Source organism: Daphnia pulicaria, chromosome 5, assembly GCF_021234035.1.
Source record: "Daphnia pulicaria isolate SC F1-1A chromosome 5, SC_F0-13Bv2, whole genome shotgun sequence".
Classification (NCBI taxonomy): Eukaryota; Metazoa; Arthropoda; class Branchiopoda; order Diplostraca; family Daphniidae; genus Daphnia; species Daphnia pulicaria.
Window position 1 is genome coordinate 6382375 of NC_060917.1, and position 60948 is coordinate 6443322.

At 43.3% G+C, this 60948-nt stretch overlaps 6 protein-coding genes across 6 annotated transcripts; 4 read left to right on the top strand and 2 right to left on the bottom strand.

Annotated features, from left to right (window-relative positions):
• Positions 1-14174: 14174 nt before the first annotated feature.
• Positions 14175-15443, top strand: LOC124340734 (ovarian-specific serine/threonine-protein kinase Lok-like). The gene is made up of 4 exons (XM_046793341.1): positions 14175-14296; positions 14376-14735; positions 14808-14991; positions 15162-15443. Exons 1-4 carry the CDS (start codon positions 14175-14177, stop codon positions 15441-15443), a joined length of 948 nt encoding a protein of 315 aa, XP_046649297.1.
• Positions 15444-19894: 4451 nt separating this feature from the next.
• Positions 19895-24797, bottom strand: LOC124340735 (probable ATP-dependent RNA helicase spindle-E). The gene is made up of 14 exons (XM_046793342.1): positions 24573-24797; positions 24402-24510; positions 24062-24336; positions 23521-23997; positions 23356-23459; positions 22998-23287; positions 22598-22875; positions 22214-22526; positions 21920-22134; positions 21213-21830; positions 20887-21092; positions 20566-20821; positions 20254-20496; positions 19895-20188 (listed from the first exon to the last, which is right to left on the bottom strand). Exons 1-14 carry the CDS (start codon positions 24783-24785, stop codon positions 19895-19897), a joined length of 3891 nt encoding a protein of 1296 aa, XP_046649298.1. The 5' UTR covers positions 24786-24797.
• Positions 24798-31766: 6969 nt separating this feature from the next.
• Positions 31767-35459, top strand: LOC124340736 (protein piwi-like). Its single transcript, XM_046793343.1, has 14 exons — positions 31767-32060; positions 32159-32251; positions 32564-32674; positions 32748-32912; positions 32978-33246; positions 33321-33435; positions 33520-33667; positions 33750-33891; positions 34002-34161; positions 34245-34382; positions 34478-34665; positions 34748-34865; positions 34973-35281; positions 35346-35459. Exons 1-14 carry the CDS (start codon positions 31767-31769, stop codon positions 35457-35459), a joined length of 2364 nt encoding a protein of 787 aa, XP_046649299.1.
• Positions 35460-38262: 2803 nt separating this feature from the next.
• On the bottom strand, positions 38263-42699 carry LOC124340535. Its single transcript, XM_046793123.1, has 7 exons — positions 42601-42699; positions 41936-42149; positions 39774-39839; positions 39400-39716; positions 38867-39268; positions 38717-38781; positions 38263-38638 (listed from the first exon to the last, which is right to left on the bottom strand). The coding sequence occupies exons 2-7, from the start codon at positions 42021-42023 to the stop codon at positions 38539-38541; spliced, it is 1038 nt and encodes a 345-aa protein (XP_046649079.1). The 5' UTR covers positions 42024-42149; positions 42601-42699; the 3' UTR covers positions 38263-38538.
• Positions 42700-44242: 1543 nt separating this feature from the next.
• LOC124340737 (speckle-type POZ protein B-like) lies at positions 44243-44866 on the top strand. The gene has a single exon (XM_046793344.1). The coding sequence runs from the start codon at positions 44243-44245 to the stop codon at positions 44864-44866; it is 624 nt and encodes a 207-aa protein (XP_046649300.1).
• Positions 44867-56325: 11459 nt separating this feature from the next.
• On the top strand, positions 56326-59776 carry LOC124340738 (Bloom syndrome protein homolog). Its single transcript, XM_046793345.1, has 13 exons — positions 56326-56337; positions 56400-56477; positions 56551-57024; positions 57091-57166; positions 57250-57418; positions 57490-57621; positions 58086-58353; positions 58440-58485; positions 58557-58706; positions 58786-58961; positions 59073-59220; positions 59302-59474; positions 59560-59776. Exons 1-13 carry the CDS (start codon positions 56326-56328, stop codon positions 59728-59730), a joined length of 2073 nt encoding a protein of 690 aa, XP_046649301.1. The 3' UTR covers positions 59731-59776.
• Positions 59777-60948: the final 1172 nt, after the last annotated feature.

Here is a 60948-nt window from a genome sequence, read left to right on the forward strand (position 1 = left end):
GAAATATTCAATATCAAAGTCCGGTATTTCTTCACATACTTGACTTCATCAAGACTCTTATGGAACGCTTCTTCAATTTCCACGGCGACTTGTTCAACTACGGCATGGTCCGTCTCCTTGTCTTTTGCTAGTTGCAAACGCTTCCACAAAGATTCCGCCAACTTACATCTCACATTTGACCTTTGGTCCTCACTGTTGGTCTTGAAGAAGTTAGTTTTAGCCGGTTTGACTTTCGACGAAAATGAATCGGTTAGATCCGTCGAGGTTGACGGCCTAGGCTGACCAACCAAAAGTGTCGGTGGCAATCTACGATGTGACTTTGAAACGTGCACTTTACCCTTTTCTCTTGACGAAAATGATTGCCGGCTGTTTTTGGGAACGGTGAATGAGTTCCGGGTGTCAAGACTCGACGTGGCCGTGGTAACCTCACTGCCAGAAGGTTTTGACATTTCCGAGGCGGTTGCTCCTTCTCTGTTGGTGTTCAAGGGTTCCTTTCGAACCGTCTTGAATTTGGACGACGATGAATCGGTTAGATTCGTCGAGGTTGACAGGCTAGGGTGAGTGCCGAGTAGTGGCGGTGGCAAGCTACGAAGTGACAAAGTCATTGAAACGTCCACTTTACCCTTTTCTCTTGACGTAATCGATTGCTGGCTGACTTTGGGCACGGTGGATGGTTTCCGGGTGTCAATCGATGGCAAAGCATTATTTCTACGAGTCACTTCACCTACTCCTTTTGAAACTATCGCCGTCGTTTGATGACTCGTCATTTGGACATTGTGCACCAAATTTTCCCCAGACCCACTTGGCAAAAGCTCCATTGTCACAAGAGACGGCGTGATGTTTGGCGAAAAGCGGGAGTGCGAGGAAATCTGCTCCTCGGATGCGGGCACGTGTTTGATCCGTTTTGGGGCCAACCTATCTCCCGCTGCGGAATTCCTTTTAGTTCTTGAACGAGTTGCTGGCCCAATGAAAGAGTCAGGCTCAAGTCCGGATAATGCAGCCGTCAAACCATGTCTGGTGGCTGTTGTCGTCATAGGTGCCTGCTCCGAATCGCAGGGAACACAACTAGCGAACGTTGCTTCAGAAGGCGTTTCACCTTTGCTGCAGGAAGCCCTCGCCGGCGATGTAGTAAAGTCAAGTGATCCATCAGCAGTCGTCGGCTGTAAAGACGAAGATTTCCGCTTCGACAACTTTGACAGACTGTCGGCTTTGACAGGGCAAACGCCAGGGTTGTTGGCTTGAAGTGGTCTGTGCAAACTTGTCGTACCATGCGGGATATTGGCTGAGCCTGCCGCAGTGGCTGTCGCTTCTTCCAGTGTTGTCTTTTCAACGGGCTCAATAGCACCAATTGCTTTTCGACTGGACACCTTACGTTTCTTGGGTTTCAACTTAGCTGTAAGCCAGAGTGGGAGTTTAATTACCGGCATACGTATAACCGCAATGCCCATGAGGTAGTCGGCCGTGCGACCATCTTCAAAGCCTATAGAACAAATAGTTGTAAGACAGACCGTTGGCGTTAGAGAAAGGAAAACGTTTGCCCGAGGCACGAGGATACAACCACAGAGCTTTCAAAGATTACTTACTTGGTTTCACGTAGTACGACAAGAGCCAAGGCATCGGGCTCTCTTTGCTCAGCGAAGCCACAAAGATATCTTTAAAGCGCCCGGGCAGCGGTGCACCTGCAGCGACACGAAGAACGGCGTGCGAGTTCTTTTCCGTTAGCCAGTCGTACAAATCCATGTAGCCGGCAATTTCATCAGCGGTAGCAGGAGTGATTTGAAACACAACAATAATTTCGGAAATCAATCGTTCCACCGCCTCCAAATAATTCCAAACTGTTGCCGATGCCACAGTGCCGAAAACCAGCAAAGAATTGGGCAGTTCCGAGTCTTGCAGAGCCGACCTGGTATTGTCCTAAAGTCAAGCGGCAAAATATAAAAACAAAAAAAAATTAAAGTGGCGTAGTCTTGATAATGTGCATACGTAAACTTACGACTACGCTGTGCATGCCAACCCTGATATCTCGGTTTCGGTAAACGAGTGCTCCATTCCAAAAATTCCTTTCAACGTTGGATAACGTAATTGTTGAGTTTCTCTCGGCACTAACACCAAAGCTCCGATTTACAGTAGCGGCATCCGAATGTGTATCCACGGTGAAAGTCATCGTCGATGCCTGGTCACCCAAAACCAAATCACGTGGTGGGCTAGCGTTGGTGGCCGTTCCCCGCTCAGCTGCAGCGACTGCCACTTGACCGCTTCCGTCCCGTCTTCGACGAGTCGCACCTGCCAAAACTGGTGGCCCAAAAGTTGAACAAAACTGGGCAACTTGACGAGAGTCACGCGTCATTGTGCTACCAGTAAGTGGTTTTTCGAATATTGTCTTCGGACGACCGTGTTCTTCATAGCCCACGCGTCCATTAGGGCTCCCAGATACATAATCTTCCCACATCTGTTGAATAGACGCCAAAAACCAAGGAAAATCCTTGAAGATCGCCGTTTCCGCATTTACCCAGTGGATATCGTAGACCGCAATCAACTGGTGTCCCCGACTAACCGGCTCAATGAAATGCTTGCAGCAGTCGTAAAATGCATACAAGTAAACGCTGGTGTCGCTGCTGCGGTCAGTATCAAACCGCTTCGACTGCTCGCGGTAGGTAACATTTAAGCTCCCGCCTTGATGACCGCCTTCAACAGGCAGTTGAAGTACCGCAGTGCCGATTTTCATTGCATGCTCACGTGACGGCAGGTAATTCCTGGAACAATTCTTGTCATTGTACAAAACCAATTTTACAAATTTAACAACGATTTGGATGGGGCTAGGAAGGCGTAAGTGTTGGACGACTGCAGACCCCAAATCAAAGTCTCCAATACGCAGATGAGATGTGAGCGAACAAAATGTTTCGAAAATTCGTCCCGGATCCAAACTGGGTCCGAACAAATCTGATAGATTACCGATATCCTATAAGATTTCAAAACTTTAAGACCTAACAACAAGGCGTGAGCAAAAAAAAAAACAATTTTTGGTAACAATACCAACCTGCTGCGAAACTGGAATGGGAACGCATTCACCGTCTGTTTGCCACTGCAGGAAGTGGTGTGCACTGATGTCTGGTAGCACCTTAACGCCACAGGCAAAGTCAATTGACTTTACCTTTTCCGTTACATCGGGATTTAGCAAAACCAGAGAAGACTCTACGGTAAAAGCCATTTCCATTGATTTAAAACGAAACAATATATGTATATGTTTGCGGAAAAACAAATAAAACGAAAATGAATAAAATTACTGTAACCAAAAATTTAGCGAATTACAAAGTGCCCAAATCACAACCAATCGAAGAACGCTGTGCAGCTTAATAAATATACAACCCTATCAGCTTGTAAAGCTACAAACGTTTTAGCAGCACAAAAGTGTAAGTTGGGTTGCGGTCCTAACGAATAGAATGTTAAAATAAAGTACACTAAAAAACCCCTACCGCCAAGATTAGCAACTTGAACATAAACCTTAGCAACCAAAACCTCTGCCACAGAGGCTGAACACAAAAGGCAAACTTGACAACTAAAAAACAGTTGCGGTAAGAAACAAAATTTAGAAATGTAACTTATTACTACAGCTTCGGCCGCGGAGAATCTACACTTAGAATCTACACTTAGAATCTACACTTAGAATCTACACTTAGAATCTACACTTAGAATCTACACTTAGAATCTACACTTAGAATCTACACTTAATCAACACTTAATCAACACTTAATCAACACTTAATCAACACTTAGAACTAAAGCCTCTCCCACAGAGACTGAAAAATATGTAAACGTAACAAATGGAATACTGCAAAACATAAACCCTTGGTTACCTATGGGATGCAGGCTTAACATGTCCAAATTGGGAAAAATGGAGCAATTAACGATGAACAACAAATTTGTAACTCGTCAATCACGGACGTTCAGATCCTGACCGTCCTCAAAGGATCCGGACAGCACAACAAACTGACACTCAGCTTCAACAAATTCGGTATGAGGAAACTAACTGTGCGGTCTATGGCACAAAAAAGAAAATCTTCCAGATTAACCCATCTTCTGATGTTACACCCCAGAAACCCTTCCCCACGTTAAAACAAATGGGATTAAGTATAATAATTTCCAACTACAAAAATGTACAAGAAGATAGAGCAAAAAAAGAGAGCAATATGAGTCATTTACCGTTCAATTTAGGATCATCGTTGGTAGAAGATTGACGCACTAGCCGGACACGGCCAGGCACCCCAGAGTCATCGTGCCCTGAAGCCATTTGTCTTATAATGGCCGGCCAAGGGTTGAGCAGCGAGGTGGAGAAGTATCCCAATTACTCAAAGAGTCGTGAACCACAAGGTGAGACTTGAATCCCCCACCCTAAAAGGCAGCCAGATACTGTATACATGAAAAAAGAAAATTAGTATCAATGCACGACTTGAGCAAAATAAAGATAAACGAGCAAGGGAATGATGAGAGGTACGGGGAAAATAATTGGCCAACAGATTTCCAACACGGCCGCCATTATGGTTGAGTTTCGTCAGACCCACCAAAAAAGAACGGGGGGGGAGGGGGAAGGGGAGAAAGAGACTACGCAGTGAAACAAACGAGCTGCAAGAGGGGAAAAAGTAGGAAACCAACCAACCAACTCACACCTATCAACAACGATCAAACTTCCAACTCCACCGTTGCAACCACACACACACACAAGCAATCTTGTCTAGAAACTCGACCCGCGCATGTCAAATACCATCCACACAGTTACAGAGAGTTTGAAAAACCAGAGAAATAGGGAATCATAACAAAAGACGTTTATGAGACAAAATGGCTTACCCAGCAGACGTGGAACAACGTATGGCAACGATATTGTAAAAAACGCCTATTCAGGGGAGCGTCACGTGCAAATTGGTAAATTGTAATGCCAAACGGTTATGCCATTGTAAGATACCAAACGGCCGAAGTGCGATCCAGTCAGGGGATCCCTTCGCGGGTCCTAACCATTCAGGCCACACACACACACACAATGAACACACCATTACCTTGAGTGAGTACGAACGTGAAATACGCCACGCCACGTGAAGAACCGGGAAGAAACTCTGCCAGTGCTGTGATGAAGCCGATCGGAGAGGAAAAAACTAAAAAACGGAGCGAAGCTGTGGTGTTGTGCGCGGCGAAAAAATTCTAACTGCCTCGTGGTGACAAGCTCCGCCCTTCCCCCTTCGTCTCCGATTCCCTTCCCCCCCCCCCCCCCCCGCGAAGTTGCCAAATCCAATTTAAGGGAAACACTTTTGGCGGCCTTCAAAACGGCAACTGTCGCAAAACGCTTAACGGCCTTAATTACATACTAAAGAGTAGCGGATATCAGAGCTATAGTGCCCAAACTTTGTTGCGTTTGCAGGTTTAAGAACGCACCTGGAATTGGTGGAAATGTCAGCAACAGTTTCGCGTTGTCTGCTTGTCACAGTGTCACTTGTCATTTTTTTTCCCAAAAGTCAGACAAGTGTGTTAATTGCTGGTTAATTGAGGCTCAAAAGTAAAAATTGGCGTTGTTTGTTAAAAATATTTTGTCTTGGGTAACATATTTTCTTTCTTTATTAAATAAACGAAAGTCAACATTTCTGTAAAAATGTTTGTTTATTTTTCTGTCTAATTACCTCATTCTCATGATGGCAAGAAACATGTACTGAATCAGGTAAATTAATTATTTACTATTAATTTTGTTTTGTAAATGTAATCAACTTACTTTGTTGTTATTGGTTATATAGGGAAGTTGGCTGCACCGACATAAAGACTGGTGGACCCAGCAAAGAAGATGGTTGCTTTCTTCGAGTATACTATCCTAGTCAAATAAAAGTTGTATATTTAAGCAACCTTTTCTCAAATTACTGCTGAACTTTTGTGGTTAATCGATTTACCTCTTTTCTCCAAACGAACAATCATCCTGTTGAGCAAGCTGGCTCCCCCACCAAAAATACGTAGAAGGTTACACCATAGTTCTAGGAATGATTTCTTTCTTTGGCAAGAAGCTGATATCCTGGGCCTTTGGTGTGTAGCGAAATGAAGTACCTGTTTTGGACAAAAGGCTAAAGTAAACTAATTATGATGTATGTGAGCCAGGAAATTCATACATCCCTATAGTGGTAGATGCTGAGCTATGCAATGAACAAAGATTTCCTGTGATTGTATTTTCTCATGGTCTTACTGCGTGCCATACTGCCTACTCAACTTTCTGCTCAGACATATCATCCCATGGGTTATAGTGGCAACTATTGAACATAGGTACTTACTATAAACAAATTTGTTTTAAATAATGACATTCTCAACTAAATCTTAACTTTTAAAAAGATGGCTCCGCTTGAATGACATATAGTCTCGAAACGGAACAAAATAGTAAAGGAGGGTTAGTCGAAAGCTGGATCCCGTACAAACTAATGCAATTTGAAAAAGACGATATGCCATTCAGACACAAACAATTGGAAATTCGTACTCGTGAATGTAGTCAAACTCTAGATTTACTTAAGCTCAACGAAAGTGCTGATATCAAACTTGTTCTCCAAGCCACGGTGGATCTGAGAATTTGAACATTCCCAGAGCCGCAAAGTACGCTATTCATCGCCAAAAAGAAATTATGAGGACCTATAGTTTGTATCGGTTTTTATTTATTTTTAAGATGATAAACAATAAAATAATAAAATAAATTTAAAACAAATATTATGAAATTATAGTTTTATATTGTTCTTTCCGGTTATTCCATAATTATTCTATACGCATTATGGAGTTGCATAAGTATTTTATACTGCTTGGTATTGGTTTGTCAGATCAATACATGAGATCATCAACATTTGTATAAGCTATAAATGGTCTAATGATTAGAGCGGCAGATTGGGATGCGAGAGGACCAAGTTACGATACATATATATAGGTCAGATCTTTTTTTGCTCGGTTTTATTTCCTTAATTTAATCATCCATTTGACGTTCATTGTTGGACGTCAAACATAGTACCAGTTAGGAAGTCCATTGGAGAGAACATTTTCACGCCCATAACAATGAAAAGGACATCCGGCTTGGATGTCCGACCCAAACGAAGCGGACGACTTTGAAACGTCATATGAACTTACGTGTGCTAGGAAAGACACTGCAATAAAAAAGTCATGTATAAATTGAAAACAAAGAGTCTATAAAAAAATAACTCATTTACCTTGCCACAAATATCGCAACAAAATGACTCGTTATTTTGGTTCAAGCTGATTTTCCGACTGTCAGAATTCGATTTCTTGGTACTCTTGAAATTGACAACATCAACATGGTTGATTACTGCATTGACACAGATATCAGCCATTTCTAGTGATAATCCCTTTGAAACATATTGGGCTAAGCTGACGAGTAGGTTTGGTCCTTGTCATTGTTTCCTAAATATAAGAAATTAAAGTCAAGACTTTTTATGGTAATTACTGTTACAGTGCTCCATTATTTCGTTTCTTGCCTTTGCAGTGATTTTTAGAATCTCTTTTACCATTCGCTTCTTCAAAGATAGATCGACCTTCCATGAATAAGTTGTCTACCGTGCCATTCAACTCCTTGAACTTTTGGTAAACTCCTACTTTGTCTTCCAAATTTCCCGTGTTCGGATCGTCACGCAGTTATCAGTGACATACGAAAAATTTGCACGTCATACGTAAAATTTAAAGCTAACGTCAAAAGTTAAAAAAAAAGTCAACGTCAAAGCCAAAAATGTATAAGTCAACGTCATGACTTAACTCACAAAATAAGTCATTGATTTATGATTTAAAATTTAAATTTTTTTTATTATTATTGTTTTAATTTAAAACTGAAGACCCCAGAATCAGTCCACAAATCTTTTACTGTAGAATACGCCATTGGCATTAGTAGTTTTCCCGTTTAACGAAAATTTAAGACGAAAAAAGTTATCTGTCACCGATCCACTACAAAACGCCAAATGACCCCCTAAAATAATAGTACTCGAATATTGCTATTTATTTTAGAAATCCCTTGAATAATATACAAGTGGGTGGCGCCATCTAGCGGTTTCATTCGGCGGAACGCAATGTATCGATTTTTCCCCATTTTACACGTTCATATCGATTGATAATCATTTGCACAATAGCGGGCGGGCCAGCGATAAGCGCTGAAAACGGGCGGGCTCATCATGTTACTCGTCTGACCCAGTCACCGCAGTCAGCCGCAGTCGTTTCCCTTCGCATTAAATAAAAATATATATATATATTTTTGAGCGACGCGCATTCAGTAGCCTTATTTAAGCGCTTGTTAGTTTTTTAATTATGTGATTATAAATAAAACGAAATAAAACGCTCAAACATGCGCTTATCGTGTCAGAATCTCCCGTTTGTAGTACTGGATCAAACTGGCTTTAAAGGGGGTGAAGGCGAAACATGCAGTTAGATTTTTTACCGCCGGCTGCATTTTAAACAAATTTTCCAGTTTTATATCATGAAGCTTACAGAAATAATTACAAATTAACCGATATTTCTGGCCGCCAGATGGTTCTTAACAAATGGGGAGGGGGCAAAAAAAATAGAACTTATGGTTGCAATTTTTTAAAAAATTCAAATAATGAATGAAAGAATGATGAAAAGTTTAACAACGAACACACCTTAAATTAAGCATGTCATTTAATGTCACATTCGGTCACATTTTATTGTAGATTAAATTCGTCATTGATCTAATATCGGTGTTAGATGCTTTTTTGTTAGATGATTTTTTTGGATTTGTGTTTCATCTATTACTGTTTATTAGATGGAAGATTCCTTTTAGATGACAGGTTTGATTGAAGATTCATGTTAGATTATAGGTTTGTTGGTAAAAAGGTACAACGGCACCCCATACCCCATAGGGGCCCTTCGCGCTGCGTTAATCCCTTACATTACCGATATATTTGTACGTTAGATGGTCTCAATCAAACGTAGGCCTATCGGTACATCAAAACATATCTGTAAATCATGAGTGGTACTAACTCTCTTTCTACCTTGAGTAACAGCAAAACTTTATTATTAGCATAAGCAACAAAATATAACAAATAATTAATTATAGTTACGGATAAATCCATAAACAGTTAAAACTTGAAAAAAACCACAGTACCCACCAACACCCACCCATCTTACGCTTCGTTTTTCGTTTAATTTATATTGATATCTGTACTTGAAATAGTAGTGGTTAAACGCTATTTTAAGTTCAAAAGTGAAGTACGGTCAAAAATTCCAAATCGTCATCTATGGGCGAAATTTGATCCAATAGCCTCCCATATGTCAAAAAAGTGTACAGTACAATACTACGAAAAACATGATAAGTTAAACGCTGTTATCTGTTCCGGTCCTGTACGCTATCGGCTAAAAACCAAGGAAATTAAAGTGATAAATCTTTCAATCCTTTTCACCCATCCAGATTGGTGACTCTAAATTGGGCCATTGCAGTAACCCAAACTTCATCGTAAATGTAGCAAGTGAATCAACATTTCTTTAATAACTGTTGATACGTCTACATTTGGCAGCGATATTTCTTTCACTTTGGTTGCCGCACGTGGTATGGGTGATTCAACGATCATTCCCGAACCATCATTAAGTCACAGCTCACTATTGGCTAGTCATCTGACGACGAGCAGGCTCACTAACTGCAAGGACACCAACACAAACCCCCCATTGTCACCATCATCCTTGGATAAAATGTGTTTGTCATTACTTTCAGTAAAGAACATTGTAATTCGCTTTTGCGGAAAATTTCAAGTACTACTCTTTTCACATTGGCAACCACCTGGAAAACTGCCGAATGTTAAAGTCACTGTGTCTTATCAACGGAACGCTATATCAATTTCCACCAAACCATGTGCTGATATTTTGTTACTCAATACTCATATGCCATTTAGACAAGATCTCGTGTGACTTGGGATGGCGAGAAAAAACCTCCACCCCCCCCCCCCCCCCCACCACCCACCTCCGCCGCATGGTCCCTAGGACATGAGCGCCGAGAACTCCTCTTGTAGCGGACAACCACCAGAACCTGTTGCTCCGCACTAGACTAGCCAATTCCACCGTGTACAGCAGCCACCTAAGACAGAACTTTGCAATGCAAAGCGCGGCGCTCAACCGTGAGATTTTCGAAGGGATGGGGGTGATCGACGGTCGCGGAGAGAGTACTAGGCAAAACCAAATGCTGACTGAAAGGACCCAAGAACATTCGTAGTCATCTTGTACGGGAAGCCGAGAATTGCCCCTACCCCCATAACAATCACGTTCGTTCGGACAACAGTAATACTGTAACTTTGAGTGCGTTGCATTGATTTCAGCAAACGTAAAAGCAATCTCCAATCAAATGTATTAGACAAATAAAATCTTAGGTGAGTCCCCGCGAGTTCGTTGGCGGCCTGCCGCACAGCCAGTACTTTTAAAAAATAAATATTACAACGTACATCTTGTGGCGACCCAGCGAACGACGACACCGGAAAAGTGACCCATGTCCTACTCTTGAGTAGCAATCTACTGCTACTAGTATGTGATATGTGATACGCGACCATACGGGAAACGACAGCCAACTGAGGAGAGCACCGCAGCGCGTAAGACATGTTGGTCGCTGTTGTAGTGCGGAACGACTTTCGACAGACCTCCTCTACTCACAGCCGTTAACCCATTAATTAAAAAATAAACACTCGGCAGATTTCGACACCAGCAGCCTAGTTTCACTGGATACTAGTGACCTTTCACCACAGCTTCGTTATCGAATAGTCGGGCATCTTTCTTCCTGCAGTAAAACCCGGGCTAAACATAATCAGATTGATTTCAGTGCAACTCAATCCTCAACTCGCTACCATACCATTGGTACATTTACTAACACGCTGTCGAAAATTTTTTCCACTTAGAATTAGTTACCAAACTATACGTACCGTACTATGGATGGAAGATGTGCGGGTTCGACACTAGCAACGGAAATTATTCTCATCTAAATGACCCACAGATGTGCGTCTACGTGTGTTAAACCACAGTTGTTGGGGTGTCAACCAATGTTACCCGTACACCCTGCATTTTGGGTTAGCCGTCTTGTGTTATTCGATAAAATACGCAGATGGGGCCACGGAGCTGTGGGGCGTGGCGATTAAGCGCATCCATTTCAGTATCCTTTTGACTGTAGACGAGTGGAATAAGAATCGGTTCGGGTTTTTTTACCAGTCTTTTGCCGCAAGTCTCCGACGCAAGACCTAGAGGACGACTTCTGCGAGTGAGTAGCGCAGAGTCCCAAGATATCGACCGTATAACACCTAACACTCACTTTCTCTAACGACACTTTTCCCGTACTGCCTTTGCAGTTGATTAGGAGACCGTCGAAATGCTCAAACACACGCACCAATTAAACGATCAGTGTTTTGACAATTTCGCATTTGTACCACGGTCTATGGTGGTGCACCACTCTACTGCCGCGGTAATTTCAGTTTTTCACGATCTGGGTCTCACGGAACGTTGGTCGATACATCGAGAAACGCTCAGCAGGTACAGCATTGACTTTACCGCCATGGTTTTTTTTTTACTGATAGCAATATGCCTCGTCGCTCTGCTGATGGATTTCTGATAATGTGGCAGGTTTATCGTGGCCGTGCAAAACGGTTATCGTGATCCACCCTACCACAATTGGCTGCACGCCCTTTCAGTGTTCCATTTCGTTTACGTGCTCATCAAGCGACTCCGGCTCGTTCAACAGGAATATGTGACGTAACAAGGCAAAGCCCGGCTGCGTTGACGCAACCACATAATCTAGTAAAAATACTGCAACTTGCATCTTGCACCACTCCGCAGGGACTTGGAAGCCTTATCTTTACTGGTGGCGAGTTTATGTCATGACATTGACCATCGCGGCACCACCAATTCGTTCCAGCTGGCCACCAAATCACGAATAGCCGCCCTGTACAACGCCGACGGATCCGTCATGGAGGTTACAATTAATGACATTTATCGATTTTTATTACAAGCCCCCAACCAGACAGCTTACATAATAATTATTCAACATTTTTCAACTGCCCACGTAAACGCCAATTTGCTTGACGCTATGCATTTTATAGAGACATCACTATGCTAAAACGGTGGGTATATTTAATACTGTGGGTTGCAACATCTTTGAAAACTTGACAGCCGCAGAGTACTGCCATAGCCTGGATCTCATACAGAAATTAATACTGGGTATATGACAAAACCTTGTTTTTCCAAGCGCTATTTTCGGTTTATTATTGATTTTGTCCTTGTTTCGCAGACACTGATGTAACGCGTCATTCAGACCTATACGCAAAGCTGCAACAGCTCTTGAAAGCTGACTTTGTCAAAACTCAAACGAGCCACCGTGAATTACTACTATCACTACTGATTGTTACCGGCGATTTCTCGGAACACACTAAAGGTAACAGAAACTAGTTTTTTACAAACACACCAAGCAATTGCATTTTCAGTGGAGTAAAGCACTTCTAAATCCGTTTCGCAACTCGTTTCACAATAGATTGGAACAATGCCAAAAACACTGCGGTTCGTTAATTGATTCTTTAAACGGCTGACACCTATTAATTGCACCGTTCGTGATTGCTTGCCGCAGATGCTCGTTTACGGCGAATTCTTTATACAAGGCGATATGGAAAAGAAACTCGGGAGGCAACCAGCCGCGATGATGGATCGGGAAAGAGCGTGCATACCTCATCTGCAAATTCAGTTCTACGATAGAGATGTCCTACCCGTTTACTTGTTTGCAATTTTTTTTACCCACTGTTCATCACGTAGCCAAATGAGAGTAAGAAGACTTTTTGTTTGCATTCATTACAAATGTAGGTTACTTGCACGACTGTTTCCCGAAACGACTGTTCTCGTCGAAGCAGTAAGCTGCAATCGTCAGCATTGGGTGACAGCACACGAAAACAGTGGCGCCCACCCGACAACCTCATCACCTGACGTTGTAGAAGAAGGAGCCATCGCGTAGAGTTACACCAAACGACGAGCTTACCAGCAGCACGTGCGGCGCACACACCATAAATACGAACCGTTTCCGGCCATCATAGTCCTGACCCTGCAAGTGTTTGGCTGCTATAATCAAGAAATCAATACACGGAAAAATCCAATCCTTTTTTTTAGGAGAAGCAATACAAAAAGCCAGTGGTGGTTCACCATCGAAAACCTTGTGTACTACCTGATAGATGTGTTATCAGAGTAGGCGGTCTAATAATGTTATAAAGTGGCAATAAAAATGCAATATACTTACTATGACGTCACATACCATGTCTTTGTCACCACTAGCCACATAAGCTAACAAACAACTTTTTAACATTTTCTCCGGCTCACCGTTGGAAGGCCAAATGCGTGATACTGCAGTACCCAAGGAAAAGCACTACCATTTACCGAACTTTCAATGACAACAAATCGTCCACATTAACGAATGTCATCCAGGCCTACTCGGTCAAAGAGGCAAGAGCTACACCGCACTTCAGGACCCAAGGTTCACTTTGAAACACTCTTAGTAATGTGAAATGGGCGGGGCAGACGGAAGTGCGTTACATGGACAATTTGAATAAAATGAGGATGCTTACCATTGGACAGACACACGGATAACGAGGCTTAAGCCTTAGGGTATTCGTCCCAGAAATGAGAGTATTCTCCACCAACATTGTCAAGTTGACTTATTAGATTGACTCGCAATCTTCACGATAGCCGTTCACTTAGATGACGAAAAATTTAATCCATCAGGTAAATATCGCCAATCAATGACGTCATTCAAAGCCACCCAAACGACTATAACAACATCTTGCAATTTATAATTCAGAACCACAGCCAGAGCAATAGATCTATTGCTCTGCCACAGCTGTTGCCCACATTCCAAATGACTAGTTGGCAACCTTGAGCCGATCCCCCACCTCCAACACCTGTGCATCACGACCGCCACATCAAGCCACATCGTATAAAAGGTGCCATTTGCACGCTACACGCCGGCACCCACTTGTCGCTAAGTGGCTCGCGTTCGAACTTCAAAGAGAACTTCAACCGTCGACCACGTATAGTCAACAAAACAACAACTAGAACGAGCAGGAAATATCCTAAAGGAAAAAAGGTAATTTCAATGCAAACCCAACATCCCTTTGACAACATGAGTTGGAACTGCCTTGATTTGTAGCCATGTCGACGTCGTCTGCTGAGAGCGATCCCGAGTCATCCACGTCGTCCTACGGCAACAGCGGCACACCTTGGGGGTGGCTGGTCTGGAACATTCCGCAACGGACAGTCGGCATTCCCTTGGGGTAAGGGTGTAGTTGGCGACTAAATCACAGTTTGGATTGTTCTCACGCACCGTGCTTTTCCCTAACTTTTTCCTACCAGGTCGACCGAGGGCGAACACATGGCCACCATTGGCCGAGGAGACTATTGCACCGTGACCGTCTCGCCTACACTCGTCGCCAATTCGCTCTTCCAACGCATCAGCCGCCAACATTGCACACTGGAAAAATCGATGGAAGACGGAAAATTTACGATTTCAAACCACTCACCCAATGGAACGTTTGTCAACGGCGAACGAGTCGATTACCTGCGCACACTGTCCATCGATCACGGCGACGTCGTCGCTCTCTGCTCCGCCGAGAGCGCGGCAAACTTCACCTTTTACGACAACTACCATCGCTTTCCGGGATATCACCTGCACTTCAACAACAAGTATCTCGTTCTGAGCATCATAACGAGTGGGTAAGTCTAAATGTGAGACCCAGTGAGTGATTGCTATGGTTTTTTTAAATGATTTCTTGTATAACGCTTAAGGTTGTTCGGCGAAGTTTGCAGAGCCATCGTAAAGAGCAACAGCAGCGTTGTTGCAATCAAGACTGTTCACGCCAATAAGTGCGAGAAACCGTATGACTGTGTGACGGTGAACCCACGTGGCGTCGATGCTCTAAGAAATGAAATCGCAGTGCTCTCACAGCTGGATCACCCCTGCATCGTCAAGGTAGGTTGTAGTGGTATATGATAGTCACTAGTCCCGATTGATTCATTGAACCTGTGTGCAACACAAAGATTCAGGGGAGACCTTTGTGCTCCACATAGCGCTAGTCACAATGCGGCAAATGGGTTTCTCCTTTGTAACTGTTGCTGTTAATTTGTTTGTTGTTTTGACAGATGCTAGACTCTGCCGGCAACTGGCCAGAAAGCAGAATGTTAATAGTTATGGAGTTCCCTGGCGGCGGTGATTTGCAACAGAGGATGTCCGACTTTTCCCTGTTGTCAGAGCCAAATGCCAAGTATTGGTTCGTACAAATGGTTTCGGCAATTAGATACTGTCACAACCGCTCACCGCCCATTGTCCACCGTAACCTGAATCCCTCCAACGTGTTGCTGACAAGCGCTGATGAATTTGCAATAGTAAAGGTAACCAAATTACTGGATATGGCGTTGGAGTGATCCCGTCGTGCTAGCTAACGCAAACTGAATGGAATGCTATGTTTTTACTCGGAAACCACGTTTGAACTGATGCTGTGTTCCGACGCGCTGCACCGGACGGGATTTTTCGGGTGATAGATTGCCGATTTTGGACTCTCGAAACGCCAGTTGTGCCCCTCGACGTTGAAGACTTACTGCGGAACCAGCTTGTATATTGCTCCGGAGGTGAGACGCCAAATGGACGACGACGACGTCGAGCCGTACACGGCGGCAGCCGACGTGTGGAGTTTGGGCGTCATCTTGCATTACATGCTCCTGGGGAGACATCCGTCGTGCTCTCGCGCGGACTACACTAGCCGCTCAACGTCCACCCAACGTGCGTATTATTTGTCATTGCCTGCCAACTCTCTAAGCAGCCCACCTGCGGGTGGCGGAGGGTTTGTTCTCTTCATTTGCTCTCTTTTTTCTGTTCGTCTGACTTTGTGTGATTTTGGTTTTTTTTGGTTATTTTTGGACTCTGCCCCGCTGTCGTTTGGTAGGAGGCAGCGTGCTGGACGGGCCAGGCATCGCGTCCGTCAGCGACGAGGCACGCACTCTGATCGACAACATGGTAGCGATCGACGTCGGGCGACGCCACGACATTGAAACAGTGGCCAGGTGCCCGTGGCTGCTCGACGAGGACACTATGGCCAATCTCCGCTCGATCGTCTTTAAAGGCGCACCCATTTTCTGAACTGGTAGAAGACGTCGTCAAAGTCTTCCGCTCCAACTACCGACATCTAGGCCACTTCTCTTTGACTCTCCCCAGGGCGGGTGACTCTGCGAACGCGTGGGCGGCTGCTATCCTATTTTGGTTTTCTTTTCACGAATTGTGTGATTACTTTTTTGATCATTTGTATTAGTTTTACGGGCACACGACTGAATGCCGCATTCCCGCGACAATGGTACAACACTGCTTCCGGCACGTGCATTGCTACCACCTTTGATTTGAATTCTTCGTGAGACCTACGTTGAATGTATTGGCCCTTTTTTTTAGTGCGCGTTCACAGTTTTGTCATCACGTTGCATATGTTGAACCCAATACAATTGTTTTCAGTTGTTGTTTATTATTTTAATGACTTGAGGTAATCAGTCTATAATTAAATAATTTCAAAAATGATACTCTAATACGGTTAAAACCCGACAAACGTTTAAACCACGAAAATTCTTTAACAAACCATCTAACTCTAAAAAAGAAAAGTGAGGGAAAAAAGGCAATGAAATGTAAAAGAAACATTTTTAATAACTTGTTAAGAAAAACAGTTAGTGTTAAGTAGGAAATAATTTTAGATGAGGCCGGACTAAGAGGGAAACTTGCGGGCGAAGCGAGTGGTTGGATTTCACAATTACCGTTTTTTACAATCAAGCCGAAAACGTCGAAACGACAAAAATTGAATCATCTTCCCTGTGGTTCCACATCGCGTTTTATCATATCATTCTTGCATTGGTGTTTGAAAAGTACCTAGTCCCATTGAGGAAGTACGTAACGTTTACTTTTTTTGCAAATCATTGTGTGTTTGTAGTCATCTCAAGATGAAAGGGTAGACTGATTTTCTAGTTTGATGTCTCCCAAGGAGAGCCGTGACCATGATTGGAAAAAGCAGAAATACCAGCGATTACTTGTAGAGAAGCAGCGTTCAGGAGATGATCCGGAACGATGTCAACCGAGCAAATACCAGAGGCTACAGTGAATTATGTTGCTCCACAACCTTTCCCTGTCGAAATGAAACTTGCCGGCTCCACTGCCCTATTTTGTGGACGCAAAACAAAACCCAACATCATTACGCGCAAGATCACTTTTGTTTAACAAGTTACAAAATGAATAGTAATTACATCACCACATAGCACTGTCCAAATACTTGCTACAAACGTGACAAATTGGGGAAAACGCCACGGCCTAGGTCATTTCAACCCCACCTCCAGGAATGTATCAATTGTCATAGTACTGTGATACTATTAACAAAAAGGATTTACAAGAACACTGCTTGGATGCGCAACTCTGAAATGTATTAATAAACTACCATACCGTACAGGCCAGTGGATGAATGCCAGAGACATTGGTATGGCTGCTGAAACCATTGATTTGGTCATGACGTGTGTCTTCTCCTTACCGTAATATTGAAATATTTATTACCTAACTTGTAATACAAAACATTACGAAATAAGACATCGACCAAATAAGACATTCGACTTTGACAGCACCTGCCAAACAGCTTCCTTTCTGTAACGTAGGTTTTGGCGTGCGAAATAAAAAAGGTTAGCTCTAAATTAATTGCCCCATCTTGATTTCAAAATTTACGGTGCGAAACATCGTAATGCTCTGACATGAGAAATGGTCAGCATTTGCAGGTGAAGGAAGGAAAGGACAAAGTATTTCTGACGGGTTTCACGTCAACCCCAAGATTTCTCAAAATGTTCAATAATTCTATTAAATGATAAGTGAACAAGAAGAAACAGAAATTTTTATGAAATGCAAGGCCCGAAGAAATGTAACATTTTCCGTTGCTCCCAAGAACTGCACCGATAACTAGTACAATTCGATGCCGATCCTCGTCATGTCATAAATAACTGTCACTTTAAATAACGAACTTTCACCACCCAAGAACAACACAGAGAAACAATCGACAAAAAGAAATTGACCCAGAATGAATTATCATCTCAACAACAAAACTCCAACTAGATGTCGGGTTCACCAAAAACCCCCGAACAATTAATAGCTAACTTGGACGACCAACCTTGGCGTTCAACTCCATCGAAAGAATGATGACGTGAAGTAACGGAAAACATATGGTAACATAAAAAAATTTCCCCGAAAACGAACCTAAGTGAACCATGGTAGCCACCTCTTTAATTAACTTCTCGGTCGCCACCGCTAACCCGCACTGAGCTATGAAAATTTCAAACCAACACATAAACAACTAAAGTACAAATCGCAGCCAACAATTGAACAACTGAATCTGAGCCAAACGAAGCCTCCTTACAATCAGCAATTTGATGGCGTAATAAAATAATGAATGCGCTGCTGCCCTGCGAACGAGAAAACTGTGCTGGAACTTTGGAAACTACAACTTCCACAAGTAGTAAAAGTTCCCAGGTTTCTATACCACACATTTCTTTCAGATTGGATTAGTGCCGGAAACACCGCGGATCGTTGGGAAACTATCAATAACCAATAACATTAAAAAAATTTTTGTTGCAAAAGATCTTCCTGTCGATTGACGCGTACATGTTTACTAGTGTCACATTTGTTGAAACTTTCAGCTAAGTGCAAATGTTGTTGACATGAAGAAATTAACAGACTTGGCCACACGCAATCTCGAGAAATAATTAAGACATCGACGCGCGCCGCTTGATAATTGAAATCTTTCACCCGCCCAAAGACAACATGTTCAATCCGGTTCAATCTTGAAGCCACACGACTAGCAAATCCAGCTGCCGCAACCGGTGCCGCTGCTGTCAAATGTTACTATGTCCAACTTACAGACTATTACAATCTGTTATTCACTTTTATGCCGAATAAAAGTGGATGATCTCACTGTCTTGTACGTTAGCTCTTTACATTGTAATCAGTCCGACAAACCCTCCAAGACATTTATCATTTCTGGCAGATGGCCAAACTCTTCCTGCTGAAAATGGAGTTTGCACTTTGGGTTTCATGTAGTACTACAATAATGGTTAAAACAATGGCATTAAGGCTATGACTATACTGTATGATGTTATACGTCCCTTAACCGCTGAGTTAAGGAACTAGATGAAAACAATGTCTCTCTGGTCTCATTGGAGAATTTACTACAGTTATTGATGCATCAGAGAGACAGTGGAAAGTAAAAACAGGCCAAAAGATACCACACTAATCTAGCGACGTGTGCATTAATACTGCCCCCCCCCCCCCCCCAACAGTTTCTCAGATACAGTGGCAGTCTGTCCATCAAAAGTTCAACTAATCATTTGGCAGATTGTTACTATTGCAGGAAAAAAGATCAAAGGTTGTAAAGCCCCAAAAACGAAATTTGACTCATCAGCCTGCGACGATCCACAAGCGAGCATGACGAACGTGATGAAGCAACTCTACCAAGACGGCGATGATTACATGAAACGACAAATTGAAAAATCTTTTGCACAGAGTCGAAGAGGTTAAACCCTTGATGCAGGGCTTTGATGAAAACGTGAGGAAATACTTGAGATATTTGTCGATTCTTTAACAAACAACATACAAGGAACGTTATCAGATTCCTTGTATTTTCAAAAAAAGTAGCTTTCTTCGACTGTTTCACAAGCACAGAAAATGAACACGATGCAAAATAACAAATCAAAGCAATAATACTTCCAACATATCATCATTTCAGTTCTGGTTTGAAATAATTGATTTTACCAACACTCGATACAAGCTTTTCCAATAAGAATGCTTCATTTCAGATTAGGCAGCCATTCCATCAGGGGTTAAGCTTAATACAGTCGTGGAGTGGAATCAGAGTATGCAGTCGTCTTTCAGCGACATCCGACTGTAGAAGGTGTTCAGTTTTGATGAGATTCCATTTATAGCTGGTCGAGGGAAGAAATTCGACATCACCACGCGATTTGGTGATGAGCTCAAACAAATATCCAAGCGTTTTCTGACTGACTTCCCTCATGCGCTCCTGGGATGGCGCTGCGTGGTGTTGACTGAATGACAGTGCGCCCATAACGGAATTCAACCAAAATCTAATTTTGTTGATGAGGAGCACATCCTAAAGGAAGACCATAAAAAACGTAAAAAGGGTTTCTTAGAAAGAAAGACAGTATAAACACTAACCGTAAGACCAATCTCCGAGTCAAAGTTAAGTTCCATATCATGTTCAGGATAGAAGGATTGCTGCTTCTCGTGATCGTAACCTAACCCACAAATGGCACCTGTAAGGCGTTTGATGTCCTTGTCCGCCCGGAATTCAGCTCTCGGAGCAAAAAGAAGCGTCAAAATGGCCGGTAAACCGGGGATATTTGGAAGAAGAGTAGTGCTGCGAGCCTGGACGTGGCGACCGTTTTGTTGAGAGCCGACCTGTAAAGAAAAGGCATTTTCAAATAAAAACTACAAAGTGTAAACCATAGTGACTCAAAGTATCCTTACGTGAGCAGCAACGAGAACGCGCTCGTGATGATCACCAGGTTGATCTTCCAGTATAACGGAGTTGACGGAATCATTTTCTATCTTCACCATGGTACCCAATAGGGATTGCACTTTGCCGTACATATTCATCTCCAACGGACTAGAAGGACCAACAAGTTTGACAACACAAGTTTCATTGCGACTGTACTGCCTTGGCTCGTCAACTTCAAGTTCCATTGCCAAATACTCGGCCACCACAAATCTCTGTTTTTCCAACCTAGTGAGCGTGAAATTGTCAATTTCATTAACCGATTTTTTTTAAAAGTCAACATAAAAAGTTACTCTCGTTGTCGGTGTTTAGCCATGCGAGAATTCGGCTCGGCTTCTTGCTCGGATTGACGCTGTTCATTATCTCGTTTGTTTATAAAAGATTCATCCACTTTGACGGCATACTTGAGTTCCAACATCTGAGCAGCGATTGAGTTCTCCCAACTACCACCTTCACCAATCAGATCCATAGATGTGATTCCGTTGACGACCGAAAACACCTACATATTATCGAATTGCGTTAAAAAAAGTTCGGTGCATGCAAAAGTCTTTCACCTTAGAGATCAAATAGATCACATGAATTCGGTTGTTCATAAAAAAAAAATTGGCACTCTACTCACCCTGGCTGTAAGTACTTGATCCACCGTCTGCATCTCAAACCATTCTTTGCCGGAGTTTGTCCACTTTCCTATGGGATCGTTGATAAGTGACGGACCCACTCCTGTCAAGTGGCATTCAATGGCCAAAGGTGGGAATTTGAGCAGTCCGTCAGGCACCACTCGCAAATCCTTGACGTGGGCCACGGCTGCGTTGCCGAAATCGATAAAATAAAGGCGAACGCGTTTCTCATGAATCGGCACGCCCTGCTGCGTGCTAAGCACCTTGGCACGATAGTACTCCACAACATTGTGGACGGCGGATTTAAACGGACCCATCACCAGATTGCCCTTGACGACGGGAACTGTAATATCCCACCTCTCCAAACGACTGCCCTGTGGGCCCACAAGGCCAATGATCTGTGTGTAATCACGTTTCGAACGACTATCCAGGCGGTGACACCAGAAATGATTGGGCTCGTCCACGTGACAGACGCTGACAGGTATTTCGTATTCGTGAAGTTCGGGCAGACGTGGTGCCGGAATCTGAAGAACGTACGGCACTTCACTCGGAATGCTCTGACTTGACACCACCGATTCCACGTCACTCATTAGTAACAAACGTCTAGCCGACTCTTCCACCTTTATGGAAAAAAAAAAAAAAAAAAATATATATCATTATTTCTTTTTTCCAAATCAGTTTCCATCCACCGGTTTCAGTCAAGACGTACTCGAGCGCGGTAGTTTTCGGCATCTCTCTTGTCAAACAACCGCACGTGATAGGGAATACCGAGGAATCTCTGTTTGATGGCCAAGTAAACGGGCAAGCAGATCCTTCCGGGTACACTCATACTTTGGTAAGGATTTCCCTCTTGATGAAATTGAATAAACACCCTCTGCGAATCAAACGTGATTTTGGCATTCCATGTATCCACCCTCAGCATACCTTTCAGACGGGAAAACAAAACAAAAGCTAAATAAATACAATACATTCCAGAGAGAAAATCCTTAATACAGGAACTCACTGAATATTTCCGACATGCTGTTTTTAATTTGTCGGACGTAGGCTTTGCCGAGTTGATTCGGTGGAAAATTGGTAAGTTTAACCGTTTGGAAGGGATCCAGTCCGCAAAGAGATTTGACGGCCTCGCGTTCATCGATCTGCCCGCAGACGGCGTCCCGAGTGAAATAGTTCGGATAAAAGGCGCCGAAGAGCACAACACGAAGCAGAAGCGCCTTTTGGCTTCCCGTTAGCGGTCTAACGTTCGGCCCGACGACACCTTCGATTCCGATGGAATGTAGACGGAATTTGATTTCTTTCACCAACATATCCATCTCCTATTGCGGGGGTGGAAGGATGCAAAGGATAACAGCAATGTCGACCCTGTTTTACTTTAAGCAAGTATTACCTTGAGCGCTTTGAGTTCGATGAAATTGTCGTGCGCCCAATTCTTCTCCCGCATTCTTTCCGACGCTCCGCTCCGCTTAAAGTGCTCTTGGTGCTCCAAGTTCTTATACACTTGGTATGCATTAAGCGTTGCGATAGGGTCGCTGAAAGAGCCATCGGCCCATTGCATTTTGACTTGATAGGCCAGCAGCTTCTTTTGATAAGGGGAAGTAAAAATGTTCTTTGAACTGAGCCCGGCAGCCATAATGATGCACTCTTCCAGGATGTTGAACACGTATCCTATTTAAACGAACCAATTGGCATACACACACCGACACATCAAGTCAACAGTTCCCCAGAAGACCAAGACAACGAGGTCAGAAAAGAATAGAATGCGTACGCTAAGAAACATGTATACGTACCGAGCATAACCAGCTTGCCCAAGTGGACGTCTATGGGGAGGCGAGAGAGGACTCGACCGAGGTAACTCAAGTCCCCATCAAATGAACTGACAACGCCGTTGACTGTCGTGAATAGAGCTCCCATTTCTTTGAGTAGCAGGATTGTCCTGGCGATGTTGCCATGTTTGGGAGGGTCGATGACGAGTGCCAACATTTTCTCGGGTGGATCCAGGTCCAACAACTTGGTACGCAAAACGGTCTGCTCCAGGGGAGAGCGAAGGATCTCGGGAGTCACGTCATCAGGCAATTTCCTTGGGACGAGAAATTCAGCAGTTTACGAAGTAATCGCAGCATGACAAGTGAATCAATGGTTTTGTACTCGTCGTAGAAGCGCTTGGAAACCATTCGATAAACAACGCCCTCGGTAACACGACCAACACGTCCTCTGCGCTGCATACAGTTGCTCTTGGCAGCCCACTCCAACTAATAATAAAAGTTAACAATTTTAAAAGAGATTTGTTGAGATGAAAATAATAGGAATTACCTTGAGGGAGCAAAAGTTCGTTTCCGTATCGGTGGTGAGCTGCTTTGTCAGGCAGAAATCAATGATGTACGTAATGTCCGGAACAGTGATTGAGCTCTCGGCGATGTTGGTGGAGAGAATGATTTTGCGAAAGTGCCTAAAGTTTGTAGGCAAACACGTAATGGACTGGAAAACTCGACTTTGCTCTTCGCTAGTGATGCGTGAATGCAGCGGCAAGATGTGCCAATAGTTCTTGTGGACCGCATTGGTCTCAAAGTCTACGAGAGCTTTGTGCATGGCATCAATTTCGCCAGTGCCGGGCAAGAATATCAGGACTGCACTCCGAACGCTCGAAATATTTTCGTACTCGGAATGACGCCCGTAGCGCTTGATTTCCCGTTTGCTGTCGAAAGCAGAGATCAGCCGACTCACAAGTTCGTACTGGAGTTTATCGATTCGAGGAGTCTCATCGTTTGGATCTATCGTTGCCGTAAGAAACTGCAATTGAACGGAATTATTCAAACTGTGACTAAATGACAAAGTTTCTGTGATGCGAACTCACCCCTAACTGTTTCAGACAGTCCATGTAGTAAACGTTGATGTTAAAAGGCTCGGCGCGGTCCACATTAATGATAGGAGCGTTGCGCCACGGTCTATCCCCTTGCGGAAAGTCGCCTAACTCAGGGGTTTTGAAATACTGAGAAAACTTTCCAGCATCGGCTGTGGCTGACATCAAAATAATTTTGGTTGGCGTCTTCGTTTTGCGGAGGAATCTGTTTAAAACCAACAGCAAAAAATCGGTGTCTTCATCTCTCTCGTGAACTTCATCGACAACAACTAAGTACAACAAATAGTTTGAGGTTAAGATACGTTTACACACTGTCGAAAACAAATAAACTTACTGTGAGTGTAGCCTTCAAGAGTTTTTCTGGCTACTAGTGTCTCCAAAAGACATCCAGTGGTTACATAGGTGAGCAGGGTAGACTCACTCACTTGCCGTTCCATCCCAACCTAACCAAATCAAATAAATGCATTAGGAAAGAAATCAAAAATGGAAATGAGATGCCAGTTACTCTGTATCCAACAACAGTTCCAAGAGTCCAGTTCCTTTCAAAGCAGACTCTTTTAGCAATACTGATGGCTGCAATACGCCTTGGCTGGGTGACAACAATGTTGCAAGGTGTTTTATTTGCATAGCATTCATCCAGGATGAATTGAGGCACTTGGGTTGTTTTACCGCAGCCAGTGAAACCCTTAATGATGATTGCATTTTCTTTCTTCAGCATATCAAGAATGGCTGTTCTTTCTTTATCAATTGCAAGAGGGGGACGGTCAGGTGGATCGAAACGATATTGAATGAATGCAGCCGCTTTCGCTTGCACACCATGAACATCCAGAGCAAGTAGCATGTCGCCACAAAGCGTAGACTCGTCCTCAAGCATGCTCATACCACCACCTTTCATTCGGCATTCATTATAACTTTGTGCTAAATTTGCAGCCTAAAACGATATTTCAAATTTTAAAAAGCGATTCAAAAGAACACTACCACAGACTGCACCTCCAAAGCTTGCTGCCTTTCTTCTTCCCGATACTTTTCACTGTAGTCTGTAGTATTTTCAGCGAAATACGGCTGTCGTACTGCTTCCGGGGACCTTTACCATTCAAACAAATCCACGTTAAAATTAAAAAGGAAAAAATCTTTACAAGTAGTGCCTTTTTCCTACTTACGGTCTTCGTCTTCTTCTCGAAGATGTGCCAGGGGTGAATGTCCCCATTTCTTCCATAGTTTTCCCATATATCAACACATCAAAAATATCACCAGCGGACTTTAAATCGGCCATTTTGAATGACTTCACCCCAAAAAATTCCGACCTGCTGCAAACCAGAGACTTGCAGTTGGATTCACACACCAACTACAAGTTTAACGTTTTTACATACCGGACCACGTGAAGACAAAATCTTGTGTCAGCGTGAAAGTCATGCAACTATGCCGTATGGGGCTCTTTCACATCTGTTTTATTTAGCCGATTTATCTGGCAACGCAGCATGGTTCGAGACTTTTGTAGGGCAAAAACGGGGAGAAGAGGGAGAATGGGAGGAATGGGAGGGAGGAGGGCGTCCTCCCATTCTCCCTCTTCTCCCCGTTTTTGCCCTACAAAAGTCTCGAACCATGCTGCGTTGCCAGATAAATCGGCTAAATAAAACAGATGTGAAAGAGCCCTATAAGAGAATTAAAAAGAATTTTTTTTTTCAAATCAAAGGAAAGAAAAATGTATTCCAACTTTACGTTTTCACGACCGAATTAATAAAAATAAAAATAATAAAAATAATAAAAATAATAATAATAATAGTAATAATAATAATAATAATAATAGTAGTAATAGTAATAAAAATATGCTCCCAACGGAAAACATCTTGGATAGTTTCCATAAGCATTTCGGAACAAAAATCTCTATCGGTGCTAACGAGCAAATTATTGAGAAGCAGAGCAATAGATGCATCCATTGCTCTGTCGAAAAGTAAAAAAAAAAAAAATCGTTGTGTTTAGGAATGGTCAGTGGAATTTTCATGTAGTTTTTAGGGTATTTTAACACTGATCTGGCATGACTGGCAACTTGTTGAGCCGCCCATCAGCCTTTGTATCTATTTACCAGTGAGCACTGAGCTGAGCAGTCGCCTTTGGTCCTTCCTCGCGAGCGTAAGTTCCAGTCCTCATCTCTCTATTGCCATTGTAACATGAAGCAGTTGGTTGAATTTTCACAGCAGAAACCCTAATCGGCGCATTTTCCTTTCAACGTTTTTTTAAGCAGCACCTTTGGCTGTAGGCCAAACTTTTACCCCGAAGATCGTCCCAATGCACCCCCTTGTTGGTCGCCATTTTGGTTTTCTGTTCTGGCTACTCATTCGCCACGAGGCGCCTCAGACAATCTCTCGAGACACCGCCATTTTCCAGTCGCTGTGAAACTAAGGGAATTGTCCTGTTTTGTGGGTGTGTTCGCCTGATGAGCTTCTCGGACCACACAACAGCAGCAGTTCCCGTCCGAGTACCGAGTACGTAATTGTAAGTTGTCGTTTGTCTAAATTGCTTATATCCACCAACAGTGTATGTGTATAGTTCTGTGACTGTGTCTCGATATTTGGACTCCAAGCGAGTTGATAACTAACGACAGTTTTCCTTTGTCAAATGCACAGCTAGTTGGGGAAAAAATTTGAAGCTTCTGAAAACGCGTGATTTACATGCGGTTGTGGAAACGGATCTTCCGCTTCCCTCCTCCACCCTCAACACCAAACCATCCCTTTTTCTGTCTCTTCAAGATCATCGCACATCAGTTTGGCATGTCGCAGCCAGGCAGATCCAACGACAACACCCCCAGGCTGCCGGCGTCCACGGCACAGTTGAACGCCACTTCAACGTCTTCGTGGATCACTACGGCGCTCATAACGCAACCCTTGGAAGAACACGTCAACACTCCTGCAGTTTCGTCACTAGCGTACGGCGTCGTTCGCGTTCAGTGGCAATTTGCGATGTCACCCACGAGCGTCGGTAACCACTATACTTCATTCAACGTCAATTGCCTCCCCTACAAGTCATTTAAACCAATGGCCGACTACCAGCTAATGTTGCAGCGAACGTTGAGCAACCGGCGTTTTCACAATGTCGTACATTTACGGTGTCATTGGGCCGAAGAACCAGGTGCCGTGCCCAACTGCATTCCAAGCACAGTCTTCTTGGAGAATGGTGATCGAAACGTACTCGCCGTGCCGCAAACATCGCAAGACCATTGTGGCGAATGGTCGCTAGCTTACCCTGACTTCAAGCAGCACTCATCCCTAGTGTTGCACCTGCACTTTCCGATAGCCGGCCTGCCATTTTGCGGATTGCTGACAGCAATGTATTTCGCCCAAAACAACTGCGACGTAACATTCATTTTTCGCCACGGGCAAACTTTTAAGGCGCATTCGACTGTATTGCTTCATTACTTGAGCAATATCCCGTTTACGTTGAGGTGCGACGATTCGACCAACGCAAATGCTGACCCACCACCTCGTGTCCCCGGCGTTACACGAAACTTGCTTTTAGCCACCGTCCAACACATTAACGACGCCCCGTATCATTTATTTCGCGAAATGATCCAATATTCATACGTTGGTATCCTTTCTCCCACGTTCTGCACGGCTGACGGCTTGCCCTCTCTAGTGGAATTGTGCCAAGTAGCCCAGCGCTACGGTCACCGCCGCCTGATTGAACACTGCTCGGCCCGTATTGCGACCCAAATTGTCCCGCAAAATGTGCTAAAATTCTACACGTGGGCGGTCGACACGGACATGACTAATCTGCTCGAAGCGGTTATCAAATTTATGGCGAGGAACGGAGCGGAAGTGCTGGCCCTGCCCCAAACGCTGGCTTTTGCCCGCAACGACCCGGAAACCTATCATCAAATGATGCGGGCGGTGTTTGAGTGTCAGAGTCGCGAGCGACTCGCCGTGCCATAGGCGGGGCGCTCCCCCGACAAAGTGACGTCATGTTGTTTCAATTGTTGATCACTCTTGACTTTAGTTGGCGGACTAACCGTGAATCACTGCGCCACTGATACTGCTGCCACGTGGAACGCAACTGAAATTTTTCCAAAGAGTCGTCTCCTTGATCTTTTTAAGTATGTAATTAAGAAAGCAATGTCGTCTTCCTGCCAAAGAGTCTCAAAGTAATCTTGGGCCTTTAATTCAGCAACTTTTACCCCTTCAGTTATGTCGTTGAAGTTGACTACGAGCTGGTTAATTTCGTTCAGGCTGTCATTCACGTCTTTTTTCCTTGGCAAAATCAATACATCCTTTTTCTGTTTTCAAGGACTCCACTATGAACTGGCGTGCCATTTAGAAATTATTGAATGTATTCGGTAAGTTTAAATCGCAAAAGTTGGTTGGATGATAGTACGTGCAACTCTAGTCGTTAAACGTGAAGCTTGCTGCGCTGTCGGTTGAACAGAAGGCGACGACACTGCCGTGGTTGTAGAACGCATTACTTTCTTTTTTTTCAAAATTTCCTATCGGCATTTCCAAACATGTTCTCAGGCTTTCTGTAAGTGTCCTTAGGACTAGGCATTCCACTGTGTTGCGCTTCCCTTCCAGTTTGAATCTTTATTTGGCCATTGTGTATTGTGTTTCACCTTTACCGTGATTTGTACTCCTACTAACCGGGGGGATGGGTTTATGGCGAGTATTCGTGTCCTCATCTCTGTCCACGTTGGCGATTGCCCTGTTCTTATTCTCTTTAGTTTCCTTTTTTGAGTTTTACTCTTTCGTTTGTAACTAGTGTGTTTCCTTGTCACGTGAGAGCGTCATCCAAATCACAGTCGGTGAATCTACGAGAAGCAGCCGACAAAATCTTGGACAAAATCGAAACGGAATTGCTGACCAGGCTGCAGGCGATAGCTTCCACCCGCCGTACTTTCAAACACTCTTCCTCGGTTATACCGAGACGTAATCAAATTCCAACAACGCGAGCGCCTCGCAGTGCCTCAGTGCCGTTCACCCATGTCAATCGCTGACCACGTTTCGCTATTTCAAATTGAAATGTAGTCGATGAATGTAGCTTCACTTTACTCTGCTAAGGGGAATGCTACGTTCGCTACTTTGCCGCCACCAAACCGATCCTGTTCGAGTTTCATTCCCTATTTCAATGCTTCCCATTCCATTCGTTCCACATCATTAGGATTGCCATCGTCGAGTCAATGTTGTCTTGATCGAGAAAAGTTCTTTCTTCTCCCGGCTCAGTAAACAAATCTTTCAACTGTATTTTGGAAAATACCAGAGACAAGGCCAGGTTCACTACATTTCGTCTAACGCGTTAGTGATTCTCGCTGCATTTCAGTTTTTTCCATTTTTGATTTCTTTAAATGTAGTTGCCACTTGGATGTCTTCAAACTCGACAGACAATCGTCTTTTCGGAGAATGGTTATGCCATTTATCGGGGATTTCAAGCAAATGGCCATTCGATCTTGAGTGGACTGCATAGTTGTACGGAAAAAAACTGTAGACACCCGACAATTTTCTGCCATGTCACACTCAGCTTCATTGATTTCATTGTAAACGCATTCCCAATCGTCATGCTTGTTCATAAATTGCTTGCATGCACATTTGATTTTTTCTTTTCTCTTGCTATGTGATTGCTAATAATAAAAATTGCCCGCTGTCTTCACTGTGTCGCAGACAAAAAATTGCCAGTTGATTTACATGTAAACCAAGATGATTATTGGCACATAGTTGGCCTGTAGGTCCCTGAATAAACTGGAAACATAAGGAACAAGTTGTCACTATGTATTTATTATTCGCTAATCTATCTGTGTAATCAAAAACTAAACAACACCATTATGTACAAATTACATTTTTCATCAAACATAAATCAATTTCAGAAAACTTTGTCTTGAAAACGACAAGTAGCCACTAGCCAGTCAATTGACATGTCTATGTCACCCCAAGCGACATTTTTAAAAAGAGCTTGCCATTGACATAGTTTATTACCATGCGTTATTTGACATGCAAAACAAGCTTTCCCTCATTTAGAATGCCTTGATGATTTGAAACAAGTCAATCTGATCGTCGACTGCCTGTATTTCAGTTGAAATTTAAATGTATGGAATTGTTTATAGCGCTACATCTATTCGGTTCTTTGCAAATTATAGCTAACCTAACCAAGATCAATAAGAGTCTCGACACAAACAGTTGTAAATCATTCTGACCCAACAAATAGTAGGAATCGTGTTCTAAATCCACTTTTTTACCATGTTTCCTGCACTGTTGAAATGCGAGCAAACAAAATCATAGCAACGCTTCTCCTGTTTAGTGCCACTAAGCGTACACATGCATAATAAAACCGACTCTTGTGTTACATTTTATTTTCATCCATGTAATTACTAATTCGATACAAAATTTTATGAATAAATCGCAAATTATTACTTGACATTGCCTTGATGATAATTGTTTTAACGGTGCCACCGAAAGGGGCTGCTAAGGCTCAGCCCACGTCTTCGTATTACGGGCCAGAAGTACGAACGAGCCTTCTTAACATTGCCCTGTAAACTTCTGAATAAAAAAACAAAAGAAAACAACACTAATGCCACCAAGACAGTCAGTTGACAGAATACACTGACGAAACACACTCTAGAGGGCGGAGGAAAACAGAGGATCGCGACAAAGTGCATTATCTCAAATAATTCCACTGCCAAACACTCTTTTCCTTCCGAAATGTTCACACAATGACTGGGACTAGATGACGATAAAAGCAAATACAAACAACCATGTAAAGTAAAACTAATCTGAGAACTAACTATTTTCATTTAGCATCCGTTCGAAATAAACGGAAAACAAATAATAAAATTCACAGAAGCGCCACAAAAAGGGCATGATCGTAAAAAAATAGAAATCAATCACACAGTAATGTAATATTACATTTCCACCTTTACGTATTTCAAAATTAATGGAAAAAATAGAAGAAAAAATTAGCGATGAAAAAGGTAAATGGAAAACATTACCCGCCAGGGTCGTAGACCGGGACACTAACCGCTGTAGCATCCAGCAATTCCACCTCCTTCCTGATGACATAATTGATGAATATATATGTAAATACTATTTTACAGACGAATTATTCTACAAAAATTATTGATATCTTGATTGATGGAGAGCACCCAAAAGGGAGACCAATCCTCCAATTGACTGTGAAGAATTGTGACGTTGGCACTTAGGCTTCTCCTCCTGTCCTGGGAACTGGTGTCATACGAGACAGCCGATTCCAACAATATGCACCATGTCATTTGTTCCCTCACCACACCAATCCACCATGCTCAATCTATAAGTGTGGCCCCGTCGACGTCGAGTGATTTCATTATAAAAAACCAGTTCGAATTTTAACCCAATTTGGCAACGTTTAAATCTGTTGCTCTGATTGGCAATCTGGCAACGTTACCACTCCGGCCAACCCTCAGCCGACACAGTATACCGCCAAGACCACGGCCTTGGCCAAGTCTCACTCTGTTTGACTTCCACGTTGAAATTCAGTTGGTTATTCCTTGTTGCCTTGCCCAGAATTGCATTAGCGTAACGAATCAGCATTGAAACGCACCATTTATCAACCACTAACGTTGATGCCGTGCCAGGACCTGCGGTGTCGCTGTCGGTGATTCCGGAGAAAAGAACCACGAAACCTGACATCGATTCGGCTCACAACCAGGGAACCACGCTCTGGCCCACAGACTTGGACGCTTGGTTCGAAAATGTCTCAAAGTCGAAAGCGCAGTGGCGGCGTATCGTCGACAGCCAACTGTTACCCTAAACGCACGGCGGTGGATACAACGATGCGTCACACTGAAACGGAATGCACAACAAACATGGTCGAGTGCTTTCGCACAGAGAAACAGATCTACAGCTACAAAGTTGTTTTCGAACCAGTGTTGCCCGAGTCGCCCACGCTCACAGACAACGAAAAAGAAGACTTCCTTCGGAAAGAAATACATTCCAAAATTATGTATGACGGCGACGGCGTGTTGTTCAGCACACACAAATTGCTGGTAAAACAATTGTTACACAACCAACTTGATTGCGTATTACCCAAATGTTTCATTCAATTTTGTATGTCATCGTTTGGGGTGATAAATTGGAAATGCAGACTTTGGCGTTGCCCGGCGTGACCGGTTCAAAGAAGACACCTTGCATGGCTTACCTCGAGGAGATATCAGGCGCCAAAGAAGATTTCAAGCCGGTAGGTTACTTTGTTGACGGGCTAGTGTTTTCTCCAACACTCTTTTTCATGACGCTTGTAAAAGCTTTGATTATAACCCAAACTTTATAATCCACACAAGAATTGGTAAACCTTTCTACCTGTAACGAAAGCAAGCGGCAGCCCAAAAAAAGGATTTTCGACCTAGCACATGTGAAATGTAAAGCCAATTTTTACTTTCTCCTCCCCCCCCCCCACAACACCCACCACCACCTTCATTTCGTATATATTTTCTCAAAGCCCACCATTGAAAACAAGACGCGTACTTAACAAATTTCATTTCGACGGTGTTAGTTGTTGTGCCTGGTTTTAAAAGAATGTTGCAAGAAGATGGGAATGACAGAGAGTTGTTCGGATTCCATAAACACGGCCGTGTTTTTGTCGGGTCCCACCTTTGACGAAACGGTGAGTAAATTGTCTGCCTAGCAAAAGAAACGAAGCCGCAAACGCAGCATAACAGAATTTTTCGACTCAACAGATCTCAAACGTGGCACTGTACCAGAAATATATTTTCCAAGTCCGCAAGCTCAAAAGCCACTACAGCCTCCTAATTGATTACGAGTGCCCTGCCTTTGCGACGAAAACAAGTGTGCTGCAGTGCATCCAAAATATGGCAGAGGCCTTGCCCACTGCGACAAATACGGTATACATCAATCTACGGCTCCCTTTCTTCTACATTACGTACATTGGATGACAATTTTTTTCCAGATGGATGTTATTAGAGAGACCCTGACTGGAAAAACTGTTTTGGTTACATGTGACAGGCGCTTGTGCACTGTGGCCGGCGTGGACTTTTCCGCTAGTCCGTCACAAGCGACCAATGAAGGCGCGGCTATGACGCTGGCGACGCACTGTTCATCCGAGAACGTTACGATTGCTGGATTAGAGGGTACACCGCTCCTCTACACCTTTGTTCGCGGTAGACGCCAGTTACTCGACCCTAAACGTTGCGTGCAGCAGCTGTCGAACAGCGACTCGTAAATATAATTTGTTCTTGTGCGGTTAAACTCGAATGGTTTGTGAATGATAGTCTCTTGCATGTTACGCACAGAAGGGTTTTGCCGAGTAGTGTTGTGCAACTCATCACGAAACGCAGCACAGTGCTGCCAAAGAAATCACTGGAGCGTATACGTCAAATGTTGGCAGCCATCGACAAACACGAGCAGGTAGACTTAATCCGTGGCTGTCTCTGCCTGCCCAATTTGATCACCAAATTTAATTGTGTCACTCATACCTATGGTTTTGGTTAGGTATGTCACATCTTTGCGAAGTGGGGATGGCAGTTGACCTCCACCTTGAAGACGGTTGCGGTTCACGACTTTTCTCTACCTCAACTGACCTACGGTAGCAACGAAACACATCCTGCGCGCAAAGATGGCGTCTGGCACAACTTGAGTGGTTAATGCTTTTACTGTCTTCTTTGAGACTGCTATATTGGTTTAAAAAAACTTTTTTTTTACTCTTCTTGGAACGTTAAAAGCTAGGTGCATGTTCGAAGCTCCAAAGTTGACGAATTGGTTGGTGGTGGCCCCCCGGGGCTCTCAATGCAAAATCATGTCTTTCGTCGCATCTCTACTGGCAAACGGCACAAGCGTCGGACTGGATGTACCGCGCCCTGTTATGTAAGACTCGCATGTCATTGAAATCCCTAGTGTAAATTGCTGTCTACTAGTGCAACTTAACCCGAATTTCTACGTGTCTTATCCATATCTAAATGTACATGTGTTTCTAGCACTTTTGCCGATTACACCGACAACGAATGGCGTGCACGAGCCACACGGCTTTGCAACTCACAGCCGTGCTACGTTTTATTTTTGGTGGAGTCACGCAGCCGACTTCATTACGCTTCACTGTCGGCATTCGCCATGTCGGAACTGAAAATTCCCTTTAAGGTAAGTGTCCTATAGCCTGTCGAACAATCACTGTTTGGTTGATAAGCACCAGCGCGTTGCTCTGCCCATTTCTTCGTTCACAGGTTGTATCTTTGGATGAGGTTGCTACGGGTGAGTTGGTGAAGCACCATGAGATTCAGCGACTGCTCAACAAATTGACGGCTGAATTGGGCGGAGTTCCGTGGAAAATTCAGCAGCTATCCGACTTTCTCTCCCAGCAGGTATGACTTGTCGCTATCGCAAACTTTCGACGTGCACGAATCTTTGTGTGTCGGTGTCTGTCTGCAAACTCGATTTCATATTCCACAACGTTTAGCACGTCATGGTGCTGGGACTGCACGTCGCCAAAGACTGGGCCACAGGAGTTGCGGTCACTGCAGTTGCCGCAACCTTGAATCGCGAAATGACGCGTTACTTCTCCAACAGCACAACCCACCAACTGGAAGATATCGGGACCTCTCTGTTTCCTCCCGTGTTTGCCGAGCACCTCTCCGAAGCAGTTAGGTAACGGAGTCACAGCCTTTCACATTTATTCCCACCTACTAACGGCCCGCACGGTTTCCCCCCCCCCCCCACCCGCTTCTAGTGCCTATGAAGAATGCAATCATCGACCGCCCGACGCCGTTGTGATGTATGGCAGAGGTGTCGATGCTGCTGGACGATTCGGAGCCGGCCTCACTTGCGACGAACTCTCCACGATCACGGTACTAACCATCACTTCAATGTTGCATTGCATTTCTTTTCTCAACATTGCGGGCGGGATTCGCCGCCGTGATTATACCATTAACTCTACTGTTGCATCTGTGCCTAGCGCCGTTTGAAAACAAAGTCACCAAGAGACGACGACAAAAACACACCGTACAGCTACACGCTGGTGGACGACAACTGCCGCCTTCGTATTTATCGTCGCGAGAAAAGAAACCCACAAATAACCAATCCACTCTGCGGAATGATCGTGAAAGAGATTAACTCTCGGGAGTCGGCCATTGTCACGGAGAAAATGAATCACGGCACAATTTCGCCAACCTGCTACCAGACCGTTGCAGACTTCATTGGGCTCAAAGGAATGCAAACGGAGATGTTGTCGCTAGACTTGTGTCACCTCAACTACGCCGATCCGGTAAGACTCAGCGCTAACGTACACAATTGGACGTTTATTTGTAACTATGAACTCTTGATGCTAGGGTTCGTCGCGCATACCCGCACCACTCGTCTACGCGGAGAAGCTGTGTCAGCTGCGGGCCCTCTCTGGCACTACACCGCCTTCATCGTGGAAAAATAAATATTATTATTTGTGAACGGCCGGCGCATAACTTTCCCAGCCGCGCATTCATGATATGACATAACATGCAAATTTTTTTTTTGTTTTCTTGTCAATGACGCTAAGAAAAAGTTCAGCGACTCATTCACTTGCTCTTGTTTAACATTTTTTTTCGGTCTCCAAATATAGAAATACTTGGTTTGAGCATCATCAATGTCTCTAGCGTCTGCGCACTCTTGTCTGACGGGAAGCGCTTTTGCCCATCCGCGGCATTACGACTGAGGTTATCCTTCTCGTATGCAGCTCTCCACCCCCCCCCCCTTTCTATCCAATTCAAAACTGATGTGACTCTTGGTGTGAGTTTTACAACGATGCACAACGCATTTTGTATCATGGCAGCCAAAATATACGGCGCTTTCAACCTCCAAGTTTCAACACAATAAAAAAGTGACCGTATCCTATGTGTAGTTTTTTTTGCCCTTTTAACTTTTATGTTTATGACGTGATGACATCACTCATCTTACACCCATTGCAGATGATGAGCAATACAGCTGGGAAGACGACCTGTTCCCACACTATAAGCTGCCGCATAGTGGTTTCGTCTCGTTCACAGCTTTACCTCTTTACATGCCAACACGTCGAAAGGATTATGGAGTCGACAGGATTGCACGGAAAATGTGGTGAAGGTATTGTCTTCGGCCGAGTGGTCCACGCCCAGCTCCAGCAATTTTCTGATAGACATCATTGTTAATAACCCAAACCTTTATCCTCCCTAATCTAGCTGAAGTTCACTGTATGGGCAGGCAAACAAGATGAGGAAATTAGTGTAAGTTTTGGAAAAATTTATTGGTTGCAGAATTTTTCAATTTAATTAGTTTTCCCAACAATAAAAAGCGAAATAAGGGTGGTGAACTTTGCGGTCTTCTCCTGCTATTTTTACGAAATGTTTCCAAGTTGAAAATCAACTCGCTGTGTTGAAAGGGTAACGCTGCAGCATTGTTCTGGCTAATAAACATCTTGATGCCGCCGCACAAAGACCCCACTCCATGCAGTGCTTGGTTAGTCGTGAAATCCCTTTGTGGGCTAGAACCGATGCGATGCCAAGAAAAGTTGGCGCAACATTTTAACGTAATTACTTTTATCCCACTGAAACAGTTCCACTCGACAAGAGACATTTGATACCACCATACCAACGTTGAAGTGATGCAGCTTGCGAAGTAGAAATTTTACTAATATTGGTTGTGACCATAGTTGCATAAGGTGCTGCAACCACATCCATAAGACAAGCCATCCAGCACAAACTTTTCCGCCGAAATGAGAGCAAAGACCAGCCCATAGCCGTAGAGTCAAAACGGACAAGTTGGGAACCGCCGGAACCAAAGATTTCTTCTGTTTACATCACGTCACAATGTTCCCATCATACACATCTTGCTAATTCTATTTTTAAAATGAAGACTGTACTGTACTTGTCGGCGGCAACACTCACAACTTCCGTATTTTATTCTCCTCTCACTCTCTCACTGAAAGCCAACTTCAACGTTTCACATAACCAGCTATTTCACCTTGAGTGCTACTCTGCCGTATCGACACAGCAACCTTCAAAACTGTCTTGGCTGTAAATGTAGTCGACATTTACAAATGGACACCGAACCTGAACCGACAGGGTGAAACCCAGTACTTCACCGTCGACCCATTGCATAGTGATCAATTTGAACAATGTCTATAGAAATACATTCTTACAAGACTTTGATATCACTCTTTTTTGCGCAATGAAGGCTCACTTTCATGTAAATCAGAACTTTTCTTTGGCCAACCAATGTGAAAAGTTGGAGGACATGGTTTGGAATGTCAACTCTAAACGACATTTTCATTTTCAGAGATGGGATTAAAAAGTTAATTAAGCCCCTTGGGAGCCTTCACATTGTAGAATTGTTTAAATTTCCGATTCAAGTTTGTTACAATGTAAGCTGTGATGCTTTTGGTGACATTGACCTAACGTTTAAAAATAAAGCCAACTACAAATGTCAACCTATTCTTGCTATGGCTTCATGTGGAATGGGGGTAAGGAAGGGAGGAATTATTATTTACCTAGCTTGAGTCCTTTTGCTTTCAGAGCCCGGAAAATCACAGCCGTAACAAATGAATAACCCATAGTCACTTTTTAAATGCATTAAAAGATTGGTAGAATTACATAGATGCATGTTTAAGGTTAGGCAGTGCCTTGTATGCTCTACAACACACTTTCCCATGGGTTAAAATAAAATTTCATCTTGGAAATACACCACAACGTGTTTGTTCCCATTTCCTCGCTTCTGGTTAGTGGAGCAATGACCCAATGACGACTCTCGGTCCTCGGATTACCTCTCTCAGCAAACTATTGTGACTTGTACAGCATTACGAGCTCCTAACCTTTCAAGAATGTTGTAAAATGAAATTCTCAGGGATACATTTAATTTTTAAATTAAAATTGAAGACATTATAAAATACGACAAGAAAAATGAACGTTTACAGAACGGAAACAGCTAAACGGATGCAAAAGCAAGTGTGATGTATCTCAATGTATTCGTGAGGATTGCCGTTGTGGCGAATATTACTCTCAATTATGACCGTGCTGACGGAGAGTATGTTGCAGGAAAATGACGAGAGCAAGCACGAAACTAACTTATTGTTCAAAAAGGAGACTGCATTTTACCACATCTTCTCTTAAACATGGTAATAAACGATAAACGAGGGCGAAAATTTAACAATTTGTTCTTTGAATGTTGGCAGCATTTCCGGCAGAAAAAACAAGTTCGTACAACTTGACTTGTCAGGGAATGAGAATTTTGTGTGTGTATACTAACTTTATCCTTTTGTTACCCACACACTAGACAACAACACAAACAGCATCATTACAGAAATTGGAATTTTTCCCAAACAACTTTTCCACCACTGATTGCTAACCGAACCTGAAACAATCACAAGGCAAATGAAGATTACAGAGCTCAATAAAGAAAAGAACAGCAGGAAAATAAAAGCCCAAGAGGCAAAATGATGTTGATTATGCATTCCGTATTTGTTGCTGAACTTTTTGATTTGTATTGGAACTCATAGACCATCCTCGAAGGTTATACATTTCATTTGCCCCTACTTTCGTGGTCCAGCTTTGTCATGGCGCCTTTAGGATGCTTCGCTGCAGTGCCACATTCCATGCTCTCGAGAAAAACCTCAGCCACGCTGAAACCAAAAAAAAAAAAAAAAAGTAAACAAAATATTGCAACGCGCGTAAAAATTTAAAAAAGGGTATATCCCTACCGTTTCCTCCGAAGCCACACCTTCGGCTCTGCCCGTTTGGCAAACGCGCACACATAGTCAGATACCTATACATAACAGCATTGATTATGTGTATCTCAAACCCGTTGCTCAAAGCTTTGACTTTACAGCGGTAGACGAAATGTAGCTCACCTCACGAAACCAAGATGAATTCCCGCCGTTGGCCCGCAAATGGCGCACAATGCTGGAAATTTTTTCCAAGGTCGGCCAGTCCAAAGTGGTGAGGCAGAGCTGTACCAGCGTTTTGAAACATCCGTGCGACAACCTGATATCTATCTTCTCTCCCGTGTGGCTGCAAATCTTTTTCAACAGATTGGAGCTTAACCACGATTGAGCTCCCGTTGGAATGGTGGGCATAATCATCTCTACGCATCCCGTTATGCAATCGGGTACAAACGGACTTCTTTCATCAGCAAGGAAACACAAAACGTCGTACACCACCTCGTCCAGGTAATGACTCGTGCGATGATTCGCTCTCAAACCAAGATTGGCAGCATTCCTGGAAATTCTCAAATGTTTCCTTTCACGGTTTTTCTAAACATTTCAAACATACCAACGTTAGTTGGACGAAGCCAGATTACAGTAGGAGCCACTGTATCATCACTCTGTAGAATCACGCTATACCACCCTTGCGTATTCTCAAGCAATATAGGAGTGCCACGCACCTGTACAATTGTCTTCAACAATTTGGAGGTGAAGTCATTGACGTCAGTGTCAGTGTGCGTCGCAAATTGCTTATGTAGCGGTGACGCCACTGTCAGCATATCATCAAGCACAGAGACTATCTTGTAATGGTTATCGGGCGATTTCGACGCCATCAATTCCATAGCCTGCAAGTAGGGAACAACATCCTCGCAAATGTGATTCGACGAGCAGGTCGTACGGCTGCAAAAACCTCGACTCAAAAATTCAAAACAGATTTTATAAGGCGTTGATCGGTCAGCGGCGGCGGCACCAGCATTACTCGTTGATTTGTCGCCGGCTAGAAACAAAACGTTTTGTTTGACGGATTTCAATCAAAAAAATTTCTTATGCTCACCTGCTAATGGTTCAACGTCATCCTCTTCCTCGTGAAAAATAATTAATTCGTCTTCCGATTCGATTACTGCGACACAAAAAAAAAAGATTCGTCAAACAAAAACACAGACTTGTTGTCGGCCCATTCGTAAAGTCCATTAATACGAAACCCGCCAAAGGAAGCAAAACTTGGAAATACAATTTATAACTACAGTCTCTGCCACAGACACTGGGAAATGTAAACAACATTTAGACGACTAGAGCACATTTGCCCCAGATAAGCAACACTAGAAAATAAAACTGGAAACTCCAGTCTCTGCCACAGAGACTCGAAAATAAAAACAAAATTTAGACGACTAGAGCACATTTGCCCAAGACAAGCATAACTAGGAAGTAAAACTTAAAAATACAGTCTCTGCCACAGAGACTCGAAAATAAAAACAAAATTTAGACGACTACAGCACATTTGCCCAAGACAAGCAGAACTAGGAAGTAAAACTTAAAAATACAGTCTCTGCCACAGAGACTCGAAAATAAAAACAAAATTTAGACGACTACAGCACATTTGCCCCAGATAAGCAACATTAGGAAATAAAACTTAGAACTACAGTCTCTGCCACAAAGACTCGGAAAGAAAAGCAAGAACTTGACGACTAGAACGCCTCTACCTTAGATAAGAAAATCTTATAACTACAGTCTCTGCCACAGAGACTAGAGAATGTAAACAAAATTTAGACAACCAGAGCACATTTGCCCCAGATAAGCAACACTTGGAAATAAAACTTAAAACTACAAACTTTGCTACAAAGACAGGAAAATTAAAAGCATATCAAATAAAAACAAATGATTCAAGTAACCTAAAGCACCTGTAGAATAAAAAAGGAACAAATGTCATTAGCATTACACATTCAAGAGGACGTGATGACACACAATTTTGAAAGTCAACTAGAGCCCACATCCGGATCAAGGCCAGGTTTAATCAATCTGAACTGCACAGCAAAGTGAAACCCGTTTTAAAAAAAAAAAAAATTTCAGCAAAAAGCAGCAAACTATTTAATCTCTGGCACACAACCTAGTAAGACAATTTAGCAGTGGTTACGGTGGTTAGTTAATTCTCACTTTTACCCTGACTCCCTAACCAAATTTTGCCAACGTCTACTGTTCAACCCAGCAACCCTTCCCACCCCCCCACAAGTGACATTAATTGGAGTTGAGAATTTAAAAAAAACCAAAATCTAGACAACGAAGAAGGAAGTGAAAAATAAAGAGATAGAGAGAGAGAGAGAGTGGCCGGCCGCCCGCCTAGAGCAGCCGAGTTAAAGCACCCGTCGTGTCGCAGCGAGCCACAAGTTGGCCGAGCTTTCCGGAGCTTTATTATGAATTGTCCACCCTCTCTTTCTCTCTCTCTCGCTCTCTTTCTACCGCTTCAGCTAATTTGCCGATTTTGCCAACGTCTACTGTTCAACCCAGCAACCCTTCCCACCCCCCCCCACAAGTGACATTAATTGGAGTTGAGAATTAAAAAAAAAACAAAATCTAGGCAACGAAGAAGGAAGTGAAAAATAAAGAGAGAGAGAGAGAGAGAGAGAGTGGCCGGCCGCCCGCCTAGAGCAGCCGAGTTAAAGCACCCGTCGTGTCGCAGCGAGCCACAAGTTGGCCGAGCTTTCCGGAGCTTTATGAATTGTCCACCCTCTCTTTCTCTTTCTCTCTCTCTCTTTCTACCGCTTCAGTTAATTGGCCGATTTTGCCCACGTCTACTGTTCAACCCAGCAACCCTTCCCACCCCCCCCCCCACAAGTGACATTAATTGGAGTTGAGAATTAAAAAAAAACCAAAATCTAGGCAACGAAGAAGGAAGTGAAAAATAAAGAGAGAGAGAGAGAGAGAGAGAGTGGCCGGCTGCCCGCCTAGAGCAGCCGAGTTAAAGCACCCGTCGTGTCGCAGCGAGCCACAAGTTGGCCGAGCTTTCCGGAGCTTTATGAATTGTCCACCCTCTCTTTCTCTCTCACTCTGTCACTCTCTCTCTCCCCAATGAGTTTCCCGATTTTGCCATTTTACCAGTCTACTATTCCACCCCAGAAAGCATTTACCCTAGTTGAATGGAATGAGATTAAGAATTGCAATAACCAATTAAGAAAATGTAAAAGAAGTTAGAATAAGTAAGATAGCAAATAAGGCATTTACCGTCCACCATGGGATCATGGTTGGTAGAAGATTGGCGCACCGGCCAAGCACAGCCAGGCGCCTCAGAGTCATCGAGACCTGAAGCCATTTGTCTTACGTCTTACGTTGGCCGCCCAAGGGTTGAGCAGCGCAGTGGAAGACGAATCCAAAGTACTCTAAAGTCGTGAACCACGTGGCAGGACTTTAATCCCCCACCCCAAAAGGTAGCCAGGTACTGTATGCACAAATAAATAAAAAAAAAATAAATAAAAAACAAAAAAAAAAAAACAAACAAACAAACAATGACAGTTAACAACAAAACACGACTTTAGCAAAACAAAGGAAAACGAGTAGGGCGATGATAAGAGGTACGGGGGAAATAATCGGTCAACACATTTCCAACACGGCCGCCATTTTCGTTGAGTTTCGTCAGACCCATCCAAAAAGAACAAGGGGGGGGGGGGGTGAAGGGAGAGAAGCTACGCAGTACAAAAAAAAAACTCACACCTAGCAACAACGCCCAAATTTCCAACTCTACCATTGCAGCCACACACACACACAACTAATCTTGTCTAAAAACTCGACCAGCACATAACACGTGTCACATATACAGTTTCAGAGCGTTTTTAAAAGCAAACATTAGGGTAAAAATATCGAGACATGGTCATGAGACAAGTATGGCTTACCCAGGACACGGGGAACAACGTATGGCAACGAAATCCAGGTATTTTTTAAAAAAATGCGACTATTTAGGAAAGCGTCACGTGCGAATTGGTATATTGTAATGCGAGTGTCGTGTCGACCAGGCCGCTTAACCGTCTAAACTCTACCAGAGCCCAAGCCACACTGCTGGGAGCTCTGGAATGTGCAAACAGCGCCACCAGTTTGAAAAAAAAAAAAAGCAAAAAACAGGATGACTCACAAAGGGCGGAGAAGCAGAGGACGACTGAAGCAATGGTCATGCTGCGTTGCCAAGTCAGGACATGAATTTTTGTGTCCACAAAAAGCCCAATCAGTGCACAATCCCTTTAAAACAGTTACGAAATAAAGTGTCTCTCAAAACATAAAAAGAAACAAATGTTACACTAATACGAAGCCAGAAATAGACCTTGTGGTGGCAGGGAAGAGAGGTTGAAACGATGAAAGCTAGTGTTTCGCTAACATGTCGACATATTTCTGTAATTTGTTTTTGAAAATTCTCGTCCGGCCGTCTTCAACCTTTACACTTTCACGGCAGTTAACATTGAACCCGAAAATCAGCTTTACTTTAAAGTGCCCTATTCAAGTATAGGATAAAATGTGGACAAACGAATTCGTAATCTTAACGACCTACACCTGCTGTAATCAAACACAATTGGCTAGTGTTTGTTTCCCTTTTTATGGCTAAGCTGTTGATCAAGTCCCAGCAATGCTCGGCCCTATCTTAGTGTTTTACCCCCTCGCAACCTTTTGCCAACGTTTCTTCTAAGAATTTTTTTTGTCCCCACCCTAACCCCCCCCCCCCCCCCAACCACCCAACCTCCCCATCCCTACCCCACACCCTACATACCTCCCTCCCTCCCTCCCCCACAAACGTTCGACAACGTTTGTGCCTAAACCTAATTTTTTTCAGGTGTACGCTGTTGTGATTTCCTATGCAAACATGCAACCCAAGATGGCAGCACTCGTGAAGCTGGACATACCTCGGCCTTTTCTCATCTACTGTATAGAGATTCCGTTTCCCTCCTTCACTTCTCTCCAGTCACCAAGCTGACGAGCACTAGCAGCTCTCAAAAAAAACTACCACCAATAGCTGGTGGGTTTTTGTTCCAGTTGCTTCTCAACAGCTATCACAGTATCAAAAACCATCTACATTCTGTCCTGAGGATTATTTTTTTTAAATCTGATTTACCATTTCACTTTCCCGGCGTAAAGTGAATTGCACTGTGTCTTCTGTTTGATTTTCATCCGAGTTCATCGTAGGCAGGTAATTATATATTTATGTTCAATTCATGACACATGACGTGAAGCCCACAGCGTGGATGATTGCTGTGTTATATGACTATGTAATGAGAAGCCCACATGTTGGCACAGATCAATTCCTGTTACCAATGCAGAAGCCTAATCGAGCACATATATTACTCTAATCCTTGTCTATTTCCAACATAGGTTACTCGGCTTGTCGGCTGTACTGTGAGCTCACTCGTCCAACGCCGTCCTCATTGAGTAGCCGTTGGCTCACCAATTTAGTATTTTCCCGCTGAAGCCGTACTCAAGTAATACCAACTGATGTAAATGAAATTGCAGTTAACTCTATTAATGTTATTTTAATTATTTGACAGCGTTAAAATGAGCGTCCAACTGTGTGAAACACATGCTTTGCCATCGAAAAATAGCCGAGAGACGCCGTTCAGCAACAGCAATCAAGTCGCCTTTGCTGGAATGGAAACCATCTTTGAAACTATGAAATTTGCCGACATCACCTTGTACGTCCGTAACTGGCAATTTAGAGCTCACAAAATCATTTTGGCCACGAGGAGTCCTTTTTTCGCTGCCATGTTCCAACACCAAACTGAAGACATTTTGTTGGAACGCGTCCAAATTGAGGACGTCGAGCCGGACGTGTTTGAAGAAATCCTCCACTTTATCTACACTGGCTGTCTGGCGAAAGCGGAGATGAAGCCTACAATGCCCTTTGAAATCCTCAAAGTGGCGGGAAAGTATCTGATCGACCAATTGAAAATGGAATGCGAGACTCAATTGATTCACCGGATCACGGCAGACAATTGCGTGCAATTAATGTGCTTCACCGAAGAAGACGATCCGGCGTTTTATTTGAAGAAGCATGCCATCCAATTCTTCCGTAATTTCCCCAACGAAGTGATGGCGACGGAAGCTTGGGAAACTGTCGAACGCGATCATCCAATGCTGGGTCTGACTACGCTAAAGAAACTGCTCATCGGAACTCGTTAGATACCCCACAACGATTTGGAACCACAACGATAGGTGATGGCAGAAAAAAAGTGGATTAATTTTTTGTACCAAGAATGTCGTGATTTAATTCAAAATAACCTGTATTGCAACCACGTTTATTTGTAACGTTGCTCCTTTGACTCGGAAATACATAAAGTTATTGAAAATGTCAAACAATTGCTAATAGAATGACGAATACCATTATAATAAGGGTATATCTTGTTTATTAAAATATCTCACTTTTCCGAGATTGATTTTCATACGTGCTTCGAGTTTGAACAATAAACAGACCAAACATTTAAAAAAAAAAGTAACTAGTCGACCCAGTGGAATGAATGAATTACTCAAATCACTTATTTTTATTACTCAATAAACAAAGAGTACATCGACGAAAGTCTTATACATACTAGAGTAAAAATTACGAAATGAAACAAAGACCGCCCCAAAACAGAAACAAATATTAAACACACTAGGAAATGAAATCTGAAATGAAAGAAACAGTACGTAATCGTCAATCACAATCACAAAGTATTTCATGCCTTATAGACCGATTTTCAACGTAACACTTGGTGTTGTAAACATGTAGGCGGAATAACAAATGTGTAGAAAAATGTCCGGCTGAAATTGGGAAAATGTGTTTAGGGATATTTCTGGTAATGTTTCATCTCTTATTTTTTCGAGTTTCATTTTCCTGATTTGGCAACTTCTAGAGCCGCCTGTTTTTTTGAAGTGGAACTGGAAGCAGCCATAACCAAGTAACTATGCCAAGTAACCAACGCTGTCCCGGTTAGTCATTTGTCTTGAACCACGACGTGTGATTGCACCTTCTTTCAGGTGCACTTTCTTTGAGTGTCGGTAGTGTGGCTGAAGGTTGCAAGGTAATCCAAAACCCGTAACACATGATTTAGGTGGCCAATCTCATTACTGCTCGAATAGTCACAGTGTAGTAGCAAAGTGGCTCCCGCAGCCAAGAAGGTACTTGTTGAGCAAGAATTTGTCCAGTTTTATGAACTGGCGTAGCACGTGTGAAGCTTCAAAGTTCCTCCCATAGGGGAATCCACTCTTTCGGTCTAAAATTTCTTTTGTTTTACCGTATTGCGAGTAAGAAAACAGTTGTTGTTCTTGCACCGAGTCTGACTATCAACTTTTAAAATAAAGATGGGCACTCGATTGCAAAATGACTTGTGGGTTCTTGATGCATCAGAACCCTACAACCATTCCTCGCTAGACTGCAACGTATTTTTAGTAAAAGAAATTCAACACAACGGTGTGACTACAGCAGTGGTGTTACAAAACCAATATGGACCCTGTGCGCTTGTAGCATTAGTTAACGTTTTGTTGCTAAGTCAACGAATGAAATTACCACTAGAAATGAAAGGGAAAATTTGCAAAAGTGAACTTGTGCTTTTGCTGGAAAACCTTGTGAAGAGTGAAGTAGGAAACCGTCACGCCTTCGTTTCTACCTCATTACCACTTGAACCTGTTGTAGACTCCCTGATGTCCCACAATGTCAATATCGATCCCATCTATACTGGTATTGGAAACTTTGTGAAATCTATGGAACGAGACTTGTTTGACATGCTACAAGTGCCGCTTTACCATGCTTGGATGCCCAACAACCCAGAAACCGCCTCGCTACTGGGCGATTCCAGTTGTTCTCAGCTACACGAATTGTTGGGTTCCCTGAAATGTTTTGGTGATGAAAACGACTCTGCAAAAATCGCAGCCCTTCATGCCTTTTTGAAATCTCCAAGGATAACCGAGATTGGATGGCAGCAAATTGGCCAAAAAATGCAAAATGGAGAAGCTGCCGTCTTTCTCTCTGATCACCTATTTCGCACCGCTTACAAAGTCAGTATTCCATTGGTTTTTCATTTTATTCTTTTGTAAATTGTTGTGTAATCGTCCTCGACATGTTTTCTGTTGCAAATCATTTTTAGCATGCGGACCAAATATTCCAGCTGGTGACTGAGACAAAATACAAGAGTTTCCGTGACGTTGTCTGGGAGACTGTTGCCAACTTCAATGCCAGTACCTATTATGATGAAACGTTTCAAAAAGCGGGATTGGATGCTGTAAGATAATAAAAAAAAATTGAAAAGATTTTAAAAAAAAAAACATGATTAATGCTACGTTGATAAATACTGATACCTAACACTTTTTTTTTTTTTTTTTTGCCAATTGTATTGTAGGTGGAAGCGGAATGGGTTGTGGAGGACGTAGCCATAGGTAATACATCAACCGTCATCATAATTCCAGATGGTATATGTATAGCTAAACTACAAGAAGAAATATTCAAAAGAATTGAAGACGCTTCGCGAACGACGCTCGCATGTAACGGAAACGCGTTAACCATAACGGGACCGCCTCACAATGTGGAACAAACCAAACTAATGGTGGAAGTAATCGCCCACAACTTCAGCCCGGTCGTTCCAGATCGGTCTCTGCAATTTGTAAGTACCACATTGGCCTCTCTTTTGTGCTCGAAAATCCATGTTAACGAGACCGTGAATGCTGATTGTCTTGAGCCAAAGCAGCTTGTTGTGTTTGTAATTCTCTTTGGGTTTCTCGGTAAAAAGGTTTTTTTTTCCTTTGTTTTCTCTTGTAATGACGGGGTTTGGGGCCACAGGAATGGCCCCAATTGCAGCAACTTATCATGTGTCATACAAATGTTACCGCCCTAGTAGTAGTAACCTTTAACTTTGACATAACCATCATCTCTCCTCCTCGCCTTGTAGCCAATTTCCCAAATGAAACAGTCTGCTTTCACATGGCAGAAGTTTTGTTTTATTACGGCCGTTTACGTTACGTCTATTTATGAATGACAGGAGCAGCCCGACATGAAAAAGCCAACGGTTATGAATTTGGTTAACCAATGGAAACAGTTGTTCATGCTCATACACAAACGCCAAGATATGGAGCGCCTAGAACCTAGTGCCTGTCGTGTAATGGCGAATTACCTGAGTGAATTCACTGGCATCGCGTTGAACAACAGAATGGGTTCAGCAATAATGAAGTTGTGGCTGGTAATGTTTTCCTCCTATCTAAGCCAACTCCCTAATGAAATTAATAATTGCTTTGTCATTGACGTTCTAAGGCGTTTCTTTATTCAATTTTCTTTTTGTGTCACAGTCAATGGACGAAGAGGAACAGACTTTTTGGTACAGTGTGAAAATGGAGAAACGGCAAATTAGATTAGAAAAACAATGTGCCATTGACGTACAAATTCGAAATTTAAACCGCAAAATTACGGCCGCTTCCAGAAAGCTTTTGCCAGAAGACTCGAAAACCGTTTTTCATTACCTGACTGCTGACGTGTCCAAGAAAAGAGTGACGAAATTCCACTGTCTGCACCAAGGCTGTAACAAGTACTACGAAGCTCCACAGAATGTATTGCGCCACGAAGAGAGATGCCCCAACAGGCCATACAAAACAAGTTACCTCTGCGAAATTTGCAACTTCAACATGATGACTGTGGATGGTTTCAACAAGCACGTGGATAAATTTCACCCAACCGTACCTGTTGCAGAAACGCCGCCATTGGGTAAATTTCAAATTCAATGTTATCCGTACGTGTAGTGCTCCCGTATGGTGATTGTTGTTACTCTTTTTCAGAAAAGGAATCGGGGGAAAAGAGTCCGGTGCCATTACCGGTCGAACAGAGTGAGACTGCCGTTTTCCGAATTCCTGGCATCGGGCGTGCACGCCTCGCCTTGAACTATGATTTCCATGGGTTTATGGAATACGTGAACACGGCAGTCGACGGCACGTTCCGTTTTCAAGACGTCACCTCCATCGAAGGTTACTCGTTCTCCGGAATCACAGCCATGGAATCGAAAGATCTTTTCCGAAACATTTTGCATAGCAACCTACCCAACGGGGGACAAGTTACCGTTGTGCTACAGCGAAACACTATTCGGATTGACGACCACCGCCCGCCAAGCATCGCGTTGATTGACACATCTAGCGCCCATTCGGAAACTGAACGACCAACTTCTATGGCGTCCGTAATGATCGACACATCTACCTCGCCTTTGGAAACTCGACACGAAACTTCAATGTCATGCGACTCGAACGACACTTGCAGCACCCATGCCGAAATTCTAGGGGAATCATCAATGGGTGCTTCTGCCACGAAAAGGGTTAACGTGGAGGCAGGCCCAACAATGGTAGTGAACGTTGGGCTACCGCAATGCAAAGCGCCAAAGACGCCGGCCGGCAACGACAGCGGAAAAGTTGTTTATTGGAAAGGCCACGACGCCAAAGTGACCGTCGCTTACATGCTGCAGAACGCTTCTACATTTGGACGCATCACCAACATGTCATTGCACAACGTCACCCAAGACGCGACGTCGTCGTTTATTGAATTTGAAACGGAGGAGTCGGCCAATCGGTTTGCTAACTCCTGTCCTCAGCGTTTTAAGAAATCAAAGCACAGCGCTATTAGAACAAGAAATCAAGCTGTTTTGGTAATTTTTTCTTTTGCTTTCATTGTTACTTACAAATTGCCACGGCTGGTGAAAATGCTAATACCTGTTGATGTTTACAGAAAGAAATTTCGGATTTCTATCGTGAGTAGCACTGTTGCAGGCGTCATGTTGGAGTTGGCAAGCGGAGCGGGGAAAACCGCGACATGTAGTGGAATGTGTCGAAGCACTTCATGCCGGAGTGTTGTCACTGTCATTGCTTATACGTGTGGATTTTTTTGGGTTTTTTTCTTTTTGCCGGGAGCAGTCAGCGATGCATTGCAACGCTTCAAAAAGGAGAAATTTATCAAGATTTCAGTTTTTGCCCTTCTTTTTTTTTCCTACTTTATGTGCTTTCATTTCTTTAGTAAGTAATCACTGCAGTCGCCGACAATGTGTGTTGTTTTCATCCGGCGCCGCCCCCGCTGCCGCCGCCATTGTTGCTGCTGCTCGGTGCGGCAGTCTACATCTGCAGACCGACTCGAAGATCCCAATTTTTTTTTGGGCTGTGCGACTCTAAAGGTTGTTCCAGTTGGATGGAGAAATCTTTTTTGCAATTCCAAACAAACCCCCCATTTACCCCACTGTATCTTGAATTTGTTCTCTCGGACCCCCATTAGTAGTTAGGTCTAGTATCGTAGCCTCTCGGCTCAATGCCGCATTACATCGTTCTTATCAGTTCGATGAATGCTTACCAGTAAGCGAGACGCTGTACAGTTTCACGGAACTTGTCGCAGTGTGGCTCCATGGAAATTTTTAATCGGCCTTTTTTTTACATGTTTGTCGATTGAGAAATTTGAAGTGAATAAAATGCTTTTCGCAGTGTTCTCTTGATTTGTCTTGTTTCACTCTCTTTGTACTGCACAGCAGGAAAACTCTCAAGGAGTAACTAGATGAAATACTGTTTGAATCGTTGCACTTTGGCTGAAATCTTTTCGGTTCAAATTTGCCTTGCGGTGCTCATTTGTCACTCAGCAGCCTGCTATATTACCGAGAATCTCGCGCCGCCGCTGTTGCTGTCTTTTTATAGTCAGTCGCTTCCGACAACATTTTGTGCTTGAAATGCCCTTTTTTCGGTGGCACCGTACTAGTGGAGTATGTAGGGACTCTTTTTTTTAAAAAATTCTCGGCTAAAACATGCATTTGCATGTAATAGCATGATGGCAGAATGTTGTGCTGGCTGAGATATTTGTGTGGAAGGGATGGGTCGCCCGACTGGCCAACACATTTTCAAGAAATCTCTCGGCATTTGGTTCGTTTTAGTGAGAACAGTGGAAAGGCTGCTGGTTGTGTTATTGCCATTCCAATGGTACAAAACTTACAATATACTTTTGCTCATCACATAACTGCTTTACCTAACGCAGTGTTGGAGAAATCATAATTCAAAGCAGGGCTGTGCGTTACATGACCACAGCTTGTCAAAAAAATGTTAACCCCCGAAGTTGTAGATGAATCCGCTAACGATGACTGTGACGGTGACCTAGTCACTGAAAGGCACAACAAAGAAAGTAGAACACTAAAGCCCGACAAACTATCACAAGGGCCCTTTTAACCCGTGAATGAAGCAAAGATATCGGTCCATATGCCGTAACTGCAGGCAAGATGAAACCAATAACCAGTAGACGTGCAAATATGAAAGGAAATGAGCCGGGAAAAAAACAAGAGTGTAGACTGTAGAACCAGCAAATGAGGAATAACACGGGAAACAGCGAAGACCACAAAACGAGTATCCAGAAGAGAAATGAAGACTAATGGAGCAAAAGAATTAAAACGGTAAAGCATGTATTGCATGGGGTCGAACTCGGCAACGCCTGACTGACTGTCAGGTAAACACACTATGTTATTGTAACCTTAATTAGTGGTATCAACAGTAGCACGATATGCAATAAGTTGACACGCCATCTATTATGCGCATCCAATGAAACCTAGCAAGATATTCAACTAATTCCTTTTTCTCCTAGTGTATGTAATGTGGGTGACTGTTGTGGTTTGATGAAATACATTCCATTGGAACTGGTGCTTCACTCAAGTCTTGTCTTTTTTTTGGGTCCACAACTACCTGTTTGTTGCGTGTATGTAGTTGTCTCGGTGGTGTCCCGGCGGATTGCTTCCGGTTTCCTTGCATTGGGGTTACACCCTATTTATCAACCACTTGCAACTGCACTGTGCACTCGTCTCTGAAATAGCGAGGGTACAAACTGATGCACTGAATTAACTAAACTATATTCGGTCTTTGACTGCATCGATCACTGGAACTGTTTACAGTGAGTGTGGTGTCCACTTTGGCCTCGTAAACGCACAGGGAACTAAAATGTATTGGTCACGTCAAGAAACGTTTCTTGACGTTTGTCTTACGAAGCGGCAGTTGAGCTTTCAGTGCGGGTTAACACGCCACTTGTCCAGTAACGGAACAATCGTTCCGCCGTTATTAGCAAGATTATTTTTCAACTTTCTCGTCCGATAGTTTATTGTGGGCTGAAATCAGACACGGCGGTACGGCGGTAGACGTACTGTTGAGAATGTCATGAGATAAGTTGCGGCCGTCATCCAAACTCTATCATCCTATTTGCCTCAACCTGCGTTTAACAGCTTCCCTTGGCAAAAACAGATGCTTTGTCGGCTTTCTAGAGACGCATGCAAACGACGTCGTTGACAGTCGAAACGGCTGCTTACAATTCATCTTCGTGGAATTCCCGGACAGTGGGTGGATTCGGCATCACCTTTCAAGACGCGCGTCATCTTGTTACCATCCATGATTATGGTGGACTTACTTTGACTGCATCACCTCGCTCCTCCTCGAATTTCTAACCAACTTTAACCTCGATGATGAATGTCGCCAATAATTCGCGTTGCAATGGTATTGGTGTAAGCAAAATAATCGAATATCATCCAAAATCAGAAGAACAAACTGTATTTCATTTACTGCCATTACAAAAGAGAAGGTTGTAAATGCAGTCAGTTGCACTTAGTTTGGTCGGTTGGCTTGCACAGCTTCGCGAGCCTTGACGACGTCTTTATTCGGGAAATCCGTCCATGCCCCACAAAGTGTGCGCCCGACAGCGAGACCAGTAGTGAACACTCTAGAATGACAATTGTGATCTAGGTTTCTTAACCATTTCGATTCGCATTTTTCGACTTCTCCACCAGGAATGCACTTTAGCGCTTTAATGTCCGTCAGTATTTCGGTCCCCGACTTACAGATGGGATCAAATATAACGCTTTTCTTATCAACGCCAATCCCGTACATGACAAAGTAAATGTCGGCCATTGGTATGCCGAAATCCTCCGCGCCTTTAAGAAAGTCCTCCTAGGCGAAAAAGAAATTCAATCGCACCAAATTCTTTTCCACATTCAGACTGACTTTTCAACATTTACCAAATTGCTAGTCTTGACACCAAAAGTTGCCATAGTGGGTACAGCAATGGTGACGCTGTCCATGTTCATTCTCATCGTAGCCCGCATCTGAGGTAGCAAATGGCTCATGGACTGGAACATTTCCTTATTTTTTTTGTCGTCGTGAAACTTGGACAAACGCCACACCATGTCCGAGTGAAGTGCCAACGCACTGGCACTCGACCCGTAGATGTCAACAATCCACTGCACATGTGTCGAACGATTCGGAATGCCACTAGATTAAAATGGCAAATGAAGCGTTAAAGCTTTTTGTTGTACGAGTCATTGAAAACTTGAAATTGCGTTATTACCTCCAATTGCGAATGAAAGAATACAGAAACTGGAGATGTACCAAGTCAACTCTGCCACCACTAGACTTTCGAACCAAGGGGAAAATCAAGTTGACGGGCGTAGAGGTTAACGGAGGTAAGATGAACTTTAACGTGAAGATCTCGCCATCCTGCACATTACATGTTTTAATTTTGCAACCTTTACACACGCGGCATTTTTTCCCTTTGACAACCTGCTCGAACATTGTACCTGAAATGCAGTAGCTTTTAAAAAGTGCCAGCCACTATGTGCAATACAAAAAAAAACCATTTACCTGAGCCTTCGTGGCAAATTTGACAATACTGTCCAGCCGGTAGGTTGTGCATCTTAAACTGACGAAAGAACGACGCCGTTTCTTCAGTGGCTGCACCGGAATTGATAACGCCTGGCAGTGGTGCGTAGCGTGTCACTTTTAAATCGACTAAAGTGTCGTGAAATCAACGTTAATGTTTACTTGCCATTTTTAAAGTAAGTCGACATACCGTATGCAGCAGCCATTAGCATCTTCTTAAAATTGGGAGTATTCAATATACCTTTTAGGTTCTCAGTATTTTCTGTCATTTTTACGGCTTGCGGTGCTACTTTTTTGGGCATGGTGAAACAAATTTTTCCTAGGAACAGCCAACAGAGAATTGTGCCAATAATTGTAGAAAGAAATACGTTTGAAATATATGCTAATAATGGTAATGAAAGAATTGTTCTAATGTGGCCAACCTACTGCCATGAGTCACTTGCAATGCAAATAGGAATGCAATCAACCATCAACCAAAAAGGAATGGCATCCGTAAAAATTTTGTTTTTAGCTTCCCAATACTGGGAAATTGCCGTAATGCAGAGACTTACCAAGAAAGAAGGTATCACTACAATTGCGAACATTTGACATGGATTGAATTAATAGAAAAGTAATAATTATAATTACAGGTTGATGATAGGAAATGCAGACACGTGTTGATGTAACACCGACCGTCGATCGAATGGAAACACCGAAAGAGCGAAAGGAAAAAAAAAGAACAATGGATGCAGTGTTGCAACTTCTTCTGAAATAGCAAATTCGTGCAGGGTTGCCTGAATGTCCCGAAAGTAGAAATTCGTCTAATAATACAAATAGTAATAACAGAGCAATAGATGCCTGGTCGGTTCTCGGCTGTGTTGGCCTCTCCATCTCGAGTTTAGGGCACGGTGTATTGGTATGGTTTGGCGGGGGGGGGGGGGGGGGGAACTTATGGTAGGAATCGGCTATCTCGAATGAAGCCAGTTTCCGGACAAGAGGCGGAGCTTAGTGAAAAGTAAAAATTCTTAACAGCCAATTGCTGAGCTGGTCGGCTATTATCAGTGACCTCTATGAACCAAAATACTAATCTTTTTGTTGAAGTATTCGTCTGTAAAATAGTACATATGTATTTACATGTTCGTGTGTAGGCCACATCCGGTTAGCCTCACGAGCTACGACTCTAAGGAAGAAAGGTACGAAACTTAATTACATCATTTCTTTTTTTTTCATAATTGTTGTCTAGTTATTGTGAAATAATTTAAGCTGGAAAACTAATACTTAATTACTGTTATTGACTCATTTTTTACGATTTTATAGCTTTATAAGTACATAAGGAAACTGCAATCGGAGTTTGAAAATTTCTTAACCGTTTATAGCCCATAGTTCACCCAATTGTCCACCAGGCAGCGCTGATCATAGGTGACCACTGGCTTCAGCCGAGATAACCGATTCCTACCATAAGTCCCCCCCACCATACTAATAGACCATGTTTAGGGTAAACGTAAACCGATTTTCTGGGTGTTAGTTTTAGGGCGGGGCATGTCATTGGAAACTGGAAACGGAGCCATCTAGGCTCTCAAAAGTAGCTGAGCATAGTACCTGACACACTAACTAGAGCGCTCGTTCCAGTTTCCGAATCGGCTTACGTTTGCCCTGAAATTGGGACAGGGAAGCCGACCCAGCCGTGAACCGACCAGGGATCTATTGCTGTGGTATTGATAATAAATAATTTTTCTCATGCTAGTTGTATACATTACTTCTGCATTGGTCGTGAAGCACCAGTTGGTTTCGTGTGGTATTGCAACGTGTAGCTATCAAGGCAACAGTTGCCGAAGCGTTAGTGTCGGCGTGTGCCACGACATTGATTGGCGTGAGATTCAGTGCAACAAGTGGAGCAATCGCATGGCCACCTCAATGTAGGTAGGCGCCGACAACGCCCGCAACCAACGCCAACGGGAAACGTTGTCTATTGTTAGAGAACCGCCACGACAATGTGACTGTGGTGCAATTTTTTTTTTGCAAGCAGTAGTCAAGTGTTTGATGAATGTAAACGTGGCGTTGGGTGGAATCCATCGCACCACTGCCCTGCCCAATGTGTTGGTTTTACCACATTGCCATACGTGTGTGGGTTATTCCTTTTTGAAAAGGGGGGTGGAAGGCGTTTTGCTTATTGATGGAAGCAGACAGCGTTGTATTGCAACGCTTCAAAAAGAAAACTTTATCAAGATTTTACTTTTTTTTTCTTCTTCTTTATTTTTTTTTTCATTTTTTCAATAAGTAATCACTGCAGTCGCCGACAGTGTAGGAAACTAGCGACGACGACCTTGTGGTGTCTTTTTAATGGCAAAGAGCGGCAATGCCGCTCTATCCTACTCGTGGGTGTAGTGTTCATGCGGCGCCGCCCACGCCGCCGCCGCCATTCTTGCTGCCGCTCGGTGCGGCAGTCCACATCTGCAGACCGACGCGACGGTACAGTTTTTACAGCGCGTCTCGAAATAGTCGTCTAGCTGGATAGAGCATTCTAATTTTTTGGCATTTCTCACTCATCCCTTTAGTCAGTTGTATCGTGAATTTCATCTCACGACACCCGTCGTTGTCCTTCTCTGTCTGGTTTCGTAACTTTTCATCTCACGATAGGTGTTATTGATTCATTTTCAAGTGGTTTTTCGAAGACTGTGCTTTTGTAGGGGCCATGTTGGCTATGTTGTTTGCATTGGCGGTTGGTGACCGGGTGAGCCATTGCAACTCGGTGTCTTTGTGTCAATCTACGCAGTGAATGGCACAGCCTAATTCCCGCCATGGAAAAACAAACACGTCGCAATAAGTTGAGTCTGGGCAAAAGGTAATGTGGAAATTGGTTTTCTATAAAAAGGCTACATCTCATTTTTTTTCTACACTGTTTCGGTAGGGCTACCAATGTTGCCAAAGTCAATGACGGCCTTGTGACTAGTGTGAGTGATGCCGGTTGCCAAACCGACAGCCGCGTAGTGACTTTCGACATGCTGCCACATGCAAGTGTTTTTTTGTTATTTCATACGAGTTATGGCGTTTAATCGTGCTGTAAGACTTTTAGGATGACCGAAGTCAGAAGCTGTTGGAGCGTGAGTTGTGTAGTTACGAGTGGCTGGCTGCAGTTGCGACAAGTCTAGAGGTATTTTGTTTTTGATTTGCATACGCCATTTGTTACGTTATTACAATGTTTTGTTTTTATTCTTGTGTTGCAGCTGGTAGACGCCAACGTTTTGGATGCTCACATTGCGAGGCTTAGCGAACTGTTGACACCTTTTACGCGGGAAAAGTTTGACAAGTACGGTTTAGCTTTTGCTTGTCTCAACGAGTTGTATGATTTGAAAGCACGTCACACGACATTCGTTGCCGATTATTACGATTCCATTTCTATGGAAGACTGCGCGACAGAAACAAGTGATGTGACGACCAGTAGCAGTGGTGACCCCGCACCTGAGGTTGACTTGACTCTCTACCTACATCGCTTTGGCATCAGAGAGATGAGGGGCAAGCAGCCTCTGGTTGTGGCTGCTCTATTAGCCAAAAAGGACTGTCTCGCCGTCTTGCCCACCGGTGAGGGCAAGTCGCTGTGCTTTCAATTGCCAGCGCTCGTCAACGCTGGCGTTACAATTGTAATTTGTCCCCTGGTGGCTCTAATGATTGATCAAGTGAAGAATTTGAAGAAACGAGGGGTAACGTTACTTTCAGTACGGAATTTAATTGCTGTTCTCTGTTTTAATCGGTTACTATGTGCACAGATTGATGCGGAATACTTGAACGGCACACTGGGAGAGTGCGACGCGATTTTTGCCAATCTCGGCAAACACAGGCCTGGTATCGTTGCTTTGCCTCTCATTTCTGGTTATCACCGTTGGGTCTTTTTAATGCCAATTGAGGAATTTTTATTTTTAAAATAGATGTAAAGCTGCTGTATGTCACCCCGGAACGGCTTGTCAATGCGTTGGAGGACAACACTGGCTTCAATAGGTTTAGAAACATGTTGCTGTCCCTGTACAAGCGAAATTTACTGGTACGGTTCGTGGTGGACGAAGCTCACTGCGTTCCTCAATGGGGACACGAATTTCGGTAGTATTTTCCCGTCGGTTGTTGTTTGTGCAATTCATTAGGTCTCTTTTGTGGGTTTGCATTTAAAATAGAGCCCATTACCTCAAGTTGTACCTTTTGAGGACGCTATTTCCTGCAGTTTGCATCGTTGCCTTGACTGCCACCGCGACTCTGGCTACAAGAGAGGAGATCAAGTCTCTACTCCATCTACGTGATCCGTGCGAGTAAGTTTTACTAGTTATGTCATACTGGGCAGGTTTTTTTTGGTGTTTTTTTTGGGTTGTTGAGATATCCCAACGTGTCTGATTAGGAATGTATTTTATTTGTTCCTTAAACGGGTTTTTTTTTCATGATTCGAGAAGTTAGGATGCCTTTTCCGTAATGAGTAACGGTTGCGATTGTGATTTACTTCTTTGCTGTTGGTTGTTATTTATAGATTTGTAAGCAGTGCTTTAACTCATGTCAGCGTGAAATTGTTTGTCAAGAGAAGAAATTTTTTTTTTTGTGTGGCCAGCACTGCATGTGGTTTTACGTGCGGTACCGCATGGTTGCCATTTTTTTTTTTTGGACCTCACTTCTAGGTGTTGTTTAGTTTGTTGTTGGCAGTGTTGGTAGGGGGTTATGTTTTCGGTTTTGTTTGGTTCGTACGTAGTTCGTTAACCATAACTGTTGTTTGTTTGTGCTCCAGAGTTATTGCTTCTTGTAGGCGCGACAACTTGGTGTTTACAGTCGTCAGCAAAACTACCAAGATTGGTGCAATTGAAGATATCGGCAGACGTTTGAAAACCGATTTTTCCTCGCAGTCTGGTATCGTTTACTGTTTTTCCAAGACCGACTGTGAGTGGCTCGCAATGGAACTTTGTAAACTGGGGATCCCTGCCGAGCACTATCATTCGGACGTGACGTATGGAGACAGAGTTGGAGCCTACTCCAACTGGATGACTGGGAAAACTTTGGTTAGCATTTCAATCGGTGGTGGTTTTTTTTGAACCGGCGTCTTTGCTGTCTTCAATGTTTTTTTATTGTTGGTTTTTTTTAACAGGTTATGTGCGCTACTTTATCTTTTGGTATGGGCATCGACAAACCAGGTATGTTGTAGTATTGTTAAATGTTGGTGCTCTTGTACGGTGACGCTTATGTTGTGATTGATTTTTTACAGACGTTCGATTCGTGATGCATCTAACGATGCCAAAATCAATGGAGGGGTACTACCAAGAGTGCGGCAGGGCTGGACGGGACGGCCACATTGCCCATTGCATCTTGTATTACCGTTACTACGATAGCCATCACATTCGAGTCATGGTTGAAAGTATGAATCGATTATTGACTAATATGCTGTTCATTGTACTAATGTACAGTGCGTGGTTGTGTTTACGTTGTATTTTTAGAAGGCGAACGTAATGCTTTTGGAACATTTCCGGAAACCGAGACGTTGCAAGAAGTCATGATGTATTGCGAAAATACGACGTCTTGCCGTATGTCTTTAATCTTGCAGTACTTTGGGGAGAGTTGCGTTGAAAACGTTTGCCTGCGGAGTGCCTTGTGCGACAATTGCCGCCGAAGCGTAAGTTGTTGTAAATTTTTTTTCTGTTCCGTTTTCGTTACTAGTCTAGTAAGGGTGAATGCGTGGGATTTATTTTTTTAATTTTTTTTTTTTTTTGGGGGGGGGAGGTAGCAATGCGTGCTTTACGCTGACGTTACCGCTATTTGTCGAGCGGTTGTTGACTTGATAGGCAAACCCATCTTGGATTGGAAAGGCGTCAGCATTACTTTGCTCGTTGACGTGTTGAGAGGTAGCAAAGGCAAAGCAACCAAGGATAGCGGTAAATAACTCTGAAATTATGATGTGGTGATTATAATTGAAATGAAGACATTGTGTTTTGTTGGTTGCTTCTTCTTTTCAGGATTGTATTCCTGTCATTCTTATGGTTTGCTTGCGCAATGGTCGGATTCCGAAGTCAGTTCTCTTGTGCGATTCATGATTCTACGCAATTATTTGAGTGATGCACTTGTGTTGGGGAGTCTAGGTAAAGTCAACGGCTATTTGCAACCGGGTTGGAAAGCAGTCGACGCCAAGGTAGGTTTATCGTGTTGCGCTTATCTCGTTTTAATTTTTTTTTCTCTTCTTTGTCTTCACCAATGTTTTTTTTTCCATCTGTTAGATCGTGTTTCCTAGATCCCGTGTCAATGTTGCCGGTGCGTCGTTTGCCCCACCGGGCAATGCAGCCAATTGCGAACCGATGGACATTGATAGCGAATGTTCCGATGATGACTTTGTAAGCGCCAGTTACAGTGCCTCACGTATCCCCAAGAAACGAAAATTGCACCACTAGTGGTTTTATATAAATTTACGTTTAGTTTATTTGTTTTATCTTAGTTTGTGCTGGAAACATTTTTATGTTTAGTTATTGGAAAATTTTCTTTTTATGTAAGAGACGAAACAAATTTTTAACTTTCACTGATGACAACACTGTAAAATTTCGAAGAATACCAACGATTTACGTACATGTATGTTTGGCTATTTCTTTTTTTTTTTTTTTTGGATCGCCGAAATGCATTGCATCACGCAGTGTGGCGGCTTGCACGTGAAAGTATTGATGGCTCCGTGTTTGGAAATGTAGCCGAGTGGTGGTGGGAAATGAAAAGCCGTTGCATAGGGTTTGATAGCTGTATTTAAAACGGCGACAGGAACGTGTAGTGTTGAGTGATTTAGAAACATGTTGGCAATAAAAGTTTTTACTACGCATGCCTCGGTTGCATGTGTGTAAGTAAGACGCAGTCGGGAGAGAACGAAAACGAAGGTGGCTCCAAGACCCGCCAACTAAGCCTGAAATAGTCGTCGTAAGTGCAAACCAGTCGTGCGATCTCTATTGCCGACGCCAGTGTGGACACTCTTTTCACAAAACGCTCGAAACTGACGTGCAAGCCGCCTTTGGTGTAGTCAACTCTAGTGGTTAGAAATGTTCTTTCGCTAGTGCTGTGGTCGTTGAATTTCGAAGCGGCAGCCAAAGCGGGGTACAGAAACACTAGGAAAACTATTGGGAATTGTCCCAAAACGACAACTGCAATGCCTTTTTTTTTTCAACGCAACAATAGCACGAATGCTGTGAACGAGAAAGGACAAGGCAAACAACGCATCGTAGTGTTGAAGTGTGGATCCCTCTTTGGTCGTGGACGCTGATTGCGATGTAGTCAAAAGTGTCGATGGCCGGCATGATTCCGAAGAATGGCGACGACAAATGTCACATTTGAAGCACACACTCGGTCACTGGCACCGTACAACGAGTCGGAATTCGGTGAGAGATGGCGCAAAGTAGGTGAAAGTCAGGTTGGACCAAGACACCTTGAAGACCGTTCCAGCACCAGACGAGGAATGGGGTATTTTTTTTGATTGGTTTTTCCCGTTTTTTGAGAAACTGTAACAGGTACTGGTGACGTGTAGAAAACGTTTTGTTGGCATCGCATGTTAGTTGCGCACTATACCGAGTTTCCAATAACAGTTATCTGGCTTGATAAGAGATCCAAATTGGTAGACTAGCGCCGGTATAACT

What these genes read in the sequence shown, in the direction of transcription:
- LOC124340738 (XM_046793345.1), top strand. An exon ending in TCTCGGCAAACACAGGCCTG is followed by an intron (nt 57,167 to 57,249) that starts GTATCGTTGCTT and finishes TTTTTAAAATAG; the next exon opens with ATGTAAAGCTGCTGTATGTC. An exon ending in GCGACAATTGCCGCCGAAGC is followed by an intron (nt 58,962 to 59,072) that starts GTAAGTTGTTGT and finishes GGGGGGAGGTAG; the next exon opens with CAATGCGTGCTTTACGCTGA.
- LOC124340535 (XM_046793123.1), bottom strand. Translation starts at nt 42,023, where the DNA reads ATGGCTTCAGGTCTCGATGACTCTGAGGCGCCTGGCTGTGCTTGGCCG. An exon ending in CCATGATCCCATGGTGGACG is followed by an intron (nt 39,840 to 41,935) that starts GTAAATGCCTTA and finishes TTTGTGTCGCAG; the next exon opens with TAATCGAATCGGAAGACGAA. An exon ending in TGACGTTGAACCATTAGCAG is followed by an intron (nt 39,717 to 39,773) that starts GTGAGCATAAGA and finishes TTTTGTTTCTAG; the next exon opens with CCGGCGACAAATCAACGAGT.
- LOC124340735 (XM_046793342.1), bottom strand. Translation starts at nt 24,785, where the DNA reads ATGCTGAAGAAAGAAAATGCAATCATCATTAAGGGTTTCACTGGCTGC. An exon ending in GAACTGTTGTTGGATACAGA is followed by an intron (nt 24,511 to 24,572) that starts GTAACTGGCATC and finishes TGATTTGGTTAG; the next exon opens with GTTGGGATGGAACGGCAAGT. An exon ending in TCCAAGCGCTTCTACGACGA is followed by an intron (nt 23,288 to 23,355) that starts GTACAAAACCAT and finishes TCTCGTCCCAAG; the next exon opens with GAAATTGCCTGATGACGTGA.
- LOC124340736 (XM_046793343.1), top strand. Translation starts at nt 31,767, where the DNA reads ATGTCTCAAAGTCGAAAGCGCAGTGGCGGCGTATCGTCGACAGCCAAC. An exon ending in CCATCGACAAACACGAGCAG is followed by an intron (nt 33,436 to 33,519) that starts GTAGACTTAATC and finishes GGTTTTGGTTAG; the next exon opens with GTATGTCACATCTTTGCGAA. An exon ending in CGTCTGGCACAACTTGAGTG is followed by an intron (nt 33,668 to 33,749) that starts GTTAATGCTTTT and finishes GAACGTTAAAAG; the next exon opens with CTAGGTGCATGTTCGAAGCT.
- LOC124340737 (XM_046793344.1), top strand. Translation starts at nt 44,243, where the DNA reads ATGAGCGTCCAACTGTGTGAAACACATGCTTTGCCATCGAAAAATAGC.
- LOC124340734 (XM_046793341.1), top strand. Translation starts at nt 14,175, where the DNA reads ATGTCGACGTCGTCTGCTGAGAGCGATCCCGAGTCATCCACGTCGTCC. An exon ending in ACAGTCGGCATTCCCTTGGG is followed by an intron (nt 14,297 to 14,375) that starts GTAAGGGTGTAG and finishes TTTTCCTACCAG; the next exon opens with GTCGACCGAGGGCGAACACA. An exon ending in CTGAGCATCATAACGAGTGG is followed by an intron (nt 14,736 to 14,807) that starts GTAAGTCTAAAT and finishes ATAACGCTTAAG; the next exon opens with GTTGTTCGGCGAAGTTTGCA.